Source organism: Hemibagrus wyckioides, linkage group LG22 (assembly GCF_019097595.1).
Source record: "Hemibagrus wyckioides isolate EC202008001 linkage group LG22, SWU_Hwy_1.0, whole genome shotgun sequence".
NCBI classification, from domain to species: Eukaryota; Metazoa; Chordata; class Actinopteri; order Siluriformes; family Bagridae; genus Hemibagrus; species Hemibagrus wyckioides.
Window position 1 is genome coordinate 4,491,036 of NC_080731.1, and position 72,089 is coordinate 4,563,124.

At 38.5% G+C, this 72,089-nt stretch overlaps 1 protein-coding gene across 1 annotated transcript; it reads right to left on the minus strand.

The window, feature by feature from the left end:
* Nucleotides 1-11,191: 11,191 nt before the first annotated feature.
* On the minus strand, nt 11,192-58,065 carry LOC131342973 (calcium-binding protein 7). Its single transcript, XM_058374296.1, has 6 exons — nt 57,983-58,065; nt 57,526-57,890; nt 27,777-27,920; nt 22,722-22,834; nt 19,371-19,521; nt 11,192-19,198 (listed from the first exon to the last, which is right to left on the minus strand). The coding sequence occupies exons 2-6, from the start codon at nt 57,632-57,634 to the stop codon at nt 19,068-19,070; spliced, it is 648 nt and encodes a 215-aa protein (XP_058230279.1). The 5' UTR covers nt 57,635-57,890; nt 57,983-58,065; the 3' UTR covers nt 11,192-19,067.
* Nucleotides 58,066-72,089: the final 14,024 nt, after the last annotated feature.

Below are 72,089 nucleotides of genomic sequence, written 5' to 3' on the forward strand. Positions count from 1 at the left end.
CCTATTTGGGGTTGCCACAGTGGATCATTTGGTCCACATGTTTCAATTTGGCACAGGTTTTCACACCAGATGCCCTTTCTGATGCAACCCTCACATTGGGACTGGCACTGAGAACTAACTGGGCTGGTTAGTTGGTTAGTTGCTGGTTTAGCACCCTGCCCGGGAAATGAACCCGACATTGAGAGCGCGGGATCTTACCGCTGGACCACCAGGAGGCTCATGTCTCACTAATTACCTTCCCTATATATACCTGCTGGCTTGTGCATGTTCATGTCCTTGTCTCTTGTTACCTGGTTTTGGCCCCTAGTTTCACCTCCTGGTTTCTTTTACTTATGTTGTATTTTGTGTTTCTTATTTTCTACTTCACTTGCCTAGTTTTCACTACTGTTTCCATGTGCCTGTGGTTTTGTTATTTTCTTAATATATATATATATGTATATATATATATATATATATATATATATATATATATATATATGTATATATATATATATATATATATATATATATATATAGATACATATATATATATCCCTCATGAGCAAGCCAGAAGCACTATGTATTTTATAATCCTTATTTCAAAGCATGTAGTATGCTTTATTCTGATTTCTGATTGGTGTATAACCGCAGCTCTGAGAGGGGTTTGGCTTCAAGGTTTATATTAATGTACCAGTTCTAATACATCTAACAGATAATCCTTTCTATGGAAAAAACATACTCAAGAACTTCATTATTGTGTCAGTGTGTGCAATAGTTGCATTTTTGGACGGATTCTCCAGGTATTCCTCATTTATGTCGAGTAAAATGTTAATAAAAGTCATTTCGTGTTGCACTGTGCTGCATCACACCAAAGTTTTGTTCATTTTTAACACATTATCTCACCGCAAAGTGTTTTATTTTTAACATGCTAGTGAATTGCCATCTATCTATCTCTATATATAATTATTTTAACCATCTTCCAGCTCACCTTTGTTTTCTTTTGTTTATCTACACCCAAAGAAAGTTAATCATCGCATGTTCGACAGCCACAGAACACTTGTCTCCTCTTAAAGACCCACAATCACTGCTCGGTACGTGCTCCAGCTTCCTCATAAATCACCCAAATAAACCCTGACCAGCTTGAGAGATTTAAGCCGCTTCAGTGTGCAGAGTCAATTACAAAAGCCTGCCGTCTGGACCGGAATAAGGCTCTTGAAAACGAATTGTGTCATGCTTAAGATATGAGTGACCCCACATGAATGATTAATAAGGGCCAAAGACTGATGATTCCCAGATCATTATTGATGCCGATAGGCAGAGGAACATGGAGTTATGCTGGAGGATTCAGATGGCTGTTAATGTGCTGATATGAGCCCCTCGCTGAGAGAGCCAGCGTGTGTCGGTGTGGAAAATTCCCATTACTGCTTTACCCCGAGACACAATGCAGGTGGCAGTCAGAAAAGAGCTTACTTTGTATGCAGCGTGCAGCGATCCTTCAGATTTCTTCTCGTTAGATAAACTCGGTTTCTTGGACAGAGCCGCTGTGTGTAAAAGGCTGCATGGGGAGAACGTGTGGAAAAGAAGAGCGAGATTTTTTGGGGGGGAGCGCAGATAGTGAAAAATGTAATTTGGACAGGTGAGAATTGAAGTTGCCGAGAGCTCTAGGGGCATCTTGTAGACTGTCAGAGAAGACGGAAGCCTCGTACACACACACAAACACACACACACACACACACACACAAAGGTATATACATATTCTCTTACATTATCTGATTTATTTTTTTATTCATTTTTTTGGCTGCAACAAAAGCCTCCCTGTCTCTGTCTCTCTCTCTCTCTCTCTCTCTATCTTTTCACAGTTCTCTCTCTCTCTCTCTCTCTCTCTCTCTCTCTCACTTTCTGATCTTATCCAAAAGTACAACAAAAAATAAGACTAAAACTGAGGTTTGTGCTTTTTCTTCTATTTCAAGATAGAATTAATTGTCAGACAATTCTTCACACATTCCAGAAGCTCCTATAAAACTGTTTCTACTAGGATTCATGCTTTTCAGTCTTGGAGCTTTGGGCTTTTGTGGGGAATAATAAAAAGAAAGGTTTATGTACAGTATATTTAGTAGGATTTTACAAAGGAGTTACTAGTTTCAGAAAACTGCCATAATCCAGTGACTGCAGCTTTAAGTTCTCCAATGTGATAATAAATCAACACTATGATAGAAAAACAAACCGGGGAAATGGGTAACAGAACACTGTTTTTTTATCCTTGCGTTTGTCCCCCGTAATTGAAGGGTCCGCTGTTTGTAGCAGATCATTCGATCCGCATGATCTGGCACAGGGTTTTACACCGGATGCCCTTCCTGTCACAACCCTCCAATTTTTATCCAGGCTTGGGACCGGCACTGAGAGTTAACTCTTCAGTGGCTGGGTTTAGCGCCCTGCCCGGGAATCGAACCCGGGCCACGGCAATGAGAGCAAGAGATCCTGCCACTACCACCAGGAGGCCATATGGAAAAATATATAAATAAATTAAATAAAAATAACAGCAAATGTAAATTGCAATTTCAATAATAATGGTGTCACGGCCGGGATACTCGCCCTAGGCGGGGCTCGAACCCGGCCGTCCGTGGTGTGCATGCACACGCCAACACGCGACTAAATGCAGACCCAGACACAGGATCCGGTAAAGCATTGCTTTTATTGAAACATGAAGACACGACATGGGGAACAGATGAAAGACGAGACATGGCGTGATTAACTGGAAAATAATAAAGACGGAACCTAGATACGGACAGGAACCACGGAGCATGCAACAGTTAACATGCAGGTTAAACAATCATGGACAAGGACATACACAGAAGGCTCCCTATTTATAGGGAAAGACATTAGGGTAAACTGGTTACAGGTGACACAATCAGGAGAGAGAACAATAGGACAGGTATAACTCGAAAGACACACGAACAAGCAGGCTTCTCAGGGTTCACCTGCCAGCGCCCTCCTCAGGCCTGGCAGGGAACAGTCCAGCAGTTCCTGACAAATGGCTCCTGATTTTTTATTTTTTTCCACAAAAAATGCTAGTTGATTGCAAGATTGTTATTTTGACTAATAACAAGATTACATATATTTATTTTTTAATTAATTAATTAAACATTAATTTATTTTTTTGTGTTTCTCTATGAGTAAATACAGTTTTTTTAAATATTAATACTCAACAAAAAATTAAATGATGATCTGATGTGATTGTGTTGATAATTCTCCTTTAACAGACTTTGATTTACATGCTGCTTAGTTTTTCCTTTACTGCAGTAATCTGCCAATCATTACACATTTTCATTCATTAAAGCATGACACACCAGACTTTTGGACTATTGTCGTTAACACCAGAAATTCTATGTTAAATCTATAATGAACTCAGATGTTGAGCTAAATTATGAGTTGCTCAGGAGCTCCTGGTTCCACAACTGTGGTTTCACAACTAACTGTATATGACTGTAGAAAGCGCATTGTTCATAATCACACCCTCTGGTGTTTATAATAATTCATAATCACACTCTCCAGAGTTTATAATGATTTATAATCACACTCTCTGGTGTCACCTGAATGAGGATGGGTTCCCTTTTGAGTCTGGTTCCTCTCAAGGTTTCTTCGTCATACCATCTCAGGGCGTTTTTTCTTGCCACAGGGGTTAATACAAATAAATGTAAATATTAATATTGAACTTTTGGTTCTGTGTTTCTTATGTTCTGTAAAGCTGCTGTCAGACAACATCCATTCTTAAAAGCTCTATACAAATAAAATTGAATTGAATCAGAAGAATATAATTGCAGAAAAGAGGGGAAAAAGAAAGTGTTATCAAGATGGATAGAGAGAGAAATGGGAGTGTCAGAGCTCGATGCATCATCAAATATTAATCTAATCTCAGCATCCCGCTCCATCTGTTATCTACATTCAAATCAGGTGAACTGAGGGAATGTTCCGGAGCAATTTCCACATCTGCTGCATGGCCGTGCCTGAGCGCTGATTGCTGCTTTGTCTCAGACAAAGTCACCGCGTCCTCTACACGATTCGTGTAATTATGAACTGGTTTAATGGATGGCGTGGTTCATTGTTCGAGAACATGTCAGCGCTTGGCACCTCTATGGGCTGAAAGTCCCCTTGTGGAAATAGCACTTAAGGTTATCACAGCAGGTTTAGCCAGAAACTACTACTATTGATTACTCGATTCCGGTGTTAAATACAAGCGCATGTTAAATGAAAAACCGAGGTTTAATCAACCATCTTGTTGCCCTCATCTCCTGATATCCATCTTAGAACCAGCTCTGTTTTATTTTATGCAAGACAGAATTGCTGGTTTGGCTGTAGTAGTAGTATTTTTCTACTAAGCTGCTTAAATTCAATTTAATCCAAAATTTGGAAAATTAATTCCAAATTAGTTAATTAATACATTTTATTAACAAAACATTTGACCACACACAAGTTCCAGAAGAATCATGCTTTTTTATCCAATCAGGAGAAAGAGTCAATTGAAAAAGCTCCACCTCCAGCATTACAATTCATTCAAATATTTGAGTCTGGGGGTGTGGCTTTGGAAGAAACATTTAAGAAACAAATTAAGGGTCTGTATTTGTTACAAGCGGCTTAACATATTTTATGTATCGCACATTCTATTCTATAATAATAACACTAATATAATAAATTCTAAGTTATATTGTGAAACTTAGCTGTTTAGCTAGCTAAAATTGCACATTCTATTCTATAATAATAACACTAATATAATAAGTTCTAAGTTATATTGTGTTACTTAGAAACTTAGCTGTTTAGCTAGCTAAAATACTCTTTAGTTTACAAATGAGTTCATGAAAGGTATTAAGGCAACAGCTCAGATTTCAGTGCCATAAAGCTGATGATGTCGTAATCGTACAACAAACATTTCTTCTTGAACAGCAAAGTTGAAAGAATCAAGACACTTCTATCGCTTCAATTTATCCCTAGAAAAATATCCACCCGGGAAATAAAAGCAGTCTCCTGACCGGCTTGTCGTGTTGCATGTCAATCAAGAAAGCTCCGCCTCCCACACTAACATTCAGACATTTTATTCTAAGGGCGTGGCTTTGGAAATAACACAGACATTTTATGGATCAGAAATTCCATAAAATAGGTCTGCTGTTATCCTGAAATCTGTGTGCGGAATAATAAATTGCTTAATGCGTTTTTATTCACAAGAAGCTACTAATGGTCTAGACACCTGTACGCCTTGACTTTCCTAAAAATAGGTCAGGCTTTATGAATATACATGATATGCAAATGTAAAAAAAAAATGATCTTTCTGCCTTTCCACAGGCAACACAAGCAGGATTGCAGTGTCTCAGTTTTAAATGTTTAAAGACTCATAGATTTATTTAATAAAATCTGAAACCTTTACAAAAAAAAGAAAGAGAAATGCCAGTCAGGCACTGTGATATGACTTTTAACCTAGACACCATGATTTATTTATTCTAGGTAGAAATTGAAGAGATATACTGTAAGTCTTTTGATTTTTCTAGCTTTATTGTTCAAGATGGATTGTTTTACAATCCGGTTAAAATATTGATGAAATCTTCACAGCACTGAAAGCTGAGCTGCTGAAATTAATTTGTCAGCTAAAGAGCATTTTAGCTAGCTGAAGATTTCCATTATAAGCAACAGTTCTTTGATGTGGTCTGAGATCTAGATATCTGGTGTTAGCTAGCTAGTTCCTTGAGGTAGGTTAATCCATCTAAATGGACCTCACAGTTATTGAATTAAAGCCTACTTTAATACAAAGTCCAATTGTATTTCATCACATGACCTTTAGTCACCTGTCTGATGAATAACACTACTGCCTTTAAATAATATATTAGACATTAAACACTTATCAGCGTTTTCACTTCAGCGGTGTATGTGATGATTCCAAGCCTTTCTAGACTAGTTTTTGGCCATTTGCTGATCGCCTAACCTTCCATGCACCTCAGTATAACATTCACACATGCAGCAATTTTATGAATTTTACTATGAAGCAGTCCTACTACTGGTTGCCATAGTAATAATGTTTCATACATACTGCCATTTGGTATTCCACAAATTATTTTTCTCCTTGCTACAATGAAATATTCTGGATGGAGATTTAGTGTTCAGTAAAATTCAGCATCATATGATACAAGATGAAGTGTGTTCATACTACACTCCATAAATTGTTCCATATTTGCATAAAATTTTCTCACGTCCCTTTCTAAACCTTTCTAAAGTTCTTCCACTGCTGGGAAAAGGCTGGTGTAAAGATTGCAGGGGATGTGGTTGGTGGCTAAGGTGTAGGACTACTGATTGCACGGTTGTGAGTTCAAATCCCAAGTCTTCCAAGTGGCCACTGCTGGGTCCCTGAGCCAGGCCCTTGACCCTGAATTGCTCAGTTGTATAAAATGAAATAAGTGTAAGTCGCTCTGGATAAGGGCGTCTGACAAATGCCAGGAAATGTGAATGTAAGATTCCTCAACTGCACACTTACCAATAGACTCAATGCAATTTTGACTCCTTGTTGCAGAATATCTAACACTATTGTTGCAGAAAAACATGGAACAGAGCCTTTATTACATATCTTTGATAATGTAAGCATCATGTTTAACATGAAATATTTTACATATAATCCATATACATTCACTATTTACCTCAGGTTAACACAGCAGGTTTAGCCAGAAACTACTACTATTGATTACTCGATTCCGGTGTTAAATACAAGCGCATGTTAAAAGAAAAAACAGGGTTTAATGAACCATCTTATTGCCCTTGTCTCCTGATATCCATCTCAGAACCAGGTCTGTTTCATTTCATTTAAAGACAGAATTGCTGGTTTGGCTTTAAAGTGTGTGGTAAAGTATTTTCTACTAAGGTGCTCATATTCAATACCAAAATTTGGATTTTTTAATTCCATATTAGTTCATTAATACATTTTATTAACAAAACATTTGACCCCACAAAAATTCCAGAAGGTTCTATTAAAAACCATGCTTTTTTTTGTTTTGTTTTGTTTTTAATTCTGAGCCACCAACTTTTATCCAATCAGGACATATAGTCAATTAAGAAAGCTCTGCCTCCAACATTACAATTAATTTTAATATTTAAGTTTGGGGGTGTGGCTTTGGAAGAAACGTTTAAGAAACAAATTAAGTGTCTGTATTTGTTACAAAACATATTTCATGAATCGCACATTCTATTATATAATAATATAACACAAATATAATAAGTTCTAAGTTATATTGTGTTACTAAACCTACACATTGCGTAATACATTTCATTAGTCCTTATACATTAAATTAGTCCTGAAGGAAATCATAAACACAAGGTAGTTGATTCTATTATTATATATTTGCACAGGATTTTAAAAAATGTTAGATTTCAAGATTTCTTTTCATGACCAGTGTCAGAATCCCGGCCTGTTTGCCTTTGTTTCTCCTCACAGGAAGTCAGGTATTGAATGGGATGAGTGAGGTTTCAGGTTTATTGTCTTCGCTGAAGTCATTCAGCTTTCTCAGCGTTGTATTGAGTGCTCACTGAATTGACTTCGATATTGATCTGCTGTGCAGAGATTCTTTTAGTTAGACTTTCTTTTGTCTGGTCAAACTGTGTCTTCACACCAAATCACTGTCATTTCACAACGGTACAATCATCACCATTTCATCACTATTTAATTATTTACTTCCTTTCCCACAGGTTGATGCTTCTTCTTCTTCTTGTCATTATTATTATTATTATTATTATTATTATTATTATTATTATTATTATTAGTGAGACTAGATAAGCATTAAGCATACTCCCTGAGGCTGTTTTTTGTCCTCTTTGTTGAATGTTGAATATATACACTATATTGCCAAAAGTATTCGCTCACCCATCCAAATAATCAGAATCAGGTGTTCCAATCACTTCCATGGCCACAGGTGTATAAAATCAAGCACCTAGGCATGCAGACTGTTTTTACAAACATTTGTGAAAGAATGGGTCGCTCTCAGGAGCTCAGTGAATTCCAGCGTGGAACTGTGATAGGATGCCACCTGTGCAACAAATCCAGTTGTGAAATTTCCTCGCTCCTAAATATTCCAGTCAACTGTCAGCTGTATTATAAGAACGTGGAAGTGTTTGGGAACGACAGCAACTCAGCCACAAAGTGGTAGGCCACGTAAACTGACGGAGCGGGGTCAGCGGATGCTGAGGCGCATAGCGCGAAGAGGTCGCCAACTTTCTGCAGAGTCAATCGCTACAGACCTCCAAACTTCATGTGGCCTTCAGATTAGCTCAAGAACAGTGCGCAGAGAGCTTCATGGAATGGGTTTCCATGGCCGAGCAGCTGCATCCAAGCCATACATCACCAAGTGCAATGCAAAGCGTCGGATGCAGTGGTGTAAAGCACGCCGCCACTGGACTCTAGAGCAGTGGAGACGCGTTCTCTGGAGTGACGAATCGCGCTTCTCCATCTGGCAATCTGATGGACGAGTCTGGGTTTGGCGGTTGCCAGGAGAACGGTACTTGTCTGACTGCATTGTGCCAAGTGTAAAGTTTGGTGGAGGGGGGATTATGGTGTGGGGTTGTTTTTCAGGAGCTGGGCTTGGCCCCTTAGTTCCAGTGAAAGGAACTCTGAATGCTTCAGCATACCAAGACATTTTGGACAATTCCATGCTCCCAACTTTGTGGGAACAGTTTGGAGCTGGCCCCTTCCTCTTCCAACATGACTGTGCACCAGTGCACAAAGCAAGGTCCATAAAGACATGGATGACAGAGTCTGGTGTGGATGAACTTGACTGGCCTGCACAGAGTCCTGACCTCAACCTGATAGAACACCTTTGGGATGAATTAGAGCGGAGACTGAGAGCCAGGCCTTCTCGTCCAACATCAGTGTGTGACCTCACAAATCGCTGTGCTCGTCACAAATGCGCTTCTGGAAGAATGGTATATACATATACATATACATATACATACATATATAAAATATATGTGAGCGAATACTTTTGGCAATATATATATATATATATATATATATATATATATATATATATATATATATATATATATATATATATATTGCCAAAAGTATTCGCTCACCTGCCTTGACTCGCATAAGAACTTAAGTGACATCCCATTCCTAATCCATAGGGTTCAATATGACGTCGGTCCACCCTTTGCAGCTATAACAGCTTCAACTCTTCTGGGAAGGCTGTCCACAAGGTTTAGGAGTGTGTTTATGGGAATTTTTGACCATTCTTCCAGAAGCGCATTTGTGAGGTCACACACTGATGTTGGACGAGAAGGCCTGGCTCTCAGTCTCCGCTCTAATTCATCCCAAAGGTGTTCTATCAGGTTGAGGTCAGGACTCTGTGCAGGCCAGTCAAGTTCATCCACACCAGACTCTGTCATCCATGTCTTTATGGACCTTGCTTTGTGCACTGGTGCACAGTCATGTTGGAAGAGGAAGGGGCCAGCTCCAAACTGTTCCCACAAAGTTGGGAGCATGGAATTGTCCAAAATGTCTTGGTATGCTGAAGCATTCAGAGTTCCTTTCACTGGAACTAAGGGGCCAAGCCCAGCTCCTGAAAAACAACCCCACACCATAATCCCCCCTCCACCAAACTTTACACTTGGCACAATGCAGTCAGACAAGTACCGTTCTCCTGGCAACCGCCAAACCCAGACTCGTCCATCAGATTGCCAGATGGAGAAACGTGATTCGTCACTCCAGAGAACGCGTCTCCACTGCTCTAGAGTCCAGTGGCGGTGTGCTTTACACCACTGCATCCGACGCTTTGCATTGCACTTGGTGATGTATGGCTTGGATGCAGCTGCTCGGCCATGGAAACCCATTCCATGAAGCTCTCTGCGCACTGTTCTTGAGCTAATCTGAAGGCCACATGAAGTTTGGAGGTCTGTAGCGATTGACTCTGCAGAAAGTTGGCGACCTCTTTGCGCTATGCGCCTCAGCATCCGCTGACCCCGCTCCGTCAGTTTACGTGGCCTACCACTTCGTGGCTGAGTTGCTGTCGTTCCCAAACACTTCCACGTTCTTATAATACAGCTGACAGTTGACTGTGGAATATTTAGGAGCGAGGAAATTTCACGACTGGATTTGTTGCACAGGTGGCATCCTATCACAGTTCCACGCTGGAATTCACTGAGCTCCTGAGAGCGACCCATTCTTTCACAAATGTTTGTAAAAACAGTCTGCATGCCTAGGTGCTTGATTTTATACACCTGTGGCCATGGAAGTGATTGGAACACCTGATTCTGATTATTTGGATGGGTCAGCGAATACCTTTGGCAATATAGTGTATATATATGTATATGTATATATATACACTATATTGCCAAAAGTATTCGCTCACCTGCCTTGACTCGCATATGAACTTAAGTGACATCCCATTCCTAATCCATAGGGTTCAATATGATGTCGGTCCACCCTTTGCAGCTATAACAGCTTCAACTCTTCTGGGAAGGCTGTCCACAAGGTTTAGGAGTGTGTTTATGGGAATTTTTGACCATTCTTCCAGAAGCGCATTTGTGAGGTCACACACTGATGTTGGACGAGACATATATAAATATATATATATATATATATATATATATATATATATATATATATGTATTTAGATTAATATATTAACTCACACTTTCACACTTTTTTAGCTGCCCTTCAATTTAGATTAGATAGCCAGATTAACAGACAGATGACAAATGAAGGCAAATAACAAACATAAAATGTGTTATTAAAGTATTAAAGATCTCAGCCAAAACAATCCAGCGGAACTGCTTCTATGTGGCTTGGCATAGATTCTATACATCTCTGGAACTGTACTAAAATCATGATAAAATAATGAAAGATAATTGCTCTGTTCATGATTTGACGATGATGCTGGAGAAGGCAATTTAACACTTTGCTCCAGTAATCTCTCCCAGGTGTTCAGTTGACTTCCACTGAGATCTGGTTACTCTGAATGCTTTACTTTATAAATTATTTACTTTTTATTCATCCCCATAAAACCATTGTCTGAGCCTAGGGGGTGGGGTCATACTACAAGAGGACACACCCATCAGAATAAAATTGTTTCATTACCTTTTTTTTTCATCCTCATAAAACCATTTCCTAAACCCAGGGGCTGGAGTCATTTTACAAGAGGCCACGCCCATCAGAATAAAATTGTTTCATTACTTTTTTTTTCTTCCATTCTCATAAAATCATTCAGTGAGCCCAAGGGTTGAAGTTATTTCACAAGAGGCCACACCCATCCTAATAAAATTGTTTCATCACTTTTTTTCATTCTTATAAAACCCTTCGCTGAGCCCAGGGGGTGGAGTCATACTTCAAGAGGCCACGCCCATCAGAATAAAATTGTTTCATTACTTTTTTTTTTCATCCTCATAAAACCATTCACTGAGCCCTGGGGGTGGAGTCATTTTACAAGAGACCACGCCCATCAGAATAAAAACTTTTTCATATTAGGAATCAGACTTTAAGGAGACAAATGGAGACAAACCATGCGAGAGAAATAAATAACTGCCCCCACAGCATAACAGAGCCATTCTTATAAACTGCATAAACAGATGGATTGTGTGAATGCATTTATGGCTAATCATGTATGAATTTGAGTTTTATAGCAGATTGTAAGGCATAAGTACAGTTTGTTTAGTTTGTGTATGTGATAGAAATCCATCTCATATTTTGCCCGTTCTTCATAATAGTGTCTATACAACAACACACAAAACATTATGGGAAAGTGTCCAAGATGCTGACTTTACAGCAAGTTGAGACAAACTAACACAAACTCATTTCTCATGTTGTGTTATTACAAAAGTGTATAGTACTGCACGAGGCCAGTTTGTCTGGCCTTCTTTTTATTCTTTGTCAGATACAGTGTTACAGGAAGACGCAGTAAACACACTTCACAGGCTGGACCCAACACGTACATATCACATATCAGATTTACCCAAGCTCGGAAACAGCATGTCAAAGTGCGTCGATAAATATATTTATGGCTAAAAAAAATAATAAAAATATACATATAATCCAAAATAAAACTAAACAGAGTTTAGAATAAAATTTCAATAAAGAAATATAATTGTAAACAATGAATACAAAAGAATTCTGTTTGGGCCAAAAATAAATAAGAAACAAACATCTCAGTCTCAAGTATTTAGTTATTTAAACCAAGTACTGCCTTTGACAAACATTTGTACTTTATCCCACAAAACTACACAACATCCAACCTCTTAGGCCTGCTTTATATATATTGCCATCTTTTGAACAAATAATCATTTTGGACATGGACATGTTACCTACAAACAAACATTTATATAATAGAAAACTTATTTAGTATATACATATACAGTATTTCTACAATAATCATTGATCCACTGACAATGTGAATTCATTAAACTTGTGTATAATAGTATTTTTAAAGTGCAATAAGAAAATAAAATATCCCACTGCTCTTGTTCAGCTCTCGCACCTTGAAATCTCAGAGAGCTTTTTTACACAGTTGTCCATATATGCAGTACCTGCCTCAACAATTGATGTATTGCTTCAGCGCATATGGAACAGCAATGGGACAGATAACGCAAACCATGGGAAAAAAACCCCAACAAAGAATATTCCAGAAATGCAGCTGTTACACACAAGGTTTTCTTTTTAGAGGTGCCGTTAGTCAAACCTTTGCTCTAACATACAAACATCCTCATTTTAACTTAAAGAAAATGCACACATTTACCATTTTACCTCACACATTCCCAGACAATGCTCTGATGTACTATTTTTCCTGAGACATTCGCACAAAAACACATCCCATTTACTATTTTACCTCACACATTCACACAGAATGCTCATATTCACCTTTTTAGCTAGAAATTCACACACAACAATCACATTCACAGTTTTACCTCATACACACAACAGCTATATTTACATTCAACCTTTGCATAAAACACTCACTTTCACAATTTTTCCTCACACACGAATCAGTCATATTCCCTATTTACCTCAGATATTCGCATAAAACACTCACATTCACAGTTTTACCTCACACATTCATTCACACACCAGTCATATTCATTATTTACCTCAGAGTGTCACTTAAAACAGTCGCATTCATAATTTTACCTCACACATTCACACACAACACTCGCAAATTCAATTTTACCTCAGATTTTCACACAAAACTAACATTCACAATTTTATTTCACACATTCACACACACACACAACAGTCATATGCATTATTTACCTCAGATATTCATATAAAACACTCACATTCACATTTTAGCTTGGGTATTCACACACAGCAGTCAAAAAATTCAAAGAATTCTACCTCACACATTCACAAAAACAACTCCCATTCTACACTTTACCTCACATTCATCATTTAACCTCATAAATGTCCACAAACTTGCAAATTCAACCATTTCTCCACATCCACACACTCTCATGTTCACCATTTTACCTCACCATTATATCTTATTCAGAATCTAATATCTACCATTGTCCTTCTAAGAAAAATGATTAATTTTGATCAATGGTAGAGGGTATAGTTGAATAAGAGCGATTTCTGTTCAATTTGACATCAGTTTGTGAGGTAAAACTAGTGAAACTAGTTCTCTAGCTAGTGAAGCTAGTGCGAGAGCAAATTGTGTGTAACTGTGAGGTAAAGCGGCAAAGTGAGAGCATTTTCCTTATGTTAGAGGTAAAGTGGTAAAAACTTGTTGTGCGCATGTGTGACATAAAGCAGTGACTGTAACAACAGTGTGTGTGTGTGTGTGTGTGTGTGTGTATGAACTGTAATTTGAACAATGGCCCAAACAGCACCTCAAGGTCATGTACACTTTGTACACAACCCACAGCTGATCTGTTTCTAAAACATAATTGTCCTACATGCACTCCACACTCTCAGATAAACATTCTTACTTCGTTTAACTCCAACTTTTCTTGTTTTTATCTTTATATAGTTCCACATGGAAATACAAACAGTGTTTTAGCTAATACAGTAACACCAAATACCGAATGAACACTGCTGCCCCCTCACCAGATTCTGCTCGAAAATAGAGATCATGCCCTGTAAGTACGTATCTGTTGCATATTTCAGCTAGACCAGTCCTTCTGATTTACTGTGTCATTAAAGACATAATGTCTTTTAATACTGTCTTAATGTCTTAATGTCAAATGAACAGAAAGCTGGCTAAAGCTTTAAGGTCCAAAAGTCTGTTGCTTTTTGGCCTCCATTTCTGCAGGCAGGATATTAACGTAAATGTTACTGTTTGAGGGAAATCATGCATCTGCTCTTAAATACTGTTAAATGAAATGCTTTCGAGCTTTATAATCGGACCTCGTCATGTAAATTTAAACAACTAGCTTGTAAAACAATCGCATAAATTAAGATGCTAAATATAACTAGCTGGCTAGTATGACACTTGGAGTGGCTAAACATAATTAACTAAACAGCTAAATAGAAAGTATTGTATAAAAATCTGATTTTACAAATCTGATTGGTTGCTTAATTTTCTATAACAGCAGCTCTGCCAGTAGTTCTGGCTACAAGACACAGGTTTATATCATTCTAATGTTAGCATTTCTATAGTATCATTCGATCTGAATTCCCAGGAATTGAATTCATGTCTAATAATCAACGTTTTGTTTAAATAAGGTAATAGTTGATATTCTGAAGCTTTCTGTTTTCCACCATAGGAAAGTCTTCTTAAAGGAGAGCTTTGCTTTAGTTTAAACTGCAATTTTTGTCTTATTAACTTCCCAAGAAAATGAACGAACAAGTGTTAACATCTTATACTATAAACAATAATGCCAGCAAAGAAATTATAGTCATTGTTAGCAAGTTGTGTGGAAAACAACCAATTTAGTGTGTATGTGTATGTATGTGTGTGTGTGTGAGTGTGATTTGGACAGCAGTGATTTTACACTCCTTATGCTGTCAGTGGGTCACATTGCACATAGACTCGGAAAACATTCACAAACAAATCTGCTGTGTTCGACTGTGAAACACAACGATGGACGCATGCTATATACAGAAAAACAAAACAGAATTATTTCACAACATTAACCCTTCCTCATCCTATTCCCCCCACCCTATTGACAATATCCAAAAGGACATGCGTCATGAATAAACCCAGACGTACAGCATACTACTTTATGGATAACAGAGTGAATTTGTTCTGGTGGGGATTTTAACCCACCCGAAAGAATGAAATATTCTGGAATACATTTCAAAATAGGAAGTAAATATACTGTTCATTACATTTTTAATACATTACATTTATATTTCAAAATATGGACAGAATATAGTTTAGTGTATTTTCTCTATATTACATTGTGTCTGGACAGTCGTAAAATTATTAAAGTCGTTTCCTGAAATCACAGTAAATTGTTGGTAAGATGCACTTAGTGCACTCGTCTAGCTTCGCGCCATCTTGGACACGACACCATCATGCATCAACAGTGCAAAGGTAGTTGAGGGTAACGACAGGAAACAATTACTGTACATAGGATTGACCGTTCTGGGTTATGCATAGTGATTTGCAGATGTGATATTTATGCTAAAATTGATCGTTTTTTCCTTATTTTGGTGTTTGAAGCTTGCTTGTTTATGCTGAGTTGTCACTGTGAGCCCAATGTTGCTAACAAGTAAAGAAAGCTTATATCTACCACTTTAGTGTTGCGCAGAATTTCGAAAATAGTCACACACTTGCCTGAAAAGATACTAGACATCATTTACCAAACTGTAGAACTAAATTTATTGGTAGGTCATTTGGCATATCTACGCTATACATGAAAATCTTGTTAGCCCAAAGAAATGTTTTTCCTCCATTTTGCTCATGAGTTCAATTCAAATTTACATATAAGGAGATTCACAGTTGAGTATCTTGACTGATCTGCTTAAAATCCTATATTACTTATATAGTTATTAATTAATTAGTGCTGGAATCTTATATGCAGATTGTCTTTTTTATCAATTACACACACAAAATAAACATTTTCGAAACTCAGTCATATAATAATGAAGAAATAAATATGTCATAAATAAATAGACCATTGAGAGTAGCTATTCTATTAGAACAAAAGTAATGGCACCCTGTAAAAGTAGACAAAGTTTGTTTGACTGTAAACTGATGTGCTGCAGTGGCTGAGCTGTATTATTGGAGGATTTAGCGCACACCAAACATTCACTATTTAATCATTTTTCCCTATTTTGTCTTTTTCAGGTGTCTTTTCTATACAGAGTTTTGTGTGCATCAGTAACTGCAAAGCTTTTATGGAATGGATACGCCTGGATTTTCATATACACATGATTACAATTTATCAATATAGATTAGTGAATGAGAAGGAAATCAATGTTTTTGTAAGTCCGAGTTCATTTTGCTTTGTTAGGACTTGTTTGGCTATGCATCCTACCTCAGTTTCACCAAATAATGTTCTTTCAGGTGATGGAACATTATATTTGTTGTAACTGAGGTAGGAGACATGGCCCAACACGTCTTAATCTTTTTCATAACCCCAATACTAACTATGGGGTTGCCAAAGCAGATCATTTGGTCCATATGATTTGATTTTCTTGACCAAACCCTCCCATTTTATCTTTCTATCCGGGAACTGAACCAGGGCTGCAGCAAGGAGAGTGCGGGATCCTGCTGCTTGACCACCATCAATTAAAAAAATTGATTTACTTCTTCACAACAAAGCTCAGTTTTATAGACACCAGATCAGCAAGTGTGATGATTTAGATGATTTAGATTTAAAACTTTTGGCTGTAAGTCTTCATTACTTGTAAGCAACACTAACCTCCTCACTTTAGTCAGTGCAAAACTTCAATCTTAAAGCACAAATTTTGACAATTTCACTTCTGGCCAAACATAAAGAGCGTCTCTTGAACCAGACATGCTTCATTTTTTCCAGAAGCTGAGAACCTTGCAGTTAACATCTCTTGAGATTGAGAGTGTTTTCATTTAGTTTGTGTGTGTGTGTGTGTGTGTGTTGTTCAGACTCTTCAAGCAATCTATATCCTGCTGCTTTCGTGTTTTGATCGAATCAGACATATTGCTGTACACCTTGAAGTCCTGAGTTTGACCCAATCTTTCATCGTTCCTTTTCCAGTGTGTTATTTTGGGAAAAAGTGCTCACTCTTTTTAGTCTTTTAAACATCTGTCTGCCTGCTTTTATCGTTGTTTGTGTATTCTGTATATTTCTCTTTTTTTTTGAGAATTGGTGCTTCACAGAAAGCAACAAAAAAACAAAAGATTGTTCACGGCACTTCATCAGTTCCAAATCCAGGTCAAAAAAACGTAATTGATTATTTCGTAGAAGCTTATCGCAAAGTGATCCTTACTGTGCAATTATATAACCGCGTCACACTGACGTCACCCTTGGGGCTAGAAGCTAAGGAGGATAATTAACCTTCGACTACACTGACCATTCTTCCTACTGTCATTTTTATATTTAAAAACAATGACCCTGTTGGGGAAAAAATCTTTTTCTTCCAGAAATTTAAATAGCTAATTAATTTTTTTTTCAAGAAAGGTCATATTTTGAAGGAAAAAGACCAACCCTCCCTACTGGAGATGTAAAAGAAGCAGAAATACAAATACAAATTACTGGGCTAATTACTAATCAAAGGTTTTTTGTTTGTTTGTTTCTTCTTTTTTTTTTTTTTACTTGTGATGGCATGGAAATGGTGATCCATCCATCTGCACCACTTATTTACATTTACTTTGGCACATGCCCTTATCCAGAGCAAATTACAATTGATCTTATTTGTACAACTGAGCAATTATGGGTTAAGGACATTGCTCAAGGGGGCAGCTTGGTGGACCTGGGATTCAAATTTCAAAACAGAAGTCCAACACCTTAACCACTAAGCTACCACACCCCCTGCATTATCCTACACAGGATCACGGGGAACCTGGATTCTATCAAACGGGACCCGAAGCAGGGGACACACTGGACAGGGAGCCATTAAGCCTACAATATACAGTATGTCTTTGGACTGGAGGAAGAGGAGGAGGAGGAGGAAGCCCCCAAAGCACAGGGAGAAATGGAGACTCAGTGGAGGGCAGAGGAAGGAATCAAACCCCCAACCCTGGAGATGCCAGAAAAGACCAGAAAACCAGACAAGAAACCACTAGAAATTTTATGGGAACTGTTTTAAGATTATTGCTAATTACATTATTATGTTAAGATTAGACATCACCTACATCCAATCCAATTACAATCTTTTGCAGTCGAGAACAAACACACAACAGTTGGTATATCCGATATTGAAGAAGCTAGTCGTATGATTATGTTCAATCTCAAGGGTAGTCAACTTCCGGTTCCCATTTCCGAAGAAATCTGTCACCATGACAACACTTCAGGGCTGCTGCGCCCCCCTTTGGCAGTGTGAAATATTACTACAATGTGCTCAGTGCAACAGGTAGGAAAGCACAGAAACTGATCAACAACAAGTAACACACATACACACACACGCGCACACACACACACACACACACTACACAACATGAGCATATCCTGAACAGCCCTTGTAGTCATGCACATGGATCAACACGCTGTATAGAGGGTATATTTCCAGGCTAAAGATGACATCCTCGACTCCTCCGCTGGCGTACGGATAAAACGACAGATGCTAGAAGACTACTGGAAGTCCATGCATCACTTCATCACTTCATGCACTGAAGGAGGAGAAAGAGGAGGAGGAGGAGGGGGAGGAGGAGGAGGGTCCTGGGTTGGAGGTTTCCATGCATCTTGGACATCAAGGCCAATGTAAAGTAGAGTTTATTAAGTTGCATGACCTGATCAGGATGTGGATTCAATCAAATAATCTTTTTTTTTTCCTTTTTCTTTTTGTTTTTCAGCCGTGTCTGTGTATAATAGATTCCATTCAATACTTATTACAAATTTGCAATTAAATTAATTACAAATTGAATCACAGCACTGCCAGGCGGTTTAGTGGGACTCAAGTCTATCTTCTTGTGGTCGTGTAATTTGTTTTGTTTACAGTGTTGTTTACAGTCGGTGTTGAATGTTCACAGGTTTACGATCATACGCCATCGTTATTTCATGCCGCTACGGAGCACCTGATTGGCGGCGATGAGCATGACGCTGATGATGAAAGCGATGGCGAAGGCGCAGATCAAACTCTTCCTGACGCACGTCTGTTTCACCTGCTGCGTCGGACTCTCGGCTGAGGAGAGAAAGGAAAGAGGGATGAAGACAAAAGGACAGACAGAGTGAAAAAATGAACAATAGTGTGTTAGTAGCTATGACAAAAATCAGAAAATAATCAAAGACAGAATTCTGCTTCATCAAGCATCATAGCGACATATTTTTTAGTTTCAATCATGGAGGACTCTTACAGTCGATGTCCACTTGGCAGTCCTCAGGGTTCTCGATGTGGTTCTCCTCCGTCATGATGATGGTCTCGATGTCCTTCATGGTCAAGTGGTCGCAAAACGTCTCGTAAAGAAGACGCTTCAACTCATCCACAGTGAGCTTCTGCATGTCGCACTGTCATGCATAAAAAACAAGAATTTTACTTAACAACACAACACACAAATAAACTCTTCATAACAACTGACTTTTATTATTCCTTTTTCATGAAGGCTGTCCTTATTTATTTATTTTTTGGGAAATAAGGTCATTATAACACTTTTTGATGGCACTTCCTGTTTCTTGGGTTGCTTCACATCTGCACTATTGTGTTGGTCCCCCTTTTGCTGTCCAAAACAGTCCTGACCCGTCCTGCGCTGTGTATTCTGACACCTTTCTATCAGAACCAGCATTAACTTCTTCAGCAGTTTGATCAACAGTAGCTCGTCTGTTGGATCGGATCACACGGGCCAGCCTTCTCTCCCCACGTGTATCAATGACCCTTGACCGTCCATGACCCTGTCGCCGGTTCACCACTGTTCCTTCCTTGGACCTCTTTTGATAGATACTGACCACTGCAGACCGGGAACACCCCACAAGAGCTGCAGTTTTGGAGATGCTCTGATCCAGTGGTCTAGCCATCACAATTTGGCCCTTCGTCAAACTCGCTCAAATCCTTACGCTTGCCCATATTTCCTGCTTCTAACATCAACTTTGAGGACAGAATGTTCACTTGCTGCCTAATATATCCCACCCACTAACAGGAGACATGATGAGGTTGTGTGTGTGTGTGTGTGCGTGTGTGTGTTAATGGGATCATTAAAGTCTATCTATCTATCTATCTATCTATCTATCTATCTATCTATCTATCTATCTATCTATCTATCTATCTATCTATCTATCTATCTGTCTGTCTGCCTATCTATCTATCAATCTATGTATCTATCTATTGTAACGAATTTAGCTCAAAATTTAAATAATTAAGTGTAATTATAACTGGTTATAATTAATTATAAATATTCAAATGGGGGTTTTAGAACTAACTGTTAGAGAATCAATAACACAATTATTTGATTTGTTCGTCCAGCGAACAGACAGTATAATTATATATTAATTCCAGGGAAAGTTATCTTCCTCGCCAAGAAAGAATAACTACTTTATAAAGTACTAGCTGTAATTTAGCACGTAGCAAGAGCAATGTTCAGGGACCCCGAAATTGTGAGCAAAGCACAGAGACAATCACTCGTGAATAAAATGCATTTAATGACACAGAAACACACAATACATACTAACTATGACACACATACATAAAAGACAGGATAAGGCCTATAGAGAGAGAATAAGGAGGCAAAGAGAGATAGAGAGTAAGGAAGGGAATACGGAGGAAATCAGAACGAGAGAGAGAGAGAGAGAGAGAGAGAGAGAGAGAGAGAGAAGGAAATAGAGAAGAGATCAAATATGGCAAGTTTCAGATCTAGTTTTGATTACAACCGTGTGAGAATCGTCAGGTAATTAGGATTCACCTTAATAAAGGGGCTTCAGCTTAAAATTGCGGATCTAAAATAATTAGTAACTTTTACTTGCATTGGTTCGTTGATAAGAGTCCTGATGTAGTGGACCAAGGAGGTTCGGAGATTCGAAGTCCTCGGAGTAAGCAAGAGATTCTGCTGGATCGAAAAAGGTTTCAGTGGTGCAAACAAAGTTCTTCGATTGAAGCTGCCGGCAAAGTCTCAGAAGAAAGTGAAAGTCTTGTCCCGAAGAAAGATCGGAGTCGAGTCAGGCCACGATGGAAGAGGTCGTGCCGGGAAGAAAAGGCGCACGGGGGCCCCCCGACCGCAGAGCGGAGAGGGGGTTGGTCCCCGCGGGGCCGAGCCGAGCTGAGCTGAGCAGAGCAAAAAGCTGAGCAACGATAGATGGGTGCTTAGGGTTTTTATTGATCCCTTGGTCGCGCCCAGTTTTTCAGAGTGACCAATCCAACACCTGAAACTTTTGGAGGGAAAGAGTTTCTTTGTCTCCGCTCGGTCACTCATTTGCATACTTTATGGTGGGGGAATGGATAAAGTTTCAATTAAAGTATAGTAGGCTCATGTTATGTACTTGGATGACCACATGGCATACACTATTGCTTATAAAAGTAAAAGCGGATCATTTTGATAGTAGACACGAAAGAGACAGTATGAGAGGAGAGGAAACTGGGTATAGGCAATTTAACATACAATCTTATATTATAAAACATTGTTCTGTTTCATGAAAACACAGAACACAGGTCATGAGTGGTAATACAACCATAAAAACATAAAGGCAAAAAGGGGAATACATATACACAGGTGTGTTAGGCATGGGTCAGGTAGGGTTTATTGAAACTTGAATAAAGGAACTCTCCTTATGTGCGTGCATGTGGGTCAAGATGAGTGTTTCCAGACGCTTTGGGTGTGTGTGTGTGTGTATGTGTGTGTGTGTGTATGTGTGTGTCTTCAGTCAGAACTTTGGTCATCCCCCGGTCAAGGCATTGATTCGGTTTAGATTAAGGAATTCTTGTTGACTTTTAACGGCAGTAAAACTGCTAGGCACAGGGTGATTTGCATGTTAAGGTCACAAGTTGATGTTGAGTCCCAGGGGTGTGAGGCTGGGCTATCAGTACTGATGGTCTGCAGAACTCCAACATTCATGGAGGCAGGATTCCTCCTTTGTCTCCAGTCTCGTTGTGGGGGTCATTGGTTATCCAGAGCCATCAGACATCCCGGAGCCTGGGTCATATGAGTTACAGCATGTCGGTTGAGTCAAAATGAAATAACTATAAGCGAAATAGGTCAGTTGTGAGCTGTGTAATGGTTAATTGAGTATAGATGGTTAATTTATAGTATAAATGGTATAGAAGTAAATCTAAGACACAGAGAGACCGTAAACACTCATAGGACAGTTAAGTGTGGTGAAGTACCTCCTGCTCTAGGGCTTTATTCAAGGACACTACAACACTGAGCTGGGACAGGAAACCTTAAGCAGCTTCTTTAAGTTATTTTACAGCTGCTGCTTGAACTTGAAGAGATAACTCAGACTCAGGAATAGCATGTGCCAGTAATCAGAAATTTTCATCAGGAAAGTGCTTAAAATACATGAAAAGAGTTGTGGATGCAAATATGAGGCTCTTTATTAGACTGCTTGATGAACGCTAAATTGCAGAGTAAGTGCAAGGGTGGATGCATTCCTGATTCGGCTTTGTGTGTGTGTGTGTTTGTGTGTGTGATAAAGAGAGAGCGAGAACGAGAGAGTGAGAAAGACAAGGAGAACAGACTGCACTTTGTGTCAGTTTTAATAAGACAAAGTCACTTAATAATTACCTTCCAGAACACGGAGTCAAAATCTGTGCCATTGAACTTGTCAGGCATCCCAGCCGCCGAGATCTTCGGCCCCAGGAGCGTCACAAACTCCTCAAAGTCCACTTGGCCGTCTCCTGAGAGAGTGAGTAAAGGAGACAGAAAGAGAAGTTTGAGCCAAATTGAATTTCAAATTGTTAATAAATTTGTCCGGCACTAACTTTTAGTGCGTGTGTCAGGCTGCTTCTGCAGGTCTACAGCTGAACTGAAGGAATTAAAGGTGAAATGTGATTAAAGGTACAGTCAGTGTTTGTTTGGTAATGTTTTGTGAAGGGATACGGGATACCCATTTATGCAGCAGTCATATATATATATGTATATATATATATATATATATATATATATATATATATATATATATGTATATATATATGTATGTATATATATGTATATATGTATATATATGTATATATATATATATATATATATATATATATATATATATATATATATATATATATGTATATATATATATATATATATATATATATATGAAATGCTGGTCATCCCATATGATTCATCTCTAGGCCAGGATCTTGCGATATCCCTAACAGCTCCCTGATCTTCCCTTCGGCCACTGCTTGAACCTTGGGGTAACCATGGACAATCAACTGTCTTTTTTCTCACATGTTACTAATGTGACACATTCATGTTAGTTTCTTCTGTACAACATCATAGTGGTTTGGCCATTTTTTTGGCCATCCACACAGGCTGTTCAGGTGCTCATTCATCTCTGGTCATTTCGAGACTGGAGAACTGCAACTCTCTACTGGAAGGTCTACATCTGAATGCAATTTGTCCTCTGCAAATGATCCAAAATGCAGCTGCGTGACTTGTTTTTAACCTACCTAAGTTCTCCCACAGCAACCCACTGCTGCGTTCCCTTCACTGACTTTAGGCATCAGATTTACAACACTGATGCTTGCCTACAAAGCCAAAAATGGACCAGCTCTCTCTTACCTCAAAGCTCTTATTACTCCTCACACTGCACCTCGCTTCCTCTGATCTACTAGCACTGCTCGTCTGGTCCCACCATCTCTCAGGGTAAGAGGTAGGTATACATCTAGACTCTTCTCTGTTCAGGCACCGAGGAGGTGGAATAAACTTTCCCTACATTTCAGAACAGCTGAGTCACTGGATTTCTTCAAATGATGGGTGAAGACCTACCTCTTCTTGAAACACTTAAACTAGTTCTTATTTTCCCTGTTTGTTTTATGTATTAAAAAAATGTGCTGTAATTCTACCGAACAGAGTTTTTTAGGCTGATGGTATCCTAAGTCTGAAACCTAGTGAACCAGTGTTAATTGATAGAGATTCAAAGCATTTGAAGCATTCAAAACTTGGAAAGCGTCAGTGGAAAGCCAAGGCGAAGCCAACCGAAGCAAGGTTATAAATTTTATGAATATTTTTTCAATCAGCAAAAGCTGTTTCGAAAGAGTCAACCCACAATACCAACATTGCCTTCGGAATCCATTCAAAAGCTAAGTGATTTTTCAGGCATTTTACAGATCGGTGGTGTGGGTGGTCTGTTCTATTTTTAGCCCAAGCTTGGTGGCACGACTTCCTGTGAGGAGCCTTGACATGGAATGCTTGGCTTGGGTCAGTTCTTGTAAGCAGCCATACAGTTTACTTATAATACAGCTTCGTATTAATGATATTAGTAATATTTTTGGGTGGCTGGAACAGATTATCGTTTCGCAATACAAATTCGTATGCCGAGGTTCCACTGTACGTGGCTTATTTGTGTCAGGCAGCAAAAACAGCTGCAGTTGGTAGTATTTTATTACAGCTGTACAACGAAGTACACCGAGAAAGACTTGATCAAGGACCGGCAGAAGAATAGAGAATTTACAGACAGGAGATCTGCAGCATAAGCAAATGTGTATATAAATAAGTTTAATTAAATTGTTTCCTGGAGAAGTTCATTAACACATCCAAATTTCATATAATTTAGTATGTATTTTTTTATATTCAGTTCTTCATAAGTATCCTACCTATAAATCTTCTTCTTCTTCTTTCGGCTTTTCCCTTCAGGGGTCGCCACAGCGAATCATCTCTCTCCACCTATCCCTATCTTCTGCATCCTCAACACTTACACCCACTAGCTTCATATCCTCATTTATTACATCCATATACCTCCTCTTTGGTCTTCCTCTTTTCCTCCTGCCTGGCAGCTCCATATCCAACATTCTCCTACCAATATCCTCACTCTCCCTCCTCTGGACATGTCCATCTTAACCTGGCCTCTCTAACTTTGTCCCCCAAACGTCCAACATGAGCTGCCCCTCTATGCTCCTCCCTCTTCTGAAAATAAGTGTTAACCACAGCCATGTCCATCCTCCTAGCAAAGTCCACTACCATCTGTCCTTCAAGGTTCCTTTCCTTAACTCCAAACTTGCCCATCACCTACTCATCACCTGTGTTCCCCTCACCAACATGTCCATTAAAATCTGCTCCTATCAGCACTCTCTCACCTGTTGGAATACTCTCTATCACCTCATCTAATTCACTCCAGAATCTCTCTTTCTCCTCTAACTCACAACCTACCTGTGGGGCATAACCACTAACAACATTCAACATCACCCCTTCAACCTCTAACTTCAGACTCATCACCCTGTCTGACACTCTCTTCACCTCCAGAACATTCCTCACAAACTCCTCCTTCAGGACCACACCTACCCCATTTCTCTTACTATCCATACCATAATAAAACAGCTTGAATCCTGCTCCTATACTACGAGCCTTGCTACCCTTCCACCTGGTCTCCTGTACACACAGTATATCCACCTTCCTTCTCTCCATCATATCAGCCAGCTCTCTACCTTTCCCTGTCATAGTACCAACATTCAAAGTTCCTATTCTCAGTCCTATACTCTTACCTTTCCTCTTCTCTCTCTGTCTACGCACTCTCCTCCCTCCTCTACTTCTTCGACCAACAGTAGCCCAATTTCCACCAGCACCCTGTAGGTCAACGGCGCTTATGGCGGTCGCTGTTAACCCGGGCCTCGACCGATCCGGTATGAAATTTAGAGTACTGACGATTTGCATGGTTAAATTTGGCAATGTTTTACGTCGGATGCCCTTCCTGACGCAACCCTCTCTATTTATCCAGGCTTGGGACCGGCACAGAAGTCACTGGACTGTGAGCCCCATGGCTAGATTAAGTATCCTACCTATAAATATGAACGTAAATTTCACACCAATATTTACAATACAGAAATGCAGACCGCACTTTTAAGCGCATTTCACCTTTAATTCCTTCAGTTCGGTCAGAGACAATTGCAAAATAAGCATGACACACACACTAAATATTAATGCCAGACAAATTTAAATAACAATTTAAAATTAAATCTCTCTTTATTGTCCTTGATGGCCAGGTTTGTAAGCAGTGGTGCATTCTGGGAGATGGGTATCGACACCCATTCCGCTGTTGACGTGACAGCTGGGTGTGACTTGAAGCTTGTAGTTTTTATTCACTTGATATCTTGTGAGAGTGTGAGGTGATGCAGCATGTCAGGATTTATAACTGCACTTTCTACACAACTGTCAGATCACAGGACATTTTATTTAGAACAGATCGATGCATCGAGGCATGAAGTGGACAGGCCGGGTGTTAGATGTTAGACGTTGATTCGGTATAGATGACGGTGGTGAGAGGAATGGACTAAAAATACATACAGATAAAAGAATAAAAGAAAGTTTTGTGGTAAGTTACAAAAGTGGTGTGGATCAAGCAGTTAAGGCTCTGGGTTCAATCAGGGGTTCAAGCTCCAGTACTGCCAAGCGACTGCTGTTGGGCCCCTGAGCAAGGCACTTAACCCTCCCTGCTCCAAGGGTGCAGTATCACGGCTGACCCTGTGCTCTGACCCCGGCTTTCTAAAACCCTGGGATATGCGAAAACCAGGGGCTCAAGTGGTTAAGACTGTGGGTTGTTGATTGGAAAATCAGGGTTCAAGCCCCAGCACTGGGGTTCTAGCTGCCACTGTTGGGCTCTTGAGCAAGGCCCTCTGCACCAGGGCTGAGCCTGCGCTCTGACCCCAACCCTCCAGGGATGGGACATGCAAAGAGAGAACTTCACTTTGCAGTAAAGTATATGTGACAAATAAAGGCTACTTAACTACATACACTCTTATAATACCACTTGCTTTACTTGATTTTTTTTATAATTTTTTATAATTACTTTGTTTTTGCTTTTAACTTTGTTGTAAAAAAATAAACTCTTTTGACTTAAAAAAGACATCTTGAAATTTTTTTGAGACCGAATCAAAATAAAACAGATTCCTGCTGTAAAGCTTCACTGACTGAGCAGCCTCTGAGGCAGAGAAGACACACGAGCTTTCCTGACCCAATTTATCAAAACAAGCGCTTCATTTTTAAATGCTACTCAGGAAATGAGCCAAAACCTCTGGTGATATTTGTCATTTCACAGCCCCTGTGAAAACATGTACAGGTAAGCTATTAGCTTGCTGAGTGAGAGAGCTTTTGCTAGCCAGAGCTTTAGCTGTTTTATAGTATGACAGCTCTGTATTAAATTTAATGTTGTGTAAAATACAGTACGTATGAATGACCTCCCTTACAAATTTTTGCCTTAAGAATTGAAATTTTGTAATGTATGATTTAGCAAAAAGTAGCTAGCCAACAAATCTACAATTCTACTGAAATCCCAGCAGCATTTAGCTAAGTTAGCTAGCTGGGAAACATTATATGTGTTTAATGGAGGCAGTGTTCATTTGTAGTGTAGCTTATTTGGTTATTTTATAAAAGAATCCTCAGATAGGTAAAGTATTTAGTGAAGAAATTCCCCTAGACGACCCAAATTTCTCTTACTTGAATCATTTTTTGGATCATTTGATCATTACTTTTCCTTTTAGGTGAATTATTACTATTGTAGTAGTATTTTTACTCGGAATCAATATGTTCTTGACTTTTTCCTCCACCCATCCGTTTATGAGCGTAAATAGCTCATGTAATTTAATTTAGTCTAGAAGGAAGGTCGGTCATGTGTCTGGCTTTCCTCACCGTCCATGTCCAGTCTCTGGATGATGACCTCCAGCTCCACCTCGTTGGGCATGTAGCCCAGAGAGCGCATGGCCATGCCCAGCTCCTGCTTAGAGATGAAGCCGTTCCCATCGCGATCAAACACCTTAAACGCTTCCCGAATCTCTGGAGAGACAAAGAGAAAATATGAATCTCTAAAAGACGTTTAATATCGGTTGTTCGGAAGATGAGAGACTGATATTAAAATCACACATGACACACTGACTCAAAAACAGCACCATTTTCTTTATATTTCTTAAAATAGGCAGACAGTCAGACAAATATTCTGAATCAGACAAAATGGACCAAGTGGTAGGACTGAACCTGAAGTAGTGCACTGAATCTTTTAAAGTCAGGTTCATAACTGGCCTCTTTAACAGGAACACCTGCTCAATCTTGTTGCATGAATGCAATGAATAATATACAATAATATAATATACAATACATACAAAATGCACTGCTGCTACATGATTGGCTGATTGAATAACTGCTTAACTGTTCCTAATAAAGTGGAAAATGAGTATATATTGTTCTCGTGTTGTTCAAGTACGTATCTGCCCCAAGAGCATTTAACATATTGAATAGTTTCTTTTCTGATATGTTAATATTAGTTTGCTGCAAAGCATTATTCTGATTTGAGTTTGTTTGACAACCACAAACAAAACCAACGTCTATTAATTCAGTCGAATAAAATGAGGACAATTTAAGACAACTGCAACAAATTAAAGAAAAAAACAGTGGCTTTGTCATGCTATGAGGAAAGAAATGGCCAAAAAAAGGAAATCATCAATTAATACAAAACGCAAGGGGCGGAGACAGGACCTGAGAACATGCCACTTGTCACCATGGGAACCGTAAAGTGAAGAGGGAATCTATAACAAGACATGGGATAAAACGATTCGTTCAGACGTTCAGAAGAATTCATACAGCTCATATTAATATGGTTGGGCTTTAAAACGGAAACTTCAGCACGGAGGTCATTTTCAAGTGTTTGAGCTGAACTCAGTGAAGCAGGATATTGGTTATGCATGAAAGGTGTACATCATTTAAACCTCAGTCTGTTCTACAACACCTCAAAATATTAGGACGGAATCAATCATTCGGGGAATTTGCTGTTACAGGAAAATAATCAACAGCAGTGTTACTGCTTTCCAATAACCTCACTTCCCCAGTGTGACTTATTCCTGCCGCATTATAGCTGTATCTGTTATTTCATTTATTAAAGAATAACTTTTTAACCACTTCCATTAAACACATATAATGTTTCCTGGCTAGCTAACTTAGCTAAAATGCCCCTGGGATTTTAGTAGCTTCCTAGGTTTGCTGGCTAGCTATGTTTTGGTAATTCATACATCTTTCTTTTCTATCCAGCTATCAGAGATGACACCCATTACCTTAAGGTTTACCTACAAGCTTTAACAGCAGTCAGATATACAATGGAACCTCAGCATATGAATGTAATTCGTTCAGGAGGCGAATTCTTAAGGCAAAAAATTGTAATGCGATAAGAATTTTCCCATAAGAAACAATGTAAATGAAGATAATCTGTTCTAGCTGCCCAAAAATGTAACCAATATTACCAATTTTCAACACGATAATCATATTTTTGCATATAAAAACAACCGAAATATACATAGAAAAGACATGTAACCAATGTAGACATTAAACCTTACTTAATCTGAATTTCTGATTCGATTGATTTCGAAAATAGCTGACTGAAAAAAAATTTGTGAACTCGCTTTGAATAAATTCGGTGTCGCCACAGCAGATCATTTGGCCCGCATATTTCGATTTGGCACAGGTTTTTACTCCGGATGCCTTTCCTGACGCAACCCTCCCATTTTATCCGGGCTTGGGACCGGCACTGAATATTACACCTTTCCCTGTTCATTTTAGTAAATTTCGAAGAGTTTTGCTATTTAATCACCGTTTCTGTGGTTCTTTGGTTAAAAGCTTCCCTGATATCAGTACTAGCAGTGGCAGCAGCATGGCCCAGGCTTCTTCCCCGAATTAACCTGAAAATTCTAACAACATGGAATATCATCATATAATCTGAAATATGGTTTAAATTCCCAAGTTCCTTTTTTATACTTTTATATAAATTTTGTGTATATAGAATACTTAATGTATATTTCTTTCTATTGTGTAATCTGAAGCAGTTACACAATCTTATGATTGTGGTACAACAATAATTTGTGTGTATTTAAAAAAAAAACCCTGAACAATAAACTTTTACAATTCATAAAAGCTAAGTACTTGGAAATCTGGATAACAAACCAAACACACATTCCATGCCGTATGACCAGAAATGATAGCTAACTAATGAATAAAACATCAGGGTGCCATGCTTTCAACATAAATCTGATTCACCTCCAGCGCTGGATTCTGAACGGAGTAATAAACCGGACTATCTTGCTTGCGATCGTTGGTTATTGTTGCTGAAAAGCCGCAGCGTTTAGCGTTGACCCTGCTGTTTCTGTTTTTCAACAGGGCTGATTTCATATCCATTCCTGCTCCTGCATTCATCCATCTTCTATATGAAAAGCTCTCTGTGACATTTGTACAAATTCAGCCAGAAGCGACCGCAAAAACACACACTGCCTCAGGAAGCACACGGTACATACTCACGCTCTTGTCACACGCTTTGTATTTAGAATGTAAATAACAGCTTTTATATATTTGCATAAATAAAATAATTATGACGTCATTATCCTTATCTTATAGACACTGCAGTAGAAATTCAATTCAATTCAATTTTATAGCAATAGATATTGTCTCAAATCTACTTTACAGAACATAGTTCAAGATTAATATTAGACTTAATATTTAATCTGTAACTATAATATATTATAGTTAAATTTATTTGTATTAATCACTAATCAATAATGAGCAAAGCCTGAGGCAACTGTGGCGACGAAAATCTCCTTTAGATGGTAAAAGGAAGAAACCTTGTGAGACTCAAAAGGCAACCTCATCCTCATTAGAAACTAATAAACTAGCGACATTGTGCAAGATTATCACAGTATCATGCAACTTGGACACTATATAGTAACATAGCATTAAAAATACAGATTTAAGGATAAACGTAGGCTTGGGCATATTTACTTTAAAAAATGTACTAATATAATATTTTATTTTATGAAATAATGTGATACGGTATTTAAGATTTCTCTGTAAATATTTAACTAAATGAAATGAATATCAATAACTATGCATTCCTTATTGCTTTCAGAGTCGGAGACTTTAAAGAATATTTAATAAAACATTACATAGAAATAATGGCTGGATTTTTTTCACATGGCAGAAATGCAAATTTAATACCAGCCTTTCAGTCGTATTGATTTGTGCACACAATAGTATTTGTATAATACCGCATAACTCTTCATCAGGGAGTTTTTGCACATCAGCGTCAACTCTGGCTTGCTCATTAGGGATAAATTTAAAATTAAAATGTATTATTTATACCCAGATTTTAGATATTTCTTCTGACAATGCCCATTAAATTGAACTGAGCTTCATCTTTTAAAAAATGCAAGCTGCCCTTTTTCACTACTGAATATAACCAGATTTTAAAACGCTAGACTTTGTTTTTACTTATGATTGAGAAACTAAACGGACAAAAGTATGTGCACCCCTGAGCTTCTCACTTATATGTGCAGTAATTATTCTCCAAACTGTTGCCATGTATAGAGTGTAATTGTTTGCTGTAGTGTTCCAGTTTCCCTTCACTGGGACTAAAAGGCTCAGACACGGTTCCAGCATGACGATGTTTCTGCGCACAAAAACAAGCTTCATGAAGACCTGGTGTGTTAAGGTTGAAGTAAAAGAACATCTCTGAGTCAGAACCCTGACTCTGACTCCACCCCACTGAACACCTTTGGGATGAAGACATCAGTGTCTGACTTCAGCTGGAGGCAATAAAGTGGATGCTTATGGTATGGGTGTATATGTAGGGTGTACATGTAAAAAAGAAGACGTTTCAGTAAAAACTGTAAGGCATAACATCATGACCACCAGCCTAATATTGTGTTGGTCCCCCTTTTGCTGCCAAAACAGCCCTGACGTGTCGAGGTATTGACTCCACTAGATTCCTGAAGGTGTGCTGTGGTATGCTGGCACCAAGATGTTAGCAGCAGATCCTTTAAGTCACTGTAATGGGCCTCACCTCACAAATAACAGGATACATACAGGACTTAAAGTATACTTGTGACCACTGCAGACCGGGAACACCTCACAAGAGCTGCGGTTTTAGAGATGCTGCCTAATATATCCCACCCACTAACAGGCGCCATGATGAGGAGATAATCAGTCTTATTCACTTCACCTCTCAGTGCTCATGTTATGCCTTATCAGTGTATATAAGACAAAATGACAAAATATCATCATCATCATCATCATCATCATCATGCAGGGTTTTAACCCGTATAAACCCGTGCTAGTGGATATACAGACTGTCGACTGTGTGGTGGGAATCCTGTCTGAGTGGCTGTTATAAAAGAAATAATAGAAGTACATAGTAGAAATGACTCCATCATGGTGATTATTATCTTACAGTTTAAAAAAAAAGAAAAGGCGAGTCTCGCTAAAGGCAAAAGTACTGAAATAGATTTTTAAACATAGAGAGTGTGAATAGAGGGAATGGCGTGTGGGCGAGGAATGAACTTAGATCAAAGAAAACGAATTAATCTTTCACTGGCCTCCAATTTTCTTTTCGCAAGCCCTTTATACAGAATTGAAAATCTACAAAGAGACCATAGTTAGTCTTAATCTGTGCCGAAGAAGAGACACAGAGGGGAGGGTGTATCCTCTGCCCCTTATTCTACAGAGAGAATGGAGTAGAGATGAATCTTCTTCTTTTTTTTCCTCTTACGGATATATTTGTGTTGTGTATCCTGAGCTATAAAGAGGACAGGGACGTGGAGAATGAAAAGAAATGTGGTCTCATAAATAAGCCTTGAAATTGTCAAGAAAATATCGGCATAACTAAAAGACTAAAAGTGTAAGAGCTACTTTGACAAAATGAAGGTGGTCAAGAGCTAATAGTGTTATATTATTAGTAACATTTATTTACATAGCTTATTGCCATAAAGTAAAACTAGCTGAATCTTTAAAAAAGTTATTAGTTATTAGTTATTATTATTATCAGATTTTGTTCATTCATGTCAATTCTGTTATTTTTCAGCAAATTGTTACTTAGTCCCCTGGAACATACCCTGATGGCCTCAGTGGGACAGAAAAAAACAGCTTTGATATTGAAGGTAATATTCATTTTGAAAACAGAGAGCTGAAATTGTATTGGACTTTATGTGATTAAATAATACTATTTTTAATAGTTACATATCTAATTGTAATGGGAAATTTTAAACCCCACCTGCACTAACAAGAAATGTCTACTAGTAGCTCACAAGCGACGTGTTAGAGACCCCTGAGATGGACAATTTCTTAAAGAATTATGAATTATTCAATAACTGCAGTGAAAGTAAAAGGGTATGAGAGTGAGGTACACTGTGTTGCCAAAAGTTTACATGCACATGAATGTAATATGGAGTCGTCCCACCCTTTGCAGCTGTAACAGCTTCAACTCTTCTGGGAAGGCTTTCCACAAGGTTTAGGAGTGTGTTTATGGGAATTTTTGACCATTCCACTAGAATTTGTGTGGTCAGGCACTGATGCTGGACGAGAAGGTCTGGCTCACAGTCTCCGCTCTAATTCATCCCAAAGGTGTTCTATCAGGTTGAGGTCAGGACTCTGTGAAGTTCCTTCACACCAAACTCACTCATCCATGTCTTTATGGACCTTGCTTTGGTCACTGGTGTGCAGTCATGTTGGAACAGGAAGGGGTCATCCCCAAACTGTTCCCACAAAGTTGGGAGCATGAAAATGTCCAAAATGTCTTGGTATGAAGCTGAAGCATTGAGAGTTCTAAGGGGCCAAGTCCAACCCCTGAAAAACAACACCTGAATTCAATGTTTTGGAGGGGTGTCCCAAAACTTTTAGCAATATAGTGTTTGTAAATCTGGATCTGAAGGATTTTAATGTTTTAATTGCAGTTAATTGCATAGCACCTTACTGAATTCCATTATAACATGACAGCATAAATAATGCCTTAAAGGTGCAATAGGTGAGGTTTAGCAATCCATGCTAATAACTTAAAAGATATTGTGCAGAATGTGATAAAATAAAAAAAACAATAAAAATTAAAATTAAATAATAAATAAATAAACAAACAGATTTAATTTGACCTTAGCAATATATTATTTAAGTGTTTATTTTATTAACATGGCAAGAAAATCTGTTTGGAAAAAAAAATTTGATAATAATGTTTGTTTGCATTTTGATAGACACAATGCTCTAAAGATCCTGGAGGCGGAATAAGGGAGTGGGTTTCTCAAATCTCGAATAGCAAACCCTTCTAGAGACTTAATCTTTTTTTTTTCTTAAAGGGCTAATCTTACAATAACGCCCCTTTAAATCGATATAAATTAGCATACATCGCTGTACTTCCATGCATGTTACTTCATAAAGCATGACTGTATGATTTTATAGTGTCGGGTTACATAACACTATAACATTTGCTCACTAGAGCATCACATGTGGTTCAGTCTTGAAGGCTTCAGGTTACCAAGCAGAAGGTGAAGGTGAATTCCAATCCCAGCACCAAAGCCGACCTGCCGCTGCCTCTGAGTCCTTGAGCACGGTCTTTATCCCTTAACCGCTTCTGAAGCTTTGGATTTTACAAAAAAAAATGTCTGTGATACCATGGTTCTGCCGTTATATCCTGCATTTCAGGGAAACACTTTATAATATAACATGACTAATCCTGCACTAATCCCTGAACTAATGATGAGTTTCTAATCATGAAATAATGAAGCACTTTAGCTACGGTGAGTTTTATGAATTTGTGTGTGAATCAATAATGAATACCTTCTTCACATATCCCAGCTGAGGAAGTTGGGGTCAGAGCTCAGGGGCAGTTATAATACTGCCCCCCCTGGAGCAGACAGGGTTAAGGGTCTTGCTTAGAGTGGCCCAACAGTGGTAGCTTGGCAGTGCTTGGGCTTGAACCCTTACCTTCAGATCAACAACCTAACCACTTGAGCCACCACTACCCCATAGTTAGTTAACATGTAAACAAAATCACACTTGGTCTAGAAGAAAGAATATAGATTAAATCTAAATCATTTTCATTTGTTCACCCTTGTGTGTACAGGAGCAGAGCCCCGGGTCCGAGCCACCCAGAGCATGTCCTAGTACTACTAGTGGCATTGGAAGATAAATGAATGGGGAACAATGCAAAATGGGTTAGATTTACGGCATTTGGCAGACGCCCTTATCCAGAACGATTTACATTTATCTGAGGATTAAGAGCTTTGTTCAGGGGCCCAGCAGTAGCGCTTGCCTTAACCACTGAGCTACAACTTCCCAGGTTGAGTCGTAATAAAATGAGTGCATATGTATAAAGTATTTGAAATTTAATGCACATTTTGTGAGGTCTTTTGTCTATGACCTTAGCTTATGGCCACGCTATCCTTTGTTTAAGACCAAGGACACTCCATCATCAGCCCACCTGTAGAGCTATCTGCCACCACCTCTGTTGAAATCTTAGGTGTCCATCGTTTATGCCTTTTGTAACCTATGGACAACGCCTTTTATCGTTAGCCCACCTGTAGTGACCTCTGCAACCATCTCTGTTGACTCCTTTGATGCCAACTCCTTTTGTTACCCATGGATATTGCACACACAGTAGATCTTTGGTTTGTATAAATACACTCTGTCTGTCTCAATAAACTCTGAAAAAGCATTGCTACTTGAACCCAGACTCTGCATGGTTCTTTTGGCACTACTTTTTCCCTGATATCAGCTCGAAGTGCGAACCGGACTTCTCCTGGAAAAGTGCATGCAAAAGAAAACTCTATCACGCTTTAAATTCTTATAGAGCAGGTCTGATTGAGTTTAAACCCCATGTGTTAATTAATACATGAACTAACAAACATGTACTTGAAGTGGTCATTAATTTTGCTTGTTTAAGATGGTGGACTACTGATCAGAAGATTGTGAGTTTGAATTCCAGATCCACCAAGCTGCCACTGCTGGGCCCCTGAGAAAGGCCCTTAACCCCCAATTGCTCAGTTGCATAAAATGAGATAAAATGTTCTGCCAGAAATGTAAATGTTTCCAATCCTGTCTGTTGATCTAGAATTTTGTATTTTCTCTCTTCTCTACGATTTTTGCTTAGCCCAGATAGATCTTGTTTATAGCCAGATCGACCTGTACTTGTTTAGACCCTAGTTCTGTCTCTTGGATCAATCACTAAGTCTAGTTTTTCTTTGTTCCCATTTTCTTTTGAAAGGTGTTGCTATTAATTTGAACCATTTTTTAAATATGAACTCCTGCATTTACATCCTACCCCAAAGTGTCTATAAATGAATAACAAAGTACACTGTGTCCATCTTATTGCATATAAAATCCAGGATGTGATTTTATTGGACAATAATCCACTTCAGGGTCGAGTCGAACACCACACCACACCACAAATCACCATTCATTAGTTTCCTCAAACAGCCTGACCCCAAGAGGTTTATTCCTTCCTTGATGTCTGTGTATGCATGGCATTTGTATTACAGTGATTGCTTTACCTTGAAAGACAGATTATACTGTATACAGGAGCAGTGGTGGCTCAAGTGGTTGATCGGAGGATCAGGGTTCAAGCCCCAGCACCACCAAGCTCCACTTTGGGCAAGGCTCTTAACCCTCTCCGTTCCAGGGGTGCTGTATCATAGCTGCTCCTGCGCTCTGACCCCAACTTCCTCAGCTGGGATATGCGAAGAAAAGAATTCCACTGTGCTGTAATGTATGTGTGGCGATAATAAAGGCTTCATGCCCTCAGTTCATACAGCAGCATACAGGTTTTTACTTTGAGGTACAATATAAATATGCCCTTGGACACACTACCTATTGATGCTCCTTTAATTAAACGGACAAAAAGACCTACCCTTGAGGCTACCCACCTTGCTGATAAGCATATGTACCTTAGTATTTTTTTTTTTTTTTATTCTGAGCGGTCACGATGCCAGTGTAGGAGACACGGATCGTCTGGCTATATAAATAAATAAGTAAATAAGTAAATAAATAAATAAATAAATATCTCAGCTTGTCATCATGCTGCATACCAATGAGACTCTGGCTCTAGGTCCAGAATCTCCTCTAAATATCCTTGCTGGCTTTGTCGTTCCTCTTTTGTTGTTTATATTGACGGCTTGGCTCTTGCTCAATTTCATCTCTTTTAAATGGAAAGGTTGGGCTGCTCCTGATACGCGCTCACGCTGTGTTTGATGTGTGAAGGAGCGCTCGCACTTCAAAGGTGTAATGATTCCCACCGTGACTTCGAGTGAAACCGACATGAAAGTGACCCACTGGAAAGAGCATCTGTGCGGGGTTAAATAGATTCCTTATGCTTCATGACCTCTATATATATATATATATATATTGTATATGCGAGTACACATTCTTGAGCAATCAAAATAACGCTATTGATATAAATCCTCAGACAGGAAACTGCTTTACGTCTGTTAAACGGTGTTTCACACTGCCAATATGTGCTCATACATCATCATGACGCGGCTCGTTATTCATTCTGTCCGTGGTTTCACGGTCTCAAAAAGGTGTAATCTCAAACCTACACACACACACACACACACACACACACACACGCATACTAGATCTCCCACACACACATACTCAAGAGATCTTCGGTCCACATTCATACAAGCTCTTTATATAACACTCTCAAAAATCAATGCCTGCAAAAACACCCTTAACCCCTTGTGGGCATTATTTTTAAACCTCTGTGGTAAACTCCATCAGTCTTGCATTCGGCACAGACCTTCCTCTTCCTCTTCCTTTCCAGATCTAAATACCATCGTAAAATGGATTTAAATGAACCTTGGGTTTCAACGCAGCTCTGTTTGTTTTTTTTCTTCAAATATTCTCCCCTCGCTTCTCTCTCTGCCCCTGAGGAAGAACCGTTTTTTGGGGAAAGACTAAACATAAACATGTTTTTCCTCTTCACTGGACACCAGAAAGCGAGCTGCTCAGGATAACCAGTTACACATCGCCTTTAGTCATCTTTATGCCAAAAAAAATACTACTAATGGAAGCCGTTATCCATTAAAATCGTTAGATACCGATGAGAAAGCTCCATTTTGTTTTTAGCCGTGACTTAGCGTTTTACCTGTGGCTCTTCGCCAGCTTTGTGAAAGCAAAACAACTCTCCTAAATTACTCTAAGCTACTAAATCAAGTCCTACATAAATACACCTTTTGTACATTGAGGGTCTCTTGGCAGTCAATCGTGCTAGACTACATTTTAGCTTTTAGCAGATTAGCAGTGGAAGCTAACTGCGCTAACTACAAGTGCACTATTGACACAACAGTGATTTAATATTTCTGAAAACTTCCTTCATTTTTCTTGCTGACATCTTCCTATCATGTCCATGGGAGATGACACTAATGTCTACTTTGTAAAGCTGCATCCCAGTTTTAGGTATCTCCTTTTACTTACTTACTTTATTCACATTTCTTTCTTTTTTTCTTTTCTTTCTTTCTTTCTTTCTTTCTTTCTTTCTTTCTTTCTTTCTTTCTTTCTTTCTTTCTTTCTTTGCTTAATTACTTTATTTACATTTCTTATTTACTAAATTACTCACTTACTTACCTACTTACTTAAATTTCTTTCTTTCTTTCCTTCTTTCTTTCTTTCTTTCTTTCTTTCTTTCTTTCTTTCTTTCTTTCTTTCTTTCTTTCTTTCTTTCTCTCTCTCATTTACTTTACTTATTTTATTTACTTTTACATTACTACTTAGTAAGTACTTAGTTTACTTTTATTTATTGTGTTTAATTACACTATAATTAATCTCTTTTTATTTCACTAACTTAACTTAATTACTTCTTTTTTTCTTTCTTTTTTATTTACTTGACTTACATTCTTTACTTAATTACTTATTTTAATTACTTACTTTGCTTAATTACTTACTTTGCTTAATTACTTACTATAATTACTTTCGTATCTTACTTACTTTACTTAAGTGCTAACTCACTTTACTTACCCACTTATATAAATTTCTTTCTTTCTTTCTTTCTTTCTTTCTTTCGTTCTTTCTTTCTTTCTTTCTTTCTTTCTTTCTTTCTTTCTTTCTTTCTTATTTAACTTCCTTTACTTTCTTATTTACAAAATTACTTATTTTATCTACCTACTTACATAAATTTCGCGCTTTCTTACTTACTTTCATATTTACTTTACTCATTTTCCTCATGTAATTAACTTACTTATTTTGTTTAATTACTTACTTTCTTTTTATTTTCTTTTTACTTTCTTTAATTAATTTACTTAATTACTTACTTAAATTTTTACTTTTTTTCTTTCTTTTTCTTTCTTTCTTTCTTATTTACTTTACTTACATTCTTTACTTAAATACTTATTTTACTTAATTTACTTCATTACTTACTTAAATTTCTTTCTTTCTTTCTTTCTTTCTTTCTTTCTTTCTTATTTACTTTACTTACATTCTTTACTTAAATACTTATTTTACTTAATTTACTTCATTACTTACTTAAATTTCTTTCTTTCTTTCTTTCTTTCTTTCTTATTTACTTTACTTACATTCTTTACTTAAATACTTATTTTACTTAATTTACTTCATTACTTACTTAAATTTCTTTCTTTCTTTCTTTCCTTCTTTCTTTCTTTCTTTCTTTCTTTCTTTCTTATTTACTTTACTTACATTCTTTACTTAAATACTTATTTTACTTAATTGCTTACTCACTTTACGTACCTACTTACTTACATAAATTACTGTCTTTCTTTTTTTCTTTCTTTCTTTTTTATCGACTTGACTTACATTCTTTACTTAATTACTTATTTCAAATAATTACTTTGCCTGTTTACATACTATAACTACTTTCTTTCTTTCTTTCTTTCTTTCTTTCTTTCTTTCTTTCTTTCTTTCTTTTGTATAGACTTTATTTACTTTACTTACTTACTTTCTTTCTGATTTATTCATTATTATTTACTTATTTTTTTACTTTCTTTACTTAATTACATTCTTTGTATCAAACTTACTTTACTTAAATACTTTCTTTCTTTTTTGCTTACCATACTGACTTACTTAAATTACTTAATTTCCTTCGTTCTTTCTTTTCACTTACATTCTTTACTTACTCACTTATTTACTTATTTACCTAATTACTTACTCACTTCACTCACCTACTTACTCACATTTCTTTCTTTCTTTCTTTCTTTCTTTCTTTCTTTCTTTCTTTCTTTCTTTCTTTCATTAATTACTCACTTGATTACGAGGTTGGCTTATATACAGTTTTACTATCAATAAACACTTGAGTCGTGCTCTCTGTTTGGTCTTTGTACAAATTTTTACAACCCCAGCAGGAGGCTCAAACCCCGCCCCTTTCTCATCACCCTGCTCAGTCACTACATTTTACACACTGAAAGCCGACCCTGTCCTGACCAATACTGCATCAGACCTGCGGCCAGAAAATCATTTGTTTATTTAAGCCGAACATCAGTATCTTGGTAAAAAAAAAGAAGGGGGGGGGGGTAAGCTCAGACAGGTGCTAATAATTCAATTATCTGTATGGAATAGAGCTTAAAGTACAGAAATAGATTTCAGTCTTCTGTATCTATTGTGGAGCAGAAAAGCAAACTGACAATACTGAGTCATCTAGTTGATGTGATGCTGAATTCAGGACGAAGATAAAATCAGATCTGACATGACATGACATGACAGCGCTTCTGGAAATGGCAAAACTCACTGCAGGAAATTCGGCTAGGTGAAACCGGTAATAAGCTGCCTGTTGAATAAGAACATGAATTCCATACAGCATTTATTTCGTAATAATAATTATTTCTATGTTTCACTCATCATCAGTGTTGAAAAGAGCCAACGTGTCTCTCCTTGGTGTAAAAACCAGCAAAATAATCTTCTTAAAACGAATGGTTCTAAGTGTTGATTTGTAGTGCATATACACGTCTATGTATATTATTACAGCACGACGATTTTCACGGCACTGTTGTGTGCCTCAGTGTGCATGGCTGAGATATGTGATTCGGGAGCAGTGAATAAAGCGAGACCTCCTTTGTTAGCACACGTCCTCATAATTACATGATGACAGAAGCCTGACTTTGAGTAGAAAGCTGTCTTCTGTCAAAAAAAAAAAGCTCAAAAGAAGGATGAAAAACTTCTCTGAACATCTTGTCGGGCCTGACAGACAGCGACGAGAGATGGAGAGAGAGAGAGAAAGAGAGCAAGAGCAGAGGATGTGAGGAGTAAAAGCTGCCGTCTGCCATCGTTATCATTTTGATTCTTGACTCCTGACGATTCTTAGGAGTAATCCAATTACTAAGGGATTCGACACGTTCTTAAAAGCAGGGTACGAACCAGCCTTCGTTATTCGTGATGTAACCAGTTATTTGAGGGGGGTATAGTTTTTAATATGTTCCCTTCCTCTGAGTCAGTCCATAAAACTCGCATCCGTCTGTTGACCTTAACGTGATTGACAACATTTGATTACCAAAACCACAAAGTCATGTAGGGTGTGACATCATCGTGACTAAACAGAAACGTGAATCACTTATGAATCAATTTAATCAAATTAAAAAGTGTGTGTGTGTGTGTGTGTGTGTGTGTGATGCAGAAAAAGATAGCAGAAGGGTGTGCAAATAGTTTTTGTATTTACAAATTAATTCATTTTGAACTACAAAAAAATTGTACAAATTACCAAAAAAACTTACAAAAATAAAACGTAACCCAAGACAAAAAATTAAAAAACAAAAAACATTTACAAAAAAAATTAACAAAAGAAAAAACATTAACAAAAATTACCCAAATAAAATGACTAAAATAACATTAACAAAAACATACCAAAAAAAAAAAACATTAAAAAAATAAACATTACCAAATTAACACTAACAAAAAAACATTACAAAAAAAAAAAAAAACATTACAAAAAATAACCATCACCAAAAAAAAACATTAACAAAAAAACCCATTAAAAAACATTATCGATAATGTTGGGTTACAAATCCAACATTAAAGGTGCTGTATTGTATCATGACAACCACAGGTCCCCAGTCCAGTACCACCCATAAAGATGATTATTTTCCAATAACAACATTTTGCTGGTGTGGATTTATTCTTTTCATACCAATTACATTTCATACACCCAACAACAACACACCCATTGCTTCAAGTTATTACTTACACTACAGCAGCTATAAACTACATACATTCACTTTCTATTAAAGACGGACTTTAGTTTTGACTGACATTGGAGACTCCTTTCCCTAAATGCTAAACAAACGTGCCTCACCACAATGATTTTCAATTGATTTTATCCAAATTGGTTCCACATGTTCCGCATTTATTTTCAAAATTGTACATCTGACTTGAACTTCAATATTTACCTCAGAGAGCAGCAGTGTGCTTCAGAGCTGTGTGTTTATGCTAACGTTTATCAGCAGTAGCCTACTTAGCTGCAGGACTGAAAAGTCTGTGAGGTAATGTTAGCAAACTCTGGTAAATTAGCTAGCTGTAAACATGCTCAGTAAACATAGAAGTGTGTTACACATCAAAACATAAGAAGTACAGAAGATTTTCAAACCTGGGGAAAAAATCAACAGTTATGCTAATCTGGAAGAAATACAGATTGAACACCTGTGTTTAAGAGTGTAACAAGCATTATTTTTTCTTCTGAGGAACATAAAACATCTGAAGGAGTTGATTAGCATCCTTTTAGCAGAAATAGCCCTTTTCTTTAGATGTTTTTCATTTGATATTTTGTGTGTTGTTTGTTAGCAGTCGCTAGCTAGCTCTCAAGCTGGGTCTAACCTCAATTGAGTTGCATTGTGGTTCCATTTGCAGGCTAATCACATCCCATTATGCAAATAACGTGCGTCTCTCGTGAGATGGAGATAATGTGGGTGATTTTTGGACAGCTTATTAAATCGAGGAAGATTTCTCTCTGAAGAAACTAAAGGAAAAAACAACAACTAGCATACAGAAAAAGATCGCAATATAGCCACTTTAAATGGAAATGGAAACATAGCTTATTAGTACTGTTGCTCTGAACTGCTTTTCTCACTTGGTGTGATGTTTGTTGTGCTGTTCGGTTAAAGCATATGCTGTAAATGAGCCATGCTTGACCCTGCTACGCCTACTATCCGCTAAGCTCACTCACACGCTCGTACAGCAGATGTGAGAAAATCATTCTTGCTTTATCAAAGATTCTGGTCCCTGATGCAATCCTGAGCTTCGTATGATCTCCTTGTGTCTTTTTGGGTTTCCTTCTTTCTGAATTCTCCAGCTTTTTCCAACCTCCTAAAAACACTGCAGTAGCCATTTTTTCCTTACAGCCAGGGTTCCTGGGGTAGAGTCCAGGATAAAGCGCTTACTCAAGATGAGCTTACATCCTAATAGAGTGCTAGAGGAATTAATCCTAGATTGGTTCCATCGTCTATGAGTTTTTTTGACTCACCTTAACCCCTCCAGACCCGGCATCTACTGGAATAGACATCATGTTTTTAAGTGTTGTTGTTGTTTAAACAAATAAAATTGTATGCATTCGCAATATGAATAATGGCTTTTCAATGATTGGTCATTGATCTACCAATCACAATAAAGACTGCTAACTTAATCACAAATATGGATAAAATATGAGGAAATTTAGCATTGCTTCAGTTGAGGTGTCCATTGTAGTAGACATGAAAAATAATAAAAAAAAAAAAAAAAAACACTTTTTTAAATACATTTCATTAAATACTTCTATTTTCCTTTCTCTTCCTTTTTTGTTTTATATTTTATATATCTTATATTTTTTTCCTATATGAGAAAACACATTTCTTTCTTTCTTATATATTTTTTTTTATAAATCTTTATAAATCTTATATATATATATATATATATATATATATATCTTTATATCTTTATAAATCTTTATATATATATATATATATATATATATATATATATATATATATATATATATATATATATGTTTTCCTATATAGTTTTCCTATATAGTTTGTTTTATACTTGTTTTCCTTCTCAATTTTCTTTCCTTTCTTCCTTCTACTTCCGTTTCTTTTCTTTTTGTGTTCTATTTTCTTTTTATTTGGATTTTTTTCTCTCTCTTTTTATTATGATTTTAGATTTCCTCTGGTTTTTTATTTCCTTTTATTTTTCTTTCTCCTGTTTTCTATACTTTTATTGTTTATTTTTCTACTTTTTCCACTCAGATTTTATTGTGTTGTAACTCACATTTTTTACCTTTCTATTCTATGAAATAAAATAAAATACAATACATAAATAATACCACATTCATGATTTTTAAAAAATTAAAATTCTGGAAAAAGGCAGTTGTGATGTGGACAAGTGGCTAAACAGGACTACTGTTAAAGGACATCATGCCGAAGAGGAAAACTCTTATTGTATAAAGCCTTATTGTGTTTATAACACACTCTTACACACTTCTAACTCTATCAGGGAACATCATCATTTTTTAATAAAATTTTAATCTTATAGCTTTATAAAAATTTAGCTATTTAGGTTTCATAATTCATAAAAACTGTGTTTATTTGTGAAGATTATCTTGAACAAAACGAGTTCAAAAGTCAATGGAAAAACTCTATATTAGCTTTTTGTTGAGTGATGATCACTTCTGGGTTGGACGATAAAATTCCTCGTCCCTGCAGCTACTCTATTGCATTCACAGAGACTGTGGAAATATTTGTGTCATACAACATGCTGTTTCATCTACTGTAGACCTTAAATATTACATAACCACTCAACGGTTCAACAGCTTATCCCTCAGGAGGAACCTTATGAGTCCAGGAAAAAAACCCAAGATCTTGGGTTCTTGATTCTAAATGTACTTATTTCTCTCTTTCAGTTTGTCTTTAAATATTTCTTCTCTCAGGTTTTTAACTTAGTGGACCAAATCCGGTTTCAGCCGGTGGTCATTCATTTTTAATTCGAGTGGCCGAGGAGTGAAACAGGAGTGTTGGTGGAGTGAAAGTGAAGAGGACGGGGCTGTTAGTGTGAATGTATGTGAATGTGAATGTCTTCTGCAGTACTATTATGGAAAAGATCTGCATAGTTGTTTTTTTGTTTTTTTTTCTGGCCCAGAAATAAGCTCCACCCCAATTAAAGAAGAACTCTTTTTTTAAGCAGATCTCTTTTTTCTTCTCTTTCTTTTTTTTCCCCTTTTCAAACCTTGTGGGATATGACGTTAAAGATGACTTTGTGATCTTTTTTATTTGTATTTCTCTCTCTCTTTCTATAATGATTTTGGATTTCCTTTATTTCCTTTTATTTTTTATGTCTCCTTTTTTTCTATAATTTTATCAATTTTTTTTTGTTGTTAATTTTACATTTTTGTTTATTTTTTTTGTCTCTGTGGCTTTTCTCATTTATCACAATCCCAGAAGACGGAAAACCGCTGGGATTTAACCAACAAACTAATCAATGAGTTAACACAGTACAGACGAACACAATCAGATAACACACCAATGACAGCAAAAGGGGCGGAGACAGGATTACAGCAGAAAGAATAGCGCATGGAAATGTAAACAAAAGCACATGGAGTGAATTAAAACCCAAACCCTGCTCTGCTTAACATCCTCGTCAGTGTTTTTATTGAAATTTCTCTCCTCCTCTCAGGCAGCTTTGTCCATAATATACACAGTACTAATATACAGCTCTGGGAAAAAGTAAGAGACCACTGCATAATAATCAGTTTCTTATGTTTTTTAGTTTTGTTTCAGTTTTCTGTGAACTGCTGAGAATATTTCTCCTAAATTCAAAATATAGCTATTGTTATTTAGAGTGTATATTTAAAGGAAATGACAACACATCGAAATAACCCAAGATCATGCAGTATTTGTGTGCAGTAAATTGTGTTAATGCTTCGGCTAAATAACATTAAGAGATCAGTATTTGGTGGAATAACCCCGATTTGCATGTGTTTTGGCTCCATGCTCTCCACCAGTCTTTCACATTGCCGTTGGGGAACTTTATACCACTCTTTTAAGCTTTACTTGATGGTTTGTGACCATCCATCTTCCTCTTGATGTCATTCCAGAGGTTTTCAAATCTGGAGACTGGGTAGTGGTCTCTTATTTTTTCTTCCAGAGCCGTATATTAAGTGGACCTACATGTTTCAACATAGCAGTCGCTGTATGGAATATGCACAATGACAACACTTTTTTCTTTTGCATCTTAAGTCATCTCTCATCTCCCGAGAAAAACAATGAAAAGTTCAGAGCCTTTGTTAAAATGTCAGATTTCTTGTTTCTTTCATGTAGGGCGAAAAAATATTTGTGATGGGTCAGTGGCAATGTTTTGTGTTGGAATGAATGTAGATGGAAATTCAGAGATGCAATACACACGCACACACACGCTAAACAGATAACACTAAATCTTTTAAATAATTGGCAAAAAATTAAAAATCAACCTGTGCACGTGTGTGGGCGTGCACGTGTGTGGGCGTGCACGTGTCGGCATCAAGCTGAGCTCAAGTTTCAAAGTCTTACATTTGCACACAGCCTACAGCGCTCTGCATATAAGTACGATCCAGCTTGTGTGTGTGTGTGTGTGTGTGTTTACCTCGTTTCACACTTCACCCAAAACAGAAATAAAAACATCAGCAAACTCAACATTTTTACTCAAACATTTCAACACTGTCTATTATCCTAGCAGCGGAGTGAATTCATTTAGCCTGCAGCACTGACTTATAACGTCCCAGCATGCTTTTACATAACGTTCTCGCATCTTTATCTCGTTATTGTCTCGGTGGCTTTTCTCAGCGTTTTATTCGTGTTCTTTGTCACTACTTAGCAATAAACCTTGTCAGAGATTAGGTCCTGAAGATGCACTGGCAAATTGTAAGTGCAAGATTGTGTCACTGACTCCTAGTTCTAATACTATATAAAAAAAAACACTCTAACGTGTTGTGTATATCTGGAGATTGTGTCTAGAGTTATTCGAACCGTTCCTCATCTAGCATGTGGAATAATAGCTGTAAAAAAAAAACAATAAATAAATAAATAAATAAATCACTGACTTTATAGCAGCTATAAACTTTCTTTTTATCAGCAACAGAACAGCTTTAACAGCTTCCACTGTTACAAAGTGTTAAGACTGGAGACTCCTTCCATTTATTCAAATAAATTCTTCAAAACTAATTACCACATTGACATTTTTTTCATTGTTAAATAACAAATTTCTCTTTCTTCTCACTCTTAGAATGTTGTCCATACAGATCCCTGTGATTGAGCTGTTACTATCCATCCATCCATCCATTTTCTATACCCGCTTTATTCCTAATTAGGGTCACGGGGATCTGCTGGAGCCTATCCAAGCACACAGGGGTACACCCTGGACAGGTCACCAGTCCATCACAGGGCCACACATATAGACAGACGACCACACACACTCACACTCACTCCTATGGGCAATTTAGAATTACCAATCAACCTTGTTTTTGGACTGTGGGAGGAAACCGGAGTACCCGGAGTAAACCCACACAGGCACACAAGAGAACATGCAAACTCCACACAGAAAGGCCCCTGTCTGTTCGAACCCAGAACCTTCTTGCTGTGAGGCAACAGTGCAAACCACTAAACCACCATGTTGCCCATTGAGCTGTTACTATAGAAAGGATAATATGAGCTCTTGACCAATCAGATTTGAGAATTCCACGACATTACTGTATAAAAGTACAAAAGAATGAAAGAAATATCAGTTTGCTTTCTGAAAGGCACCTTGCCACACAATGAACGATGCTTAATGGGATTTAATTGCCTTCTAATCATCCGTGTGTATGTGTGTGTGTGTGTTTGTGTATGAAGAGAAAGCCTCCTGGTTTAGTAATAAGCCCATGCTGGGCTGAGCGCTGGCTAATCGTCAGCTGATTTAAACAGCAACACATGCTTCTGAAACACAAACCCAGCAAGATGCAACACGGGGAAATAACACATTGTGTTCAAATTAGTGAGGACTGTTCATTGCATGCTTAACCAGATCTGACAAAACAAAAATAACACAAACATACGCTCACACGCACATGCACCAGCTTTGTCACTTCTGTATACTTAGCTATCTTAGCTTAACTCTTTACCAGATGGAATTGGGTAAACAGAAGCTGTAGTTCGAGGTTTCAGACTGCTCATACTTTCCCCGGGATTAACAATAAAATCTGGTTCTTCATAATCTGACGCTTCACAATGTACAATCCTAAACCCTGGCTTAACCTTATTCATTCCTAAACCTTGGCTTAACCTCTTCTACTCTTTTTTCCCTCTCATTTTCCTCATTCATCAGCTCTTCAAAGTACTCCTTCCATCTCCTCCGTACACTCTCCTCACTTGTGAGCACCTTTCCATCTCTGTCCTTAATAACTCTAACTTGCCGCACATCCTTCCCATCATGATCCCTCTGCCTAGCTAACCTGTACAAGTCCTTCTCTCCGTCTCTAGTGTCTAACCTAGTGTACAACTCGTCATACTTCTGCTTGGCCTTAGACACCTCCCTCTTCACTCTGCGCTGTAACTCCTTGTATTCCTGTCTATTCTCTTCAGTCCTGTCCATGTCCCACTTCTTCTTGGCTAACCTCTTCCTCTGAATCCTCATTCCACCACCAAGTCTCCTTATCTTCTTTCCTCCTTCCAGATGACACACCCAGCACCTTTCTTCCTGTCTCCCCGATCACTTCTGCTGTAGTTTCCCAGTCATCTGGCAGCACCACCTGACCACCCAGAGCCTGCCTCAACTTCTGTCTAAATTCCTCGCAACATTCCTTCTTTTTCAGCTTCCACCACTTTGTTTTCTTCTCTATCTCTATCTCTGACCTCTTCTTCTTACAGATCATCAAAGCCATCCTACACACCACCACCCTATGCTGTCTGGCTACACTCTCTCCCACTTTGCAGGCACTAATCTCTTTCAGATTGCCATAGGATGTAGTCTACCTGTGTGCTCCTACCTCCACTCTTGTAAGTCACTCTATGCTCTGTACATTCCAAAACCTTGGCTTAACCTTATTCACAAATTTGCAGCATCAACGATCATGATCGGATAAATCCAGCGCGTGACCGCTTTAAATAACAGATTGTCTCGTGCTTTCACATCACTGAGGAAAAACACGGACAAATCTGTTCTGTACTCGAGCAGGTATTGTTATCTTCATTCGTCGATATCCGTCTTAGCAAAAATTTTCATTGTCGCGTATTTCCCCGTCATTACAGCGCACACTTCAGTGATGTTCAGTGTTTAGCCTCCTTGATGCTAACTTCCGAGCCGTTTTTGTTAAGTGTTCGTTCACGTGATATGAGTCTGTAAAGATTCTTAGTCGGTTAATTTGTTAGATTGAGTAGAAATACATTCATATCTATTTCAATACACTGATGCTGCTTTCTGAAAATGTTTAAACAGGAGTAAATTAACTCCCAAAATTGCTTTTCTTTCCTCTGGCTATTATAAGTCATGCAACTGAAACAAATCATTTTAAATGCGTCTGATCATCAGCGCATCAGTGCATACAAATCAGATGTGGGTCTGTTCGGGGATTCAGAGTTTTCCCTGGAAAAAAAAAAAGATGCAAATAGGAGATAACTATTTTCCTGCTCCATTTTCGTTTCTGAGACACATAAGGAACATGCCAGGGGGTGAAGAGTCGGGTCTGACAGATGCTGGAGAAATGCTGTGTACGCGGCACTGTGGCAGTCAGATCGCAGAGCATTTAGATCGCGGCTTCTCTGTCAGTTATTTATGCATAGCTTTTCAGAAGTTGGGACTAAACTCATCTTCCTTCCTTAAATAACACTATCACTCTACTCTGGTGCACTGGTGAAAAACAGAGCGCAGTCCTCTCCTGATCATTCAGAGGATGCTGATATGAACAAACAAGATTACCACCAGGAGATTGTCCAAATGGTAGCCTGAAGTGTGAAAGAAGTCTCACAGTTATAAACTATTTTGTTCATATCAGTCTGAAATGAATCAGTGAATGAATCAGTAATGAGTCTATGAATGAATCTGAAATGAATCAGTGAATGAACTGAATGAATGAGTGAATAAATCAGTATGAATCAGAAATGAATTAATGAATGAATCAGTAATGAATCAGTGAATGAATCAGCATTCATTCGATTTATAAATTAGAGAATGAATCAGTAATGAATCGACGTATGAATCAGAAATGAATTAGTGAACAATTCGGTAATGATTCAGTGAATGAATCAAAAATGAATCAGTGACTGAATCGGTGTATAAATCACAGAATGAATAAGTGAACAAATCAATGAATTACTCAAAAAAGAATCAGTGAATGAATCGGTGTATAAATCATAGAATGAATCAGTGAATGAAATTGAATCCAGGAGGGATAATTGTAATTCGATGTTGGATCATTAGCTACATTTATTTTATTTGTTTGTTTTGTTATAGGTTCTTCAGCACATTGAAACGTTTATATAGCTTATATTGCCGATACTTGAAAATGTTGCAAAAAAAAATAGTTTGGAAACAGTTTTGTCACAAAAACTCTTAGGCACAAACTGTTTGGCATGAAAAAAAAAGCTCAAAGTGTCATATGACAGAATCTGTCATATCGTGCGCCAGTCATGGAAAAGTGCCTGGAGAAGAATAGATGGCTTTGTGATTAATGTAATGGAGGTAGCTATCCGTCTGGGGAAGAACAGGGTGTCTGTGTTTTCCAGCATGCCGTAAACCTGTGGCACAAGATGCTCCAAGGAATTACGGTATGCAGTTTCCTTGCCGCTACATTAGGCAGCCTGATATAATAACAGCACATTAATTGTTCTTTAATAGCTGTGCATACGGGATGTACACAGCGACGGGCGGTCGTTTGACTAACCCCAGAAGTTTCTTCCATTACTCTGTACTCTGCAGGTTGCCAGGGCGACGATCTGCTATCGGGTCGGAACCGGTGCTCAGTGGCAATCTGCGATGGGCTCAAAACCAGAACCAATGAATTGCCACAGATGGCAAGGTCTATTTTACATTAGTCTGTTGTATCTATTAGTCTATTTTTCTATGTATCTGTCTGCATGGCTGTCTGTCTGTCTGTCTATCAGAACGTTCTGAACATTCTGAGGTGATGTGAAGCTTTGACTCGACTCCTTAAATCAACGCTATGCCACTCACCCCACTTACACTTCCTTTTATTTAATCTATCTATCTATCTATCTATCTATCTATCTATCTATCTATCTATCTATCTATCTATCTGTCTGTCTGTCTGTCTGTCTGTCTGTCTGTCTGTCTGTCTGTCTGTCCATCTACAGTGCTTCCGTGGACAGGTGTCTTTTATACAGGTAACAAGCTGAGATTTTTAAGAGAGTGCTCCTGATCTCAGCTTGTTACCTGTATAAAAGCCACCTGGGAGTCAGAAATCTTGCTGACTGATAGGGGATCAAATACTTATTTCACTCTCATTAAAATGCAAATCAATCTTTAACTTTTTTGAAATGTGTTTTTCTGTATTTTTGTTGTTGTTATTCTGTCTCTCACTGTTCAAATACACCTACCATTAAAATTACAGACTGATCATTTCTTTGTCAGTGGGCAAACGTACAAAATCAGCAGGGGATCAAATAATTTTTGTCTGTCTGTCTATCTATCTATCTATCTATCTATCTATCTATCTATCTATCTATCTATCTATCTATCTATCTATCAAGAATGCAACACGACTTGAAAAGAAAAAAATCTGCACTTTTAGCAGTCTCTGTATCCCAATTAGTCAAATCCACTATCCCATTGATAAAGTTTAAGCTGAAATGCCATGCTATTAATATCAGTATCAGAAACAGTGCCTCAAAACACGTTAAAACCAGCAACACAACAAAATCATCTCCTAAGCATCAGACAGCAAAACACTGAACACGAGCAGGAAATATGCGAAACTGAAGAAAACGTACAAGAGAGTGAAATTTTGAATTCAAGTCATCTTAAATCTATGATCTTAGACAACGGTGTGAAGTGAGAGCGCACTACGATAAACTATAAATCAGGGAAATGAGTCGTATAACATTGTAAGTGGTGTATGCGTTTTCAACTCCAGGGCCCAAACGAGCGGCGGTGTAAGAGCAGAGACATTATGGAGTAAATCCAACACAGCGTCACATTTCAGGCTGCCGTCAGTGTGTTGAATCTGCTGGAGTTTCACCTCGGAGGAGTTAATCTGTCACTGCTGATTTTTACTGCGCTGCTTGAACTGCAATGATTTTTCAGTACATTTAAGTATTGACTTTTTTATTGAACACAAGTTCCCCTCTGGTGTTTCTTCTGGCACTGACTAAATCTCTCCCCGTTTTTAGGAAGGAAATTAGCTTCATTACCTAATAAGGCAAAGAGAATAAATGATTGTCTTTGGATCCACCCTAAAAAAAAACAAACAAACAATGGAACAAATGAGTATGAGAAACCCCCCTGAGTCGTCACCACGCTTCAGTTGTTGATTCTGTAAGAAGTTCTCCATGAGAAATGAGCTTCATCAGGGAGCACACACAAACAGCTCAGGAGTCTACATGCATCTCTGGACTGCGCTGAAAGTTCCGGAAACCTTTAGCCTAATTACGTGTCTCCTTTTCAGCAGCAGTCATTCATTACCCAGCACGGGCGCTCAGGCTTCACTGCAGGCTCCATGTGCACTTTCCTGCCAACTGGATCACAGGAAAAGTCAGTCTACTGTATGGAGTAAAAGTTTTATACACCAGATTAATAATTCTTTAGCTCTGGCTCACTTTATTTTTTGGAACTAAACCAACTGGTGGAGTGAAGCTGCAAAAACCTGAAAATATTATCACCTGAGTCTTTATCAATCAATCAATCAACCAACCAATCAATCAATCAATCAATCAATCAATCAATCAATTAATCAATCAGTCAGTCAGTCAGTCAGTCAATCAACCAATCAATCAATCAATGTGCCTGTCTACCTATCTATGCCTGTCTATCTTTCTATGTATTTGTATGTCTGCCTGTCTTTCTGTCAACATCTATGTCTATCTATCTATCTATCTATCTATCTATCTATCTATCTATCTATCTATCTATCTATCTATCTATCTATCTATCTATCTACCTATCTATCTCTCTGTCTGTCTCTCAAAATGTATGTCTAATATCTGTCTGTCTTCTTTTCTTATCTATCTATCTATCTATCTATCTATCTATCTATCTATCTATCTATCTATCTATCTATCTATCTATCTATCTATCTATCTATCTATCTATCTACCTATCTGTCTGTCTTACTTTTATATTTATGTATCGTCTCATTGTCTATCTGTCTGCCTATCTCAATATACATGTCTTTATATCTATCTACCTGTCTGTCTGTCTGTCTGTCTGTCTGTCTATCTATCTATCTATCTACCTATCTGTCTGTCTTACTTTTATATTTATGTATCGTCTCATTGTCTATCTGTCTGCCTATCTCAATATACATGTCTTTATATCTATCTACCTGTCTGTCTGTCTGTCTGTCTGTCTGTCTGTCTATCTATCTATCTATCTATTTATCTGTATATCTGGTATCTGTCTGTCTGTCATCCTGTCTGTCTATTTATCTTTCTTTCCTATCTATCTATCTATCTATCTATCTATCTATCTATCTATCTATCTATCTATCTATCTATCTATCTATCTATCTATCTATCTAGTGGTAGTAAGATTTCAGAAAAAGAGTAAAACTGGACGTAAGTTAAAGCGTTATCCACACAGTTCTCTCACAGCACCTTCACCCTTCTCCCCGTGACTGCAGCTACTTCTCCATGTCCTACAGGATTGTATGAAATTACTGCAGGATCCATGTCTCTCCAACATGTGCTAGCTGACAGGGAGACAGGGTTCTCTCTCACACAGGAAATAACCTCCTCCACGCTCACGTGACACACAAACCCCCTCAGCGGACAGGAGCGAAATGCAGCTTCAATCACGGCTGCAGTTCCACCTCTGCCACCTCTGCCAGGCGCTTTAATCAAGCTCGAAACAAGCTCAGCGCCTGATCATCACGGTGCCAGTGGAATGCCATGTGGAGCTCGTGGCCAGGTGCAGGAAACATCTGGGAATATCCTCAGAACAGCAAACACTGCCAATCAACAGAATGTTACTGGCATAGCATGAGGCGACTCTATTCGCAGTGTAGCTCTGAAATAAGCAGCTGCAGCACAACCAGGATTTCACTTTACTTAATAGAGTTTCATCTGAAGGTGCCAGCTGAGTGTTGAATAAAATCGTTCAAAATGGCCGCAGGCTTTTATTTCGATCATTTAACACAGTATTAAACATTTCATCAGATTAGCAACATCAATGCGATATTTGGCCTGAGATTAGAGTTCTTGCTAGTGATTCAACTTATGATCTGTTCTCTGACCCCCATAATACATTTGACCAGCTACGGTGAGGAAATCACTCTGATTTGTCTTCCGGTTCCATCGTCCTGAAGTCGATGAGTTTTTGGAATGGGTTTTTGGGGCACATGTCTGATTTATAAGCTTCTGAAACACAAGCTCAAGATATTTTCTTCTACGACACAATAAAAAATCCCCACTCATGATTATTTGAAGCTCTAACATGTCGGTTGTGATGTGAACAAGAGGCTAAACAGAATTACAAAGGTTGGCGGTTGTCTGAGACGTTAAATGTCATCACGTTCAACAGGAAAATCCAAAAGCCTATGGAAAAACCCCTATTAGCTTTTTGTCAACGAACCAGAGTGAGGATCACTTCCTGGGTGGACGACAAAAATACCTCGTCCCTGCAGCTATTCTACTGCTTACTACTCTCTTAGTACTCTAAGTAGCAATAGAGTAGCTGCAGGGACGAGGTAGAGTTTGTTGTCACTCCGCAGTTCAGAAATTTCTTAGTTGTTTTTTTAACGAACTTTTCTTTTAACATGTGCTCTTGATTGAGGGTAAAAAATGTAAATAATCATAAAGTCTCTGGACCTGTTGCTTCCTCCAAGAAATTATTGACTTTGGAGTCCTAAATTCTTCTGATGCACAGCATGACATTCACAGGAAGGCTGCAATGTGTTGGAAAGTTTTGAAACGAAATCTAACCTCTAATCTAAGTTGTAGTGAGGTCTTTCCACTTGGCAGCCATCTTGTCAACACTCCTGATAAGTCTGATAGGTCATACTTTTCACTAACATCTTTTCCAACAAGATGATTGGCTCTTTTCTCTAAGAGGCGGGGCTTATGTAATACAGCTGCTATTAATGGAATTCTGCTTTTCTGTTTTTCGTACCTTTTTTTTTCTTCATTGTGATGGTTGTTGTGAGATCCTAACAAATTAAAAGCTGTTAAAATTTCAATGTCCTAGCAAAACAAAGTCTTGCTTATCTAACTAGCATGGTTACTAGTGATGAACTCCTCACGCTTTATAGCAAGTTTTATGCTTACAATGTTTGATCACGTTATATTCTATAAAAACACTATACTTCATCTTTTCGCTATTTTCACACAGCATTGTTTTATGGTCTGGTTTACTTGATGATTTGCTATCATTAATCATGATCTATGTCCAGATTGTGGCCCATTAGCTCAGCAACGTACACTAGGCTTGCTTCTCACAGTGTCACATGATCTCGTTTATTGATACCGATATTCATTATCGTTATTAGAGACGAGCCTTTCATGATTATCCGTTATTAAACCTGGTATCAGACATGGTTTTAGATCTGATCCACTGATTCTATGTTCAGATAATATGCTAAGTGCCGTATTACATGTGACTGTTTTGCATAACTTGTGTTACTGTGACATCATCAGTATGGCTCAAGGTTTAGGTATACGACGTATCCATCAAGCTTGACTATCTGTATCATATCAAAAAGATTGGATGTGAGCATCTTTACAGTATTTAAAGTGATATACTAACAAACCAACGCCTCATATTCTATTCTATTCTGAAACATTAGACAGAAATATGAGGTTAGTGAACCCTATGAGCAAAAAATAACTGATTTATTTTCGACGCCTGTGAAAGAGCGTTTTAGCTCCGCTGTCGTTCTCTCTTTCATATCAGACCGCACTAATCCGCTCTTGAAGTGTGTGTGGGTATGTGCCTGCCTTTGTTTGTGTGTTAGTGTGCCTCTTCTTGACAGTGTTTACAATTTGCCTTGCACATCAGAGGATGCGCTGCAGCCGTATGGAGCTGAATCCTGATGCAGGTGCTTGAGACACGTGTGTGTGTGTGTGTGTGTTTGTGTGTGTGTGTGGTTGCCTGACAAGATGGTTTTGTTCATCACGCTGCCCGCTGTAATAGCCTGTCACCTCGGAGTATCACTAAACACAAACCCCTCCCCTGCTTATGCTTTATATTGGAACGAGCCACAGATGACACATTTCCCGTCATATAAAAGCCGTACGTCAAAATAACAAATTCGCACGTCATTTTCTTTATACGTTTTTAAAGACATCACGTCTCACATGCATATTTCTTGTTTAACACGGACGCTCCATAGACTTTACCTGTTTATGGTCAAGGTGAGTGCTACTGTAGCTTTATTAAAGGCATGAGTCATAAAGCTCATTTTAGTACCGACTAATTAATTAACTGATTAATTTCTAATCACAACAAAGCTTTTCTTTGTGACAAACAACTTTCCAAGTACTGGAGTCTAGAACACATACCGAATGGAAGGATAATGAGTATCAAACACCTCGCTCTTATAGACTCCTCCTGAGTCAATAATGATTTGAATTATTGCTTTAACCTTGAAGAAAATCAATAGACCAGAGCTGAAAATTAGAATTGAAATTGATTTAGCTGCCACACACACACACACACACACGTCACTGTATCTGTAAAACAATAGTGTTTCCTTCCAAAAAAATAAATAAATACAAATTTAAAGAAATTGAAATCACTGTCACCGATCGTTCGACTCGAAACTTTCAAAAGAATTCTAACATTTAGAGTTACTTCGGACCACAGGTTCGCTCGTCTGAATCAAGTTCCAGTGAAATGTAGAAAGGTGGAAAGCCTGATCTGACTGTAGTTGATTTTCCACCAGTTATCAATTTAGACTTGAAATGGTGACTGAGGAAGGGAGAAAAAAAAAGATTTACAGTGAAAATCAATAATGATGAGGAAATGACATCTGACTGGTAATAATAATCAATACATTATATGCAGCAACATGTCTCATACAAGATATATGAGCTATATGAGACATAATAATAATAATAATAATAATAATAATAATAATAATAATAATAATAATAATAATAAATTTAAGCCTATGAATTTATATCAGATAAAAAAATATATTTATTTATTTATTTATTTATTTATTAAATAGACTGATTCATTCAGTGGAGAATAAACACAGAGAACACACTAACAGGTGCTCTGAGACTGCAAGTGACGATGGATGCGCCTCTTCTCCATGATCGTTCATTTCAATTCTACTCCACAACGCTTTTTATCAGTAGCTCTGGAGTTAAATGTAGCTTTAGATTCCTAATAAACAAACCAGATGTGTCAGTGGCGAAGGAAATAAAAAAAAAAACTCCCTGAGACGACAGGCATGACTAAGAATCAATGAAAGGAAGTATTAGGACTCCGCTTTTTGGTGCGTAATGCTCATCAGATAAAGCTCTAAAGATCTAGTGCCCAAGGCGCTCGGACTCACCCTCCACTTCATCTTCAGGTAGGTTGACCGGTGTCCCGTACGAGAGGATGTCCGGGATGGTGCAGATCCCGCGGTACATCAAAGTGGAAGTGACAGGGTGCATGGGCATGTCTGCGCGCAGTCCCGATCTTCATATATGACCTCAAAGTCCGCGCCGCGACAACTTTTCCTCCACTTCCTCTCCAACGCTGCTCAGTGCAGCCACTCCGCAGACGAGGAGAGTGCAGACAGAACAAAGCGAGTGGCTCTCCTCCGCGGAGAAAAAGGCGCAAAGAGCTCTCGAGCGAGGGAAAATAAGGCGCATTCCTCTCACACAAGGCGCGCGCTGTAGAGATGTCCGCGGTCCTCACGCGCGCGCGAAGATCCTGAAATAACGGAAACTGTTTTCATATCGTGCATCGCTAGGTTTAATCACTTATCTCTATTTTAATCACTTTGGCTCTAAATCCATAGTTACCTGCTCAAGGTGACTGAGCTGCGCATCACTGGAGATTTTTTTTGTTGCTATACCGTTTTCTCACTCGTTGCCAAGGCGACGCGTGAAGGCGGTCCTCTATTACCATATTGCCTCTTATTAGCTACTGGATGCACGCAGTCGCTAACTTCTCATCCTTTTTTTGCACAGTCACAAACGATAGATGAAAAAAAGAGAATGTTTCTTTATTTTGTAATGATCTTCAGCTGGACTAGTGGTAAATAATTCTTCTACTTGAAGCTTCTGCACTATACTGATGCTGTGGATGGTCCCACATGGACACCCTAAAGATTTGTCCTTCCCCCCCAAACAATATACCCTTACATTTGTGAATACTTTTATCTGGACAATAGATTTGTACCTAAAAACTGCTGATGTAATCGTAAAGAGTGTCTGTAATCATTCCAGACTCTTATTTAGCAATCTGCTCATACTGAACACTCTGTTACCAATCCAACACTGAACACCATCACCAATTCAAAATGAGCCACAATGTCACCAGTCCAACAGTGAACACCATCACCAACCCATCAAAAATCCACAATGTCACCAATCCATCACTAAACACCAACAAAAATCCATCACTGCATATCATCGCCAATCCACACCATCCCCAATCTAGCAGTGAAACACGATGTCACTAATCCATCACTGAACACCCTGTAACCAATCTGTCAGTGAACACCATCACCAATCCAACAATGATCCACAATGTCACTAATCCAACACTGAGCACCATCACCAATCCAATAGTGAAACACCATCACCAATCCAACAATGATCCACAATGTCACTAATCCAACACTGAGCACCATCACCAATCCAACAGTGAAACACCATCACCAATCCAACAATGATCCACAATGTCACTAATCCAACACTGAGCACCATCACCAATCCAACAGTGAAACACCATCACCAATCCAACAATGATCCACAATGTCACTAATCCAACACTGAGCACCATCACCAATCCAACAGTGAAACACCATGTCACCAGTCCATTAGTGAGCCACAATGTCACAAATCCATCACTGAACACCTTGTCATCAATCCATCATTGAACACCATCACCAATAAATACCATCCCCAATTCAACAGTGAAACACCATGTCACCAATCTATCATTGAACACCATCACCGATCCATCAGTGATCCACAATGTCACCAATCCATCACTGAACACCATCATCAATCCAACACTGAAACACCATATCACCAGTCCATCTGTGAACACCATCACCAATCCTTTATTGAACTGCAATGTCACAAATCCATCAATGAACACCATGTCATCAACCCAGCACTGAACACTATCACCAATCCACACCATCAGCAATCCAACAGTGAAACACCATGTCACCAATCAATCACTAAACATAGTCACGATTCATCACTAAACACCATGTCACCAATCCACACCATCACCAATCCAACAGTGAAACACCATGTCACCAATCAATCACTGAACACCATGTCACTAGTCCATCACTAAACATAGTCACGAATTCATCACTAAACACCATGTCACCAATCCACTCCATCACCAATCCAACAGTGAAACACCATGTCACCAATCCAGCAGTGAAACACCATGTCACCCATCCATCTATAAAGCATCATGTCACCCATCTATCACTTTGGACCAACACCTGTCCATCACAGAGCACCTTGCATACACTCATTCACCCACAGATCTCCAACCTACCTACTGCCATGCTTTTGTATAGTTGGAGGAATCCAAAGAACCTACAGACAGTGACCCAAATTGACAGTTAATCCTGATTGATGATTATTGTTGACCATAATTCCAACTCATCTGAATAGATCTCCAATCCATGGAGTAACACATCCACAATCCAATCGAGTGCAGAACTCGCTCTCAATCAACTGCATCTTGAATTTAACATTTACTTTAATCTCATTTGGATGAGTACACACTTCCAGTTAAGATTGGATACAGCTGACCCAACATTGTTAGCTTGGTGGTGTTGGAACGCACCTGTTTCCTGTTAAATCTGTTTACTTCCATGTATTTATACCAGTTCAGCTCGCATCTTTCGAGGGTTCGCCATTCCAGAATCAATCTCTTGTGTTCATCAGTTTTCTTTGGGCGGTCCTACATTGCATCATTAGCTTGATGCTTGATATTTGAGTTTGTTATCTATTTTGAGTCATCAGTAGCTCACATGTCCTTCCATTTGACTCTTGATGATGCCACCATTATCACTGACTGTGAGTCAAGAGATGGTATGCTGTCTTTCTCTCTCCTATTAGTCATAGAGCAAGTAGCCAATCATCAACCTCTGTGAGCTCATATGCCATATAAGGAAATGGGTGATGTTACATTGCCCTGTGATGCAGCATGAGCAGCAGTTAAAAAGCATGTGTTCAGCTGGGTCAACATGTCTTGGAGGAAGCATTTGTTAGACTTCAGCCTTTCTGGTTTGTAACCGTCATATGAAGAGGGAGCTGTGTAGTGGGTAGGAATTGGAAGAAACTGTGGCAAACAAATGGTTGAAAGAGCAGTCTGACAGTGAAGGAAGCTTGGAACGATGCACAGTTTGACGACTACATTCAATCTGGTGTGTTAAAGCATAAAATTCAACAAACTGTGCTGGACTCTGGCTCTGCATGACCACAGCTGTCAAATCGAATTGACCGTATTCCAGTCCAATCATTGGTTTAAATCAAATTCGCTATAAACAACCCCAAACTGTAAGTGAATTATATCTCAACTCAATTATTCCTACAGCCCAAGGACATTCTATCTGAACCCAATGTGATTACAAATAACCACAGAGGGTGTGACTCAATCTGGCATGATTGTTTCAAGCACAGCGTTTGGAGACCCCTGCTAGAACAATAGAGGTGCGAATCATCCGGCAGCGCTTCAACTGTTGGTGAATAGATATTATGGTGTCTTGATCCACATAATTAAAATGTGAATGATATTCATTGGACGCTTTCTCAGTCCAGGCCTCAGGGAGCTCTCGTCAGGCCTGACCGTCACTCCGTTCCAGCTATACAGATGGACCAGGCCAGCTAATGCTGCAGAATTCTGATGTCCTACCTCAGGTCTGAGTTCCCTAATATATAAAGCTTTTTAACTGGTTGGTAAGCACACCTCTTTCTGAGTCCAAACACTTTGCAGTTTTTCAGCCACAACTTAATGTCTTGTTCTCCGGCTTTCCAGGAATCGTGACTCCCCTATTCTTGAATGTTACAGTATATGCAACAAAAAAGGTTTATTTTTGTATATTTTATACATGAAGCAAAATACACACTACACTGTTCTACAAATCACAAATAAATTACTGGATTATTTTGTAGTTTTAGTTTTAAATGTTTGACATGTTAAACTTAAATATTTGACAAATGTTATTGTAGTAGGTGGCAATGTGGTTTAGTGGATGGATGAGGAGAAGGGAGGGGATGAGGATTTGTGCTGAAAAAGTGATGTTTATGTCCTATTTATGTCTTCTCTCTCTCTCTCTCTATCTCTCTCTCTCTGAACAGGAAGCTGAGCGTGTGTGTGGCCGTGAGCAGAGTAAAGCTGATTAGCAGGATAAGCGCGCGAGTACAGAAAAGCTGCACTTCTGTTTGTTTAAATTTTCCGGTGCTGCCTGCTAGCCACGCCAAGGGGCATGGGCAACAACAAATAAAATCCTAGGTGCATTCTTATTCTGGCTCTGATCTGTACTTTGAGCAGTGTGCTGATGAGATTTATTGATTCTGTTGGATATAATAATGGGTGTATTTGCTGTGGAGCAACCGCAGGCAAAAGATATTCTATATAAAATTATATTACACATAAATTGACTCTTTTTCATCACCCAAAATATTGTTCGATAAATATTTTATCTTGGTCAGCGTCAGGGTGGATTTGGAACCTATCCCAGGAAAAGCGAGAGCGATTTAGGAATACACTCTTGGATGGAAAGCTTTGGACATGTAGATATTCCCACACGAAGCACCGTGACCTGAGACCCTGAAGCTGAGAAGCCTCAATGCTACCGTAAATCAACTGATCGGGTTCTAAAACAATAGTGCGAGCGGCAAGCCAATTTTTCTGCCGTGTTAGACAGCAATTCAATTCCCCACATCAACAGACTGGTACTGTGTCTGAAATAATACCCTGCTGCTTATTCCCTACCTACAAACAAATCGGGTTATCATAAAACTTATATTATGTAGTTATGCAATGCATCATGGGAGTTTAGAAGGGCACACTTCACAGTTATGCGACAAAAGCAAAAGACAAATAATGTGCATGTTTAGCTACGCCATGGGAAATGTGAAGCAATGCAAACGCAACCAGTGTGACCCACAGATCAGACAAAACACACTTATTTAAAGAAGCCTTTAGGAACTTTGGCTCATGATGCTTATAAATGATATGTTCTTTAAATAATTCACTTATTCTTTGTCCTACTTGGAAATTTTTTTAGAACATTACATCATTAGCATTAAGTTCTTTCAAACTGTTTTTGAGAATAAGTTCAATTTTTTTATATAGCGCTTTTAACAATGGACATTGTCGCAAAGCAGCTTTACAGAACACGAGAAACAAAAGTCCAAGATGAATGTTAGACAAAATCATCCCTAGTGAGCAAACCTGAGGCAACTATGGCGAGGAAAAACTCCCTTAGATGGTAAGACGAAGAAACCTTGAAAGGAACCAAACTCAAAAGGGAACCTCATCCTCATTTGGGTAAAACCGGAGAGTTTGTTTGTAAATTATTAGAAACACTGAGAGTGTGATTATGAATAATGTCCTTTCTACAGTCATTTGGAGTTATTGGGGTGCTGGTGGCTCAGTGGTAGGTTTCTCACCTACTATGCTGAAGGCCCGGGTTCGACTCCCAGCCAGTGCCCACACCCCAGCTGCTGGATTCAGTGCTGGTCCCAAACCCGGATAAAAATGGGAAGAAGGGCATCCGGTGTAAAACCTGTGCCAAGTTGTTGTGTGGCCCAGTTGGTCCGCTGTGGCGACCCTTCACACATGTAGGGAGCAGCTGAAAGATCATTTGGAGTTGTGTGATGCAGTTACAGCATAGGTGTCTTGGAACATCAGTGGTTTGTACATAACATTGATAAATGGAGTAGAGTTAAGTGTTTTCCCAGATGCCAAAAAAAGGAATTTTTGCACCTGTTTGGTTGTTTCCATATTCAGCATTGGATGTCATTGTCATGTCTCACTTCACAGTGGTGCTTAATATGAACTGAGCTTTAAGAATCTGTAGTATTTCATAAGGATTTCTTTTTCCCCCTAGCTTTCTAGGGGCAAAATCTTCATAGAAATGGTCCAAAAATACAACAATTGTTCAATTTTTCCACACAAATGTTTCTATCTTCAAAGTAAATGTTGATATCAAACCCATTTCTGCTCTCTGAGATGCCCCAAGTGCTTGTTCATCTACAAAACAGCTCAAATTTGCTCTTCAATCACTAAAATTCTGTGTAAGGGAAAAACCCACGTCTAAAAACACACTGAAAGCCAACAGACTCATTTTATATCAGACTCACAGCCAGAAAATCATTCATTTGTTTAAAATGATTTGAAAACGTCCATTTTCATTCTGTTGGTGGAATGGAAAATGGCTAAAATTGTGTGTTTGAGTCCAGTGTGTTGATGTTTAAGTGAAAAGATGTGTATATTAATCGGTATGGTAAACATTTGTTTTGTCTATAGACAAAACTCCAATCGGAAGAGCTCTAGTTTCTTTCTAAGCGTATGGTTTTCCAGCTCTAGCAAAAAATCCAAAGTGAGAGCTGAAAAAAAAAACTCCATTATAACCTAAAATGAACCCCATCCTCCTCTTGTGACACCAAATAGAGCAATTTTGATATCAAGCTCAAGCTGAACTGCAAAAAAAAAAATCCCCTGCACTTCAGTGACCAGTCAGGAAAAAATCTTACATATGAGAACACTGGATGAGATTTTTTTATTTATTTTTGGGTTTTTGTTTTTTTTTATAAACAAGCAGGCATTATTCACTCAGACACCATCTTCAGTATTCTGTTGAATATTTTTCTCCCTTTGGTTGTCACATTTGGTGACATATTTGCAAGCAGGTGTTCGTTTCCCCCTCGACAATGCCATGGCAAACACAAATCATTTTTAAAATCTGCTCCTGACACGGAAACCTCTTTCACCCACCGCTTGGCTGTGTTCTCCGAGCCAGATGTATGTTATTAGAGCAGAATCTCTAGCTGTGATGGATTTGTGGCCTGAAAATGATCCTATTGTGGTTCCCACCTGTGGACTTCGGGATGCTGCTGTGGGACACAGGTGCACCAATGAAGACCTGATGGACTATTATGATCGGAGCCGAGCTTCTGTCTTTGTCTCTGTCTTTGTCTCAGCGCCGGTAAGATACGGACTGCGGTATGGCCTGTGTCGTCTTCTCCACGCTGATGGATGGGCATTGCTCGCAGGTTTATATAAGAAGTGCACACACACACACACACACACACACACACATAAACACACAAGGATAAAATGAGAAGGAAGGTCTATTCACTGTCACTCAAACAACTACCTCTTACTGGCTATGGAGCGCTCCGTCTCTCTATCACTCGTTCTCTCCTCCACATCTCTCCTTCTCTTCCTTTCTTTCTGACTTTCTGACAGCAGGCGGTCTCTCTCGGCTGCTCCGGCTGTCCTTTGAGGATGGGCTCTCCCCTCCTTTGACAGTGAGATAAAGCCAAAGGCAAAGGATGTGCAGGTGAAAAGCAACGAGGGGTGGTGAAGGAGAAATAAAACCCCAAGCCTGTCATTTTTAGGATCCTTACAGTCCTGAAGGAATGAGGCTAAAACCCTAAGGTCAGAATTTCAAATGCTGTGTATGTTTGGATGACAGGTTCGGCTTGGATAATGGAGAAAGAAAAGATAGGAAAATCCAGAAACATGATTATTAAATATAGAAAATACAATCAATCTATATTTGTAGATAGATAGATAGATAGATAGATAGATAGATAGATAGATAGATAGATAGATAGATAGACAGACAGGCAGGCAGACAGAGGGACAGATAGATAGATAGATCTAGATAGATGTCTCATGCTTTCCTTTCACATCACATAGCAAGTCACGAGTCGACGCACAATCGTAACAATTCCTACACACCAGGCATATAAGCAATTACGCTTGGCCCCAGTGTGCCCTATGAGCTGTTTTTACAAAATTTAAGGAGCAAGAAGCTATTCGGGATGCGAAGCGGTCTCTAAGCCGGCGATCACCGTTACCATGGAAACAGCTGTAAATAAGGTTGTGTGAGAAATCCTAGACGGAGCTGAAAATAAGGCTGTATGACCTCACTTCCTCGCTTGTTATAAAGGAACATGTGAGCTCAGTAAACCAAGACTTGGTGGGGTTTGGTTCTTAAATTTAAATTTACAATTTTTGTTCAGTTTTAACATGGATTTAAAATTTTTGTAGGATGAACAGACAAGTTTAATGAGTGTCTCAGACGACAGTTGACTGAAAATAATTGCCTTGAGGTGTTGCCAAGATGACAAACAGACTTTATCTAGAAAGACGTTAGCTGCGTCCCAAATGACTACTACACATTACGCACTTGTGCACTATGTGCTCTATGATCAAGTGTATGGATTTTAGAAGGGTAGGATCATCTCAAATGAAGCACTGATGTTTTTATTAACTGGAAGAAAAAGCCATTTCCAATTCGATGGTAAACGATGTCAAATACACATAATGTGTTAGAAAAATACGCTGAATAAATCACATAACGAATGCATGAGCTAATTTAAAAGAAACTGCAACTGCAGTGTCGGCAGCCATCTTGAAAATAAAACATTTTCACTCATCCAGCATCAGTGCCTGGTAGCCCCGCCCCTTTTCCGCTACGTAAGCAAAGCTGCGAGTGATGAATGGATGAAGTGTCCAACATTCTATACTTTGAATACGTGCATCACCTGGGTATTTTAGTGTGAATACACTACTCTACTCAAACTATTTATACTACAATATGGCGTAGAGTGTAAGGTTAAATCAAATTTTTCTATACTAATACAAGTATTGTTGCAAAACCTGGTGCACTTTTTCACAGAAATGTAATCTTGTGTGGCTCTGTAAATGTTATGTGTATCATGTAGGGTGTGGTCCTATTTGTCTACATCATGTGGAAGGGTTTTGCGGACGAGTCCAAAGAGTTGTATGTGTTGTTTCTTCTCTCGAACAGACAGATGTAACAAAAGCTCCAAATGCTACAAGTGATCTCCGAGTGAGGCCACATGCTCAAACATGAATTGTTCTCTTCTGAACAAACCCTAATTGCTTTAACCAAAATATCAGCTTTCTTGTTTGAAAGAAATATTCGAACTGATTCAGGAAGACCCCAGACATGTCTCCTCATGCTCCATCCCTCTTACTGCAGTCAGTGTTAAGTCCTGTATTGGCACTTTCTCACAATGACAAACATGCCCAACAAAAGCAGCCTCTTAGCCACAGCAAAGATGAAGCTGTAACCTTCTCTGCAATTCACATGGCACAAAAAGCCCTCACTATGGGGCCATTTGTTCAAAAGGTCAGCCTGCACTGGACCCATCAATAGCACCTAGAGGACTTTAAGCCAAGGCCGAGACACATGCTGAGTAATGAACTGCTCACAAAATCTGTCTTTGGCAGGGATAAATACCCAGAGAGGGGCTCTGTGTTGCAGGTCATGTGCCTGGTGTTGATCACTGTAGAGGACAGTGTTGAGCTCTGACGCTGTTCATACTGAGATTGGCGTTGGCTATAAACACTGACTGTAGAGGCGTATTAGAGACTTATATCACCACTGCTTTTATGACTCACATACCCGCACTCTACAGTCTATTTCTGACTCGCTAAATTGACTTATATACATGTGTGTGCTAGAAATGACTCACTATTACAGTAGCCATCACAGCTGGGCATTAGTCATCATTCATTCATTCATTCATTCATTCATTTTCATTACATGTCAGGGTAGCAACACTAGAGGTTAAATTGGGATTTAGAAGGTATTGGAGCTCTACTTCTCTAGTGGGTGTCAAGAATGTTGTTAAATGCGGCTTACAACACTTCTTGATATTGATTTTTGTCCTGTGTGCTTAGTTCACTTCAACTGAACTACATCTGGGTTGCCAGAATTTGTCAGTTTGAATCAATATGAAACATCAACAAAATATTTTGTTTGTTTGTTATTCCCGAACCGAGTTATAGTATAGTACAGTAAAGTGTTTAAACATGTGATGTGGCCCCAGCAAAGCTTATACCTTGTAATCAAACATTCTTCCTACTTCCCCACCAGATAACACATCTTATTAGATCAGGGTGGTGGTATGTTTTCACCACCAGATTGTAAAAATGGACATAATCATCTCAAACCGCAACACCAACCACACTGTGGACCACATCAGTGAATCCATCATCCATACCAACCCTGAGGGGTGCTCAGGGGTGCTAACACAGTACAGTGATTCAGTCAGTCCATCACCACAGTGACAGGACACATCAGAGCCACACATCTATCCATCCATCCATTCATTTCCTGTACCATGGATCCTAAGCAGGGATGCAGAGGACCAGGAGTCTATCCCAGGGGACTTGAGGCACAAGGTAAGGGACACCCTGGATATAGTGCCAGCTCATTACAGGGCACAATCTCACACCCACACATTACAGACAACTTAGAGATGTCAATCATGTCTTTGGACTCGGGAAGGAAACCAAAGGAGGAAGGAAACCCCCAAAGCATGGGGAACTCATGCACTCCACACAAACAGGTCAGAGTTGGGAATCAAACCTCCAAACCCAGAGAAAAGTGGCAAATGTGCAAACTGCTTACCCACTTGCCTCTCCAAAGGATAGAAAGGACTTTGTCAAGACCAAAATCCTAAACATGGTTTTGTAAGCATATATACAATACACAATACAAATATAGGTGTATTGTGCAGAAGACATTTCTTTTCATTATTTACATTTGCAAAGCAAGATGGTGCCCAGGATCCAAAAAGCCATGATATAGTGCTCCTGGAGCAAAGAAAGTAAGAGCCTTGCTCAAGGGCCCAACAGACTGCCAGTGTTGGGGCTTGAACCCTCAACCTACTGATCAGAACCCTAGAGCCTTAGATGTTAAACTACCATGCCCCCAAACTAATGCATGAGCTACAGCAATAATCTGTCAAAGAGTTCATAGTGATATCAACTGCTGCTGAGAACATTACTCTTCAGTGTCTCCAGGGACCGTAGTACAAACCTGAGCACAGGTGAGTTTCACAAGCTCTTATCCAGGCTGCATTATTGCCTCATGCCTAGAGCTCTGGAGTCATTGTACTCCCTAACCAGCATGAAGCAGATCCTTAAGATCCTGAAGCAGATCCTGAAGATCCTGGAGCAAATCATAAATAAAAATGAATGTGTATCATTCCTGCACTAATCCACACACAGAAAAGTTGCAGATCCTTGAAAAAGAAGCAACAGCTGTGTTGTTGATAGCATGGTGCTCTGAGTGTAGTGCTATAAAGGGCAGAAGGGTAAACGCAGTGACCCACTGAACAGCGACTAAATTAAACTGCAGTGCCACTCTTGTGCACAGGGTCACGGGTGAAGTTTATTAAAGATTAGAAGAAACAACAGTATATTTGTCCGTGGAACAATAAAAACATTTGATTTGCCAGGAGACCAACTGATGGTAGAGTGCGTCAGCTCCAAGAGCGCTGCCATGGCCTGGGGGTTGTTTTTTAAACAGCTAGCTGAGGGTCAAGCTGACAGTATAGAACACTCTGTAATGGACTAAAGATGAAGGGACCTGATACCCAGGGTAGACAATTTCATATCACGAGAGGAAGAGTTTTATTGAAGCGTTGATGGAGGACAGGAATAGGGCTACCTAGAGGCACTGGTAGTCCACGTTATCAATCGCCACAATGATACATCTCTAGTTGTGATTTATGTAACACATACAGGATGTGGTAGCCTGGTGGTTAATGCGTTGGGCTACTGATAGGAAGTTTGTGAGTTTGACTTCAGTCTTATATAAAATGAGATATTTTTTAAGTCACTGGATAACTAGATAACTAATCTGCTAAATGCCAAAAATGTAATTGTACACCAAGTCATTACCAATCTCTTACATCCAAAATAAGAAAGCGATAGAAGAGCTTTTCTTTTATTATTAGCCATTTTCAAGTGAGATTCAATGTGATAATGAGAAATCCTTTCATAGTAGTAGTGCAAGCAAGTCCCAGAATGCAATGCGATGCAATCTACATCTGCAACCACCACGTTGGCAGCAACTTTTGTATGAATGTTGAAACTTTGGAAGCTGATCTGTTTGAGCAGGGTGTACAGATGAGAAATTAGTAGATCTGGACAGACTAAAGAACTAAAGCACCGCTGCATCGATCTCTTTAGGTAGAGATAAAGCAAGGCTTATATCAGTGGAAACAGTTAACCAATGTTAAAAATGTCATGTCAAATGTAACAGTTAACTCTTGGTTCTGTATTGGTGCCATATATAGTGCAGTATTTGTTATAATTATTGTCTGTGGTGTAAAAATAATAAAACATTTCAGGGGCATGCGGTTATTGGAAAATAACCAACTTTATTACAACAGCATGCCCCTGAAGTAGCTTATTCCTTACTTACACCGCACACCATTCCTGTCATGTTCTGCTTCATTTTACAGTTGTGTTAACGATCACGATCATGAAAAAATATGGCAGAACAGGTGTGGTTCAAACACTGCATCACCTCGAGCCATATCAGTCACTGACTTTACCTCACGTGCCTCTGTTCACAGTTGACTAAACGGCGAACACCTCGTCCGTAAGAATGATCAATAAACTGGCGCCGGCTCTGTTTTTTTACAACACGAGCAGCAGTAATGGGAGTATAATAGTGGAGCTGGCTCATACGTTCCCCTCGTAGTTCATTAGCAATCACCTCCACTCATTGTGCATTCAGGACGAGCTGCGTCTCATCTCGCTGTTCACCTGCAGGCGTTTCTCCACTCGGCCTCCAACATCCATCAGCCTGGAGATGATGAGAGCGTGAGCATTAATGTTTATGCTAGTGGGGTCTCTGTTTCGCTCTCTCTCTCTCTAATGACAGAAACTGCCTGCATGCTTTTTGAATAGCTATTCTACATGTGGCCTGAAGCCTGCCCTGGAGTCAGCTACAGCAGAACGAACACTGCACAGGATAGCATCAGTTTATCGCTTACTGTTTACAAGACAGGAGACGGTAGAAGGATACAGAAAAAGTCTAAAAAAAAAAAATCAAAGTCAGAAGCTACAACAGTTCAATCCTACGCTTTGTTTCTTTCGCCATTTAAAGCTACGCATACACGTGTTGGAATTAAGTGCTTTTTTAAAGTCCTCGAAAACATGATTTTTAAATATCCATTTCCTCTCAGATAATAGATTCTGATTATATGCAAGGGACAAATCATAAATCCATTAGCTTTAATGGACTGTCCTGTGCTCTGGGATGGTGTGGAGATGTCTGGAAGATAATGGAATTGAATAATATTACATGTACGGAGAGCTAGTTAGCTCATCAAGTGCATTAACCCTTTTTACCAGTAATCTGGTGGATCGACTTATGGGATGTTTTCAATCAGTATAAAGAAATTAATGATTTTCTGGCTGTGAGTCTGATATAAAACGAGTCTGTTGGCTTTCTTCCGTGTGATTTTTCCCTCTGTTAGATATACTTACACAGAATTTTACTGGTTGAAGATCAGCACCTTCAGATTTTAGATGCTTTTTAGAGGAGCAAGCATCTCAGAGAGCAGAAATGGGTTCGATATCAACATTTATTTTAAAGATAGAAACATTCGGGTGTGGAATTGTCAAGACGTGATCTTAACTGAAGATAGACTTCACACAGGATGTGCTGTATTAGAAAAATAATGCATTTCGGATTATGAACACAGAAAATCTGCTTATCATCCGGTATCTTATCATCACATCGACCTGTCAGTGATTATTTGCCTCTAACAGCATGTCAAACTAAAAAATGAAAGAAAAGTGGGCCAGGATTGAACAAAAACAGTCCAATGCACGTCTCAGCTCAGCTCGTTAGGATAGATTAGAATTCAGTAAATGACTTTTATCCACTTCCCAAAGTCTTATCACTTAAGACATTCGTCTTAAAAAAAACTCGCTTTTTTTTTCTTTCTTTCTTTCACAGGCCAAAATGATTCCAGTAAAATTTTTGGCTGACCTCATTTAATGAAAGGCAGTGCTCATAGCAAGAAGGCATTAAAAGCAATTTGCCTTCTTACTTATTCCCAAATGGACTCGGTCCGCAAAAAAACCCAGAACATTCTGGATGTCCGTATAATTGAATCTCCTCAAAGTAATGGAGACATTGTATTTCTATTTACATAACCACGACTCTAAAGCCAAGCTCGAGATATCACTGCAGACTGAATCAATGGCGTATGTTGAAAACATTAGAATAATAAAACCATAATCTTTTTAAAACAGTACATTAGTAGAAAAAATCTTTGGGCTATGATCGAGTAGCATGTTTGGATGATGGCAATTTAATTTGCTATGCGCCTTGAGTATTTTTTCTTCCAGACAATAATTTCCTGTCTAATTCACTGATTAATCATCACACTATTGTTTTTCTGAGAGCTGAAAATGAGTTTGCAGAATGTACTTTTAAATGATGTCATTTGTTTTTTTTTCTTGTCTTTTCTTTTCTTTGTCAGATTGAAGGGTTCTTTCTTTTCTCTCTCTCTCTCTCTCTCTCTCTCTCTCTCTCAAGGCTGACAGATTTGGAGATTTGGTTAAAATTCCAGCAGTTTATTTGCTTCCAAGAGTGTTTTTTTTTTTATTCTTTCTTCTTTATCTGTCATGAAGAGACAAAAAAACCTTTTTTATCTGTCATGAAAAGGCAACCTCTTTTGCACCTAATAATCTATAAAAACCTTTCAAACAAAGTCAAACAGCACAGCAGATACCAAAACTTCAAATGTTGGACAGGTCAATAAAATGGCCACTGGCTTGAGTACGTTCATTAATAAAGCAAATGTTTTTACACAGTGTGATCAAACGGTGTATCATAAAAGCTATCAA

Coding starts and splice junctions, on each gene's coding strand:
- LOC131342973 (XM_058374296.1), bottom strand. CDS start 57,634: ATGCCCATGCACCCTGTCACTTCCACTTTGATGTACCGCGGGATCTGC. Junction 19,522..22,721: donor TTGACTCCGTGTTCTGGAAG/GTAATTATTAAG, acceptor TATGCATGACAG/TGCGACATGCAGAAGCTCAC. Junction 19,199..19,370: donor CTGCCAAGTGGACATCGACT/GTAAGAGTCCTC, acceptor TTCTCTCCTCAG/CCGAGAGTCCGACGCAGCAG.